Here is a 72,089-nt window from a genome sequence, read left to right on the forward strand (position 1 = left end):
GGTGGATCATGCATATATATTTAAGTATGTTTAAATATTTCCTGGCAGTATAAGAGAGGGCTGTAACAACTATCAATGCTGCAAATTGCACTGAACATTTTATGAACTCAAAATTTATGTTGCTGTTTAGTTTTGTTTTGCTTTTCTGCCATGTGTTTTCTTAGAAAGGCCTCAAGTTGACAATATATCAAGTAAGTTCCAAGTTAACAACTTTACTGCCTTATTTTATTTTTCTAAAAATTATGCTGGAGAATTTAGTACCTGTGAAACTCTAATAGCTTTAGGGCTAAATTCAATACAAGGATCTATAGCAGCACAGCTAGTACACAGTATGGCAGATGGATAAAGAAGCTGCAACTCCATTTGCTCAGAAGGAGTTTCATAAGTCAAACCTGAGTGCAAAAACTGTGAGTTTCTTGTAAATGTACAGACATACCAGGCACAGCCCCATATGGGCTGCAGGGCTCATCCAAGCACTCTTCCAGCTGTTCCCACTTGAGGAAGGCTGCCTAGTCCCTTCCGCACACACAAAATTCAGAGAAGCAGCTTTCTGGATGTAGGGACATCAGCTGTGACATAAGAGTGTAACTAATACTTCTCTTCAAATAACAGTATAATAACTTGACTTCAGCTTAACTCCAGACCACAGAGGTTCCTCATCTATCACCTCCTTGCTGGGCAGCAGCATCACTCCTTTTCTGGCCATGTTTGTCTCAATCATGCAGCAAAAATGAATGATAGATGTGTAATAGGATAATCCCATCATATTATTTGCACGTCTGAGGTCATCCAGCCTTCATAGATCTGGCACAGTGAACCATTAATTCATACTCTATTGATTTTATTTTTTTTGTAGGTGACATTCCTTGCTTGTTGTCTATGTGAAGGTCGAGCACATAGGAGACTGAAGACAAAGGTTTGTCATGTAGATTGATCCTGAGTGTCTATTCACACGTGCTTGAAGGAGGTGTATTTTTACACTTCTTGCTGAGCACATAATTGGATGTAAATTCCCTGATTAACCATGTCAGAAAATGGCTTACACAAAGGGTTTTCTCTACCTCTGTCATATATTTCAAGAAAGCCAGGTCTCTGCTTGCTCTTTTACCTGATTTAGTACCCCCTCACCCAGGAGAAGAGACCAGGGTAGGTACCTTTCTTGTGTAGTTTTTATTACATTCTAAACTAGCCTCTTAGCGTCTTCCCTGGGTTTGGTTTTTGATTGAGATAAGCCATTAGAGGAGGCAGATCTGAAGACAAATTCCTACAAGTGAAAACTGACTCCAGAGCCTAGGGACTCCTTAAGGAAAATCTTGATCTTCATATTACACAGAATTACCATCTTCCTCACTCTGCTGTCCTGCAAGCACTTTTCTCAGAGAGGCTGCTTTGGCAGGAATTGCAGTTGTTGTACGTTGTCTCATGTGTTTTTTCCAAGAAAGAGATGACATGACTCTATTGCATTACTTTTCCACTTTGTTACCAACTTACAAGCTTTTCCTACAAATCAGTAAATCTTTATTAGGTAAATTGAGATGCCTGTTCTGCAACAGAGGATCTGCCTGTGCTTGTATTCTGTGAGAAGTTATATTCTAGCATCCAAATAATTCATCATCTTTTTTAGTAAGATGAGAAGCTCAGGGGATAAGTGTGCCTCTTCATTATATTTACAGTGGCTCTAGCAGGCTCTTTTGCATCACTGCTGCTCTGTGCTCTTCTCCACAGGGAAGGAATTTCAATTGTAAAGAGGTGACCTTATGTATTGCCATTAATTAACACTTCCACATAGAAGTTAGCACCTCTATGATTGGCACACAGAGAGCCCACTACTCAAGATGCAATGCAGGCGAGCAAGCTACCAACAACTCTCTCCAAATGTGGGCAGTTCCTTCTGCCAGGCCAAGCAGAAGCACGTGCACACACTAGTCTCTGAGACAAAGGAATATTCCTGAGGACGTTAATGGAAACGTAAGTTATATTACCAGAACATGTGACCTTTAACACACGTCACATTTACTGGTCCTCTCAGAGTACCAAGGGCCTCCCAACTGCAGGAAGCATGTGGATGGAAAACTCTTCTAGAATGTCTAAATGCGGGGAAGTTCGGGTTTTTTTTTTACATCTCCAGGACTCAGAAGATTTCATTTTATCTCAAATATTTTTTTATTTGCTCTGTCAATCTATATGGTTATCTCTTAGCACTAGAAAATTTAGAAATCTATGGGATTGCTTTACAATATTGCTTGAGTTAAACGCTGTTCTGGCACATAAGTCAGACTATAGAGGGACCAGCTAGTTTAGAAATTATCTCAAGGCTATAGCAAGAACATAACTACTTATTTTTCAGTATAGCTGTTCCTTGAACCTTCAGCTTGATCCCATAGTGTGGATTTATAACCTCCTTGATGCGAAACCAACATTTTCAATATTGTCTGGAGGAGGGCCATGGATCTGCCTGCTATTGGATTGATCAAATTAGCTTTCTGACAAATAGTAGGCAGTTAGACTGCCAATAGTCTAAAGTAATACTCAGGGAAAAAAATAAACTATCGGTAGTAAAAAATGTTATCCTTTATTTCATAGTAGTAAATGACAAGACACTTGCATTGAATATCAACATTTCTGGCAGTAAGGCCTTGTACATAAAGATAAAAAATTCTCTGGCATGTAAAGAGCGCTATCTAAGAAAAAGTTTAAAAACTTTTGCTGCTTTAAACACTTTTCCCCCATATTCAGTGTCGCTGTTGCATGGCAGAGGACTGGGTGAGCTGCTGAAGAAGGTGTAACCAGCTGGCATCTGGCATTAGATTTCTTCACCACTGGAACTCCCTCACACGTTTTCTTCTGGGCAATTAATTTTCCTCTAACCTTCTCTCATTCAGGGCTCCTCAGAGGCTTTGCTTGTAGAGGCTTGGCTTTGCTGCTTCTGGGGGCTTGGCAACACAGGTCAAATCCAGAGATTCAAGTACCTGAACCTAAGTGCCATGAAGGAAATGTTGCTGGTGCAGCCTTTACTCCATGGAGTCTTACTGGACTTGGGTGGCCTCTATGTCCTACGAGGACAGGTTGAGATAGCTGGGATTGTTCAACCTGGAGAAGAGAAGGCTCTGAGGAGGCCTTATTGCAGCCTTCCGGTACTTAACAGGGGCTTATAAGAAAGATAAGGATGAACATTTTAGCAGGCCCTGTTGCAGTAGGACAAGGCGTAATGGTTTTAAACTAGAAGAGGGTAGATTTAGACTAGACAAAAGGTAGAAATTTTTTAAGGTGAGGGTGGTGAAAGACTGGCACAGGTTGTCCAGAAAGGTGGTGGATGTCCCATCCCTGGAAAATTCAAGGTCAGAGCTCTGAGCAACCTGATCTAGTTGAAAATGTCTCTAGTCTTTGCAGGGGTTGCTTTTAAAGGTTCCTTCAAACCCGAACTATGCCATGTCCCCTGGGGGATTGCAGGGGGCACCTCAAGGTGACGCTTTCCTGAGGCAGAGGCAGGAGCCCTGTGCTTCAGGGCGGCCTTCACCCCAGGAGGGAGACGTGCTCCTGAAATGGAGGCTGCCTCTATCCTCCTGCGGTGCCGCCCAGAACTTGGTGTGCTCCAGTCTCGGGGACTGCACGTCGGTCCAACTGCTCAATCAGTGCTTGTGGCATTTGAAACTCTGCCTGCAAAAACTCTTTTTACTTAATGTATGTGCGCGCCGCACTGAGGGCTTTCCGAGCTTAAGGAACCCCCTCTGCTCACGGCCCGAGCTCCAGCCGGAACCAGGAAGTCCGCGGTAGCCAATCAGGCGCGGAGGGGGCGTGGCCAGGAGCCGCGCGGAGATTTAAAGGCGGTGAGAGCAGACAGTGGGTCGGGCGGTGGTAGCTACAGCCTGGTTAGAGTGTGGTGTGATGGGGAAGTGCAGTGGTGAGTAGGGCCCAAGAGGTGATTGTCCCCCTGTACTCGGCACTGGTGAGACCCCCACCTTGAGTACTGTATCCAATTTTGGGCCCCTTACCACCATTGAGGTGCTGGAGCGGGTCCAGAGAAGGGCAACGAAGCTGGTGAGGGGTCTGGAGCACAAGTCTTATGAGGAGAGGCTGAGGGAGCTGGGGTTGTTCAGCCTGGAGAAAAGGAGGCTGAGGGGAGACCTTATTGCTCTCCACAACCACCTGAAAGGAGGTTGTAGAGAGGTGGGGGTCGGTCTCTTCTCCCAAGTCACAGGCGACAGGACTAGAGGAAACGGCCTCAAGTTGCGCCAGAGGAAGTTCAGGTTGGATATTAGGAAACATTTTTTCACTGAAAGGGTTATCATGCATTGGAATGGGCTGCCCAGGGAAGTGGTTGAGGCACTGTCCCTGAAGGCGTTCAAAAGACCGGTTGACATGGTGCTGGGGGACATGGTTTAGTGATGTTTTGGGTTTTTTTTGTGTCAGAGTTAGGTTGATGGTTGGATTAGATGATCTTGAAGGTCCCTTCCAACCTAGATGATTCTATGATTCTATATTTAGACCAGGGAATAGTGCCACTTTTCTTATGGAAACAATCTTGCTGAATGAGAGTAAATGGTACCTATAAAGTTAGCCTTCTTAATCTGCAAAACGTGTCCCAAATGGGTGGAAAAATGTTTCCAGCAAGCTCCTTTTCAATTCCTTCAGAGGAAAAACAAGTTTGTGGTTAACATATATGTAAGATCCTGAACCCTGTGAGTTTGGTATTTACCAGCTTTATGCCAATGAGACAACCACAAATGTACATGTAGTAACTTCTCTTACGGAAATGTCATCTCCTTCACTCTCCAAGAGGCAGAAATGTTTCCATTTATGAAAAACAGCCTGTCAAGTGGTGTGGTGGAACTTACCACCGCAAATGAAGATCTTTGATGAAATCACATGGATAGGTTTGTTCAAAGTGTACAGTATATAATTTGCCTGCTCCACAAATGGAAACGAAAGATACCAAAGTCAGATGGCTCTTGCGGGCTGGTGTATGTCGTATTGTTTGTTTAAACAGATCCATGATTCTTGGGATCTACTGCACAGCTTGATTCATGTTGGAAGTAGAAAATGGAAGATAAATAATTAAGCAGTTGAACAGTAAAGCCCAAAATTTTTGCTTTTTTTCCCCCTGCTTGAGGGATCTAGTTAGGAGTAAACATTTCCACTAGGACCTAGTGACTGTAACTGAAGTGTAAACAGTTTGCACTGGTAGCACTAAATCCCATCTAGAACTAAGCTATTTAACAGTTCAGGCTGAAGCCACTAGCCTGTTGGGAGAACTCATCTAAAAAGATATTTCTCATACACACTTATTTTGAAGCAATTATTTAAATGACTGTTACTGTCCTGTTTTCCATAGAGCCTGTCATAAGTAAACCAGTGTAATTTTACATCAGGAAAACCCATGGAAGTTTTTTTTCCCTCAACTAACAGCCAGGCGGCTGGGAAGCTCCCTGGGGGATTCAGGATCTCATAGTGCGAGGAAATCTGCAAAATATCTCACAATTCCCTGTGTTCAGTGCTGTGAGTACTTGCTGCATGGTTTAATCCCACAGATCCATTTTTTGCAACTCAGTATTTATACACTTTCAGCTATCAAGGTGTAGCCGATCTTGAGATGCATTCCACTCAAGATGGGTAAAGGCCTTAAACTTATTTTGCCAGAAGAAATCATGTAGAGAGAGGAATGCATAAAAGGTATTTGAGACTAAATTTAGGGCAGGGCAGATTCTAGTGAAACTTGACTAAACTAGTAGTATAAATTAGTAACACAGGTGTTTTGGGGATTTAATATTTTATAAAAATATTAAAAATAATTCAGAAAAAGCTCAGAAGATTTTATGTAATGATCAAGGTGTTGTGACTGTGAGCCATTAAGACACAGTCTTGCTGAAGTACCAACAGTGGGTTAAGTTCTGTAAGTAAACATGGGAAATGCACCACTGGATTTTAACTGCAGTGGAAGTTTACATAGCTGATACCAACATAATCATGCATGTACTTAATTTTGTTTGAAGTACCCTTGCTACCTATTTCTTTAAGGTACGTTATTTCTCCCGTGTCAGTAAGTAGGCAGAATGGCCCGAAACTAAAGCTTCCCTGCCTATTTCATTCCAAATTTGATGAGTAAATTTTAGGAAGGATTAGGAAGCAATGACTCCTTCCTAGTCCTTTGGGAACTGTCCTGTGTTAGAAGTTCAGTCTATGGAGCTTTCCTACTTTTGCTTTTATTTTATAATGGTGATGGACATAAAATGTGGGTCACTTGGATAAATGTGCTTTATTCCAATTAGAGAAAACTAAAAGGCATTTTTTTTAATGCTAACTTGAAATGTTTCTTAAACCTCCATGCAGCTTTGTTAGCAAAGTATTCTCTCACCAAATGGACATCAAAAAAAGTGAAAGCAACTCAGTTGCAGCCTCTGCCCAATAATGAACTGAATAAGTTGGCAAAAACTTATCTCAGGCTATTTGTTTTTTTAAACCCTCGTCAGTCAAAAGGTTTTGTATTAAAATTATGTTTTAAAATAATCTGTAAGCATTGAATCCATAAAGGCAGGTGAGTTCAAATAATATCTGTTTATGATGCAGAAATCATGTCTGGCTAACCTGATTGATAGCCTTCTACGATGGCATGACTGGATGGATAGATGAGGGGAGGGCAGTGGGTGTTGTCTACCTTGACTTCAGCAAGGCTTTCGACACCGTCTCCAACAGCATCCTCATAGGTAAGCTTAGGAAGTATGGATAAGGTGAATGGCCAGTTAGATGGATTGAAAACTAGCTGAAAGAGAGCTCAGAAGGTCGTAATTGGTGGCACAGAATCTAGTTGGAGGTCCGTAACAAGTGGTGTTCTCCAGGCAGAGCCCTAGAACAGGCTGCCCAGAGAGGTGGTGGAGTCTCTTCTCTGGAGACATTCAAACCCATCTGGACATGTTCCTACTCTGGGTGGCCCCACTTTGGCAGGGGCGTTGGAGTAGATGATCTCCAGAGGTCCCTTCCAACCCCATATCATTCTGTGATTCTGTGACTTGTGTCTATGTATAAGGCATGAACTGTATGTATGAGGAACAGAAAATGTGTTACCAAACCCAGTCTTTCTCCCTCTGTTTCAAGCAGATGCAGGACTGCCCACTGGACCTGAGCTGCTGTCCTACTCCTCAGGGAGAACCAAGGAAGATGCTGCTGAAGCCTCTCAGCCGGCACAGCCCGTGAAGGCAGGGCTCTCTGCTTAGCTGTGCAGTCTGACTCTGGGCCATAGCTGAGGAGCTGTGTGTGCTCGGCTTTCTCCTTTGTTAACGTGAGTTTTCTCCATGGAGATGCTGAATGGCAAATCTTGAAACAGGAATAACTGCTTACCTTCTAAATGGCAGTCTGCTGCAAGACACGTCCGCTGAAAATATGGTGAGAGCAGTTCCTAGGGGACACATAACAGAACCACAATAAATCAGAAGCACAGAAGACTGAACAAGAAAAGAAACACCCTCAGTGTACACTAAAACAGTTATTTTATTATGATAAACTGGAGCTGTAGCAGAGCTGTGAACTTAGGCAAATAAGGCAACCCACAAAGCCTGAGATTTTGCTGCTGCTTTTCAGTACACTGAGCTTCCATCAAGAGAATAAAGGCTTAGATGGAGGTGTCAGCAAAGCCAGAGCCATGACAACAGCAGCCCATACTGTGCTACACCAAGCCAAGGGGGGTGCGAGCTTCCTGACGGGCTGGGATGGCTGGGTGTGCTGTCCTGAGTAAATACTCCCCCGTAACACCGAGCTTTAACATTTCTGATGGATGTCTTGGCAAGCTGGCTGCTACCAACATTATCAAATGTATTTCAGTACAGACACAAAAAACAAAAATAGCTCTCCCATTTCTTGTTAGGTGTCCATGGCCAGGATATTCCTGTCCAGATTAATAGTCATTACTAATTTAGAAAAGTATGTCTCATATATCTTTTAAATATATATTTACATAAATTCTACCTCTGAGGTGATGGCTAAGCAGCAGGACATTTTAGAGCACCACCTGGGGCAGCTGCCTAACAACCTCCCACCACATTAACCAAAACACATGGGTGGTCTCCAGGCACCGACTGCAGACGTGCAGGCAAAGCAGCTGACACTGCTCCTCCAGCTCTACTTACAGGGACTTGGAAAAGTATAATGCTATATTAGTAAGTCAAGCCTCTAGTTAAGCTAACTTCAAGTAGCTTTTAATCTTTGCTAATGAAAATCTGCAGTTAAGATCCTAAGTCTTTTTCCTATTTTCCAAATACTTCTGCAGCTTTGGGAGCAATCCAATACCCATGGACTTAAGAGCAAAAATCTGACTGGAGAATGCCACTTTTGCTGACAGTCCTGTACCAGTCCCAGAGGCTGCCCAACATTGGAGGAGTCCAAAACTCTACAGGGGTGTCCCTGACCAGCCCAATGTGCCACCGTGTCCACATGAGCCACCTGCACGGGCCACTCAGAGCGCAGGATCAGCAGACACTGCACATCAAGCTCTGGCATGGGACCGGGTGTCCAATTTTGCTCCTTCACTGGGCTGGAAGCACTGCTGTCACAGCTCAAGCGCTCCTGCAGGTAGCTCTTTCCCTTCTAAAGCAATTTTGAGGGTTTTGCACAACTGGAGCCTCAGGTTCTAGTTTGTATAGTAGCAGAATTTGCATACTCGTGGGCTGAAAAAAAAGACTAATTAGATTTGTCGTGTTTTCACTCTTCTGCTTAGCGAGAGTAGAGATGAGCCTCCAAGCAAAATAATCTGCAGCCTCAAGGGACCTCTGGATTTGGCACTTGAGCTTCACTCCATAAGGATATCTTTTGCCAGCGTGTCTCAGCTAGAAATAGCAAACCCGGACATGACAGCTGAGGAAAATGAGAGTACGTTAGGAAGCACTAATGACTGCAATTCACTTCCAGACCTCCCCGTACCTGGGAGAACTGAGTAACAAGTTTTGACTGGAGTAATGTTAATGCATCTGTGGCTTTCCCTCTTCTGCAGCCCCGAGGCTGCCCAGCCGGGGAGCAGAGTGTGGCGGCTCTGCTGGCTCTCTGCTGCTCCCGTCGTTCCCCTTAAGTTGGGAAGATGTCTGTGCAATTTGTTAAGTAAGTTTAAAACTGCTCAGCTCCGCAGAGAAGAGCGGAGCGGCCTCAGGAGCTTCACCACGTGCTTGGAGACTGTCAGTGTGGGGAGATGTGGTTAGGCAGAGGGCAGTGACAGCAGAGTGGTCCACGGGAGGGCATTGAGCCTCTTCAGGGCGTACATCAACAAGCCTCCGAGTTAAACCCACTTTCATTAAAGTGTCACTGTGTCCTTATGTCATACCTAGAGAGACAGTGACAGGGAGGAAACCTGGTTTAAAACTCTTCAGCAAAACGCCACCTCCGCTGGTGGGACGGGACCTCTGTTTTTGCAGCAGAAAGCTCATCCAGCCTCTGTGCTCAAGTCCTGAGGTAACGTTTCAACAGGCCAAAATAAGCCTATTTAATGAGGTCCAGGGGGCATTGTGCCTCTTGCCAGCTCCTCATTAGTGAACCGACTGCACTACAAATAGGCAAAAATCCATCAACCTAGTACAGTCAGATATTGCTGCTGGGTCTGTTGCTGATTTACAAAGATCAGCTGTTCTGGGTTAAGCAATTGCATATGGGAACTTGTCAGGAACTTCCTTGAAGTAAGCCCTAAAGTAAGTTACATCTTTATAGGAAAATGTTTAAAAATAAAACCATATGAAGAAGCATGAAGGAATAAGGGCTGGAAGTGGAAAAACGGCTCTGTTTATTTTGCTGTAACTCACTGTCTGCATCTGGTAAACACAGAAGTAGGAATAAACAACTACTAGAAGTGTAGTTTCAGGGGCTGAAGAAAATAGAGATTATTCCAAGTTTAGCATCAAAGATTTTTGTTGATTTTAACATTATTTCTCCCTTTTTGTTTTTTTTCCTTCCTTTTTTCTCCTCTGTCTGGAGAGCAGAACTCAAGTTTTCTTGCCTTCATTTCTGTTTCTCCACTTGTGAGAAACATACATATGAGGCAGGCAGTAGAAACAGCATAAGCTGGAGTTGTCATCGCTCTCCCATGGCCACGAGTTTTCACTTGTACTAGGTCAGAGTGGGTCCTTTGTGGGGTGGTTACTGCGACAAGGACAAGACTTTGGGGATAAAAAAAAAAAAAAAGGGTTGGTTTCAGTATAAATATAATCATATCTTTGAACATAAGAAAAATATTGCATAGAAATGTGACTTTAAGACAGCTATACGGTCAGTAAACTCCAGTAGGAGAGAAGCTGTGATACAGGGCCCATGGTAGAGTCCATCACACGTGAACTGTGTATGAAGGACATCAATTCATACATTTTGCTCTTGCCCTGGTGCTAAGGGAGCAGGGGGTGATTCTTGCTGTGTCTTTAGTTAGGAAATGCAGTTACAGTTTACAAGGGAGTTGCTTCTCAGGAATGATGGACTTGTGGGCCATAGAAAATTGTTTATTTCATAGTGGCAGACAAGGTGGGGAAGAAATGAATTCTGCTGGGCAGACCCGGACTTTCCTTTCCCGTTGTCTGATGTCCCGTCTTTCATGCCTCTAGGAAAATAGCTCATGTATATCAGCTTACAACATCAAAAATTAATTGCTAGCCACTTAGAGCCTCTAGCCTATTCTGGTATGTTTTGCCTCAAGATCTGGTTTGGAGTTTTTTTCACAATCAACAAGGGTGAAGGAAAACATTTTGAGACGTTAGCAGAAACATGCTGATAATTTAGCAGGAAGCTGAACACTGTATTTTCGTAGAAGTGTATGAATGGAGACCTTTTTATAAGCAGGAGGAAATGAAGCTTATGTTTTGTGAGTTTTAAAAATAAGTTGCTGCTCCCACATATTGCATGCAAATGAAAGGACAAAAAAGCTAAAATTATGCACATATGCACAAACCGGCACACGCAATTTAAATTACAAATATCTGAAATTGATACACTAATTGATAGATGGATGGTATCCATCTCCTATTAAGGTTTGTATAGCTTAATGATCCCATTTTTTCTTTTCTCTCTTCAAATGATAATGAAGGTGCAGCCTTCACAGATCTGCATATCTGCCTGGTGTAGAAGGCGGCGATGGCGGGATGTGAGAGCTGGTGGACGTGAGTGATTCAGCTGCCTGTCTGGGATGCTCCTGGGTTCCACAGGCCTTCTCAGCAACCCCGAGAGACTCCTGCAGAACACAGACTGGAAACACCGTGATGGTGAACAGCATGGCGTAGAGGTTACAGAGCCTTCCCTGAAAAAGGTGAATGTTCCTTGATTTTGTATTACTGAAGATGAAAATTTTAATCCTCCATTCATTAGGTAATTAATATATATTGAAAAATAATTAATTAATATAGCTGCAATATTCTGCATGATATTTTGGCCTTATTAAACATATTGTGGGCTTAGCTGTTAAGACAGGAATACTAACTCCAGGCTCTTCCTAAAACAGACAGTTATGCTATTTAATATCATTGATAATATTACCAAAATTTTATCAAAAAGTCTACTTCAAATTATTTCTTAATTTATTCCACTTGAGAACTTGTTCTGTGGAAAAGTTCAAACCTGTTCTTGTGTTCCCCCATTCCTGTTACACGCTCTGTCTTTGCCAAGCCCTGGTCTCAGGCTCTCTACTAAAATCCCTGCTTTCTCAAATGGGGCATCCTGCCCAGGGCACCTTTCTTACATTTCTGCTGATTTTTTTATCAGTAAAATTCTGTAGTCTATAAAATTACTTTCTGCAATTATGCTTTTTTCTATTTTAATCGACTCAATTCTTTCTCTGTGATACTCCTGGCCTCCTTCGTATGTAGTATGTCCTCCCAGTATTGTATCACCAGCACAATTGAGCAGCAAGGGCTTTTTAAAGCATCTTCCCTAAGAGGACACTAAATGAGATGGAGCCCATTACAACTCCTAAAGGCACACTCTGTTTTACAGTTTTTTTCAGTCCAGTACTTCACGTTTTGGCAAAACTTCTTCTAACTAATTCCTTTCTTATGATACAGCCACTAGTTTCCTCCAAATTAATTATTTCCCATGTATTCATTGAAGTTCAGGCACATTAACGCTATTGCAATTCTTCACATCTTCAAAAAATAAAACACAGCAACAAAAAATTTTCAACGTTCATTCAAGGCTCTAATCAATGAGTTTGATACAACTGATCACTATTAATCACATGTCGTATTTTAATCTCATTTTTCTTTATACTATTTTTTCATTATTTTAAACTCATCCTGGTCTCAATGGTGATGACGTATCAGACAGTGATTAGAACTGCTATTTTTCCCTTTTTTGTAACTGGAAGTTTTCCCTTTGCTTTTTGCCAGTCACGAAGCACCTCAGGTTTGACCCTGTGCCAGTTCTTTCAGTATTCTGGATGGAGATTCCTTGTGTAAACACATAAATTTCAGCCTTGGATGAACCTTGGATGTGGTAATTTTTGTTTCAATACTCGCAGTTCATTAGTCAACCATATTCTACTTATCTATCCCTATATTCTACTTTATCATATTTATTAAAAATGCAGGCACATGTTACATTTCATTTTTTGGCTTAAAATTCTTTAAACTGTATACCATCCTTACTATATAGCAGTTCTGCTTCATTTTTTTCCTGCTTATTTTTTCTATTTATTTTGTTAATGATCTCTTTACAATATGTGTTTGAAATCGAATTTGCAAATTTGACCTTAACTGTTTTGTCCCTATATTCTACTTTATCATATTTATTAAAAATGCAGGCACATGTTACATTTCATTTTTTGGCTTAAAATTCTTTAAACTGTATACCATCCTTACTATATAGCAGTTCTGCTTCATTTTTTTCCTGCTTATTTTTTCTATTTATTTTGTTAATGATCTCTTTACAATATGTGTTTGAAATCGAATTTGCAAATTTGACCTTAACTTGTATTTTGGCAAGACACTTTACTTCATTAATTAGGTCTTTGTCCATTGAAATGGAATACTTTTTTTTCCAGCCTGTCTCTGTTTACCTGGGGTTTAATTTAAAGCAGACTCATGAGTGCAACAGAGCTATAATTCTGCATATATTTGTTGAAAATCTGTACTTATACAGAAGCAGATGAATATATTCATTTTGAAAATGAAAATCAATAGATATTAGCAGGAGCAGGTGGCTCTAGAAAAGGCACATAGGAGCTAAGAGCTTTTTATATGCAATTACTGGATACCATTTCTTTGACATTAAGCATAAACAGAATAAAAATTAGACCAACCTTAATTTTTAATCTTGTTGATGGACAAGGGCATTTAAAACATTTGCTCATCAGAATAAAACAAAACACATCTTAAACAGGAGTGTTTTCAGAGTACAAATTTAAAGCTCTTGTAAACAGGGATTATCTGTCCTCTCAGTCCACTGAGTTAAATTTCCAATTAATATTTTTGTAAGTGTTTTTAAAGCCTTTTGCAAAAGATGAAAAGAATTGCTGACATCACATTTCTAGTAGAAATGGAGAGGTACAAGCTATATCATATAAGCTGATGTTATGCCAATTTTTTTTGGTGAACTTACTGATAAAGTTTTCTAAAAAATTTAGTCGTCTTCCAAAAAAAAAAAAAGCGTGTCTAGAGTTATGCACATAAACACTAAAGGAGATAATTTTTTTCCCCAGATGACTAACACAGGGCATAAAAATTAATTATTATTTTAAAAAATTAATCATAATGAATATTTTATGCCTGACAGAATGGGCTAGCATTTAGGTGCCAAATGACTTATGCCAGAATCCTGTCAGCTGCAAAGGTATTGCTAATTTTTATACCTGCAAAGCCAAACAGAGTTGCAAGGCTTGAGGTTTGTGAATTTGCTGAGACAGGAGACAGTTGAAAACAAAGACACCAAAATTAGTCTCTTTTTTTACTGAAAATACTGTTTGTGCTCTCCAATATTTGCTTACAGTTCCTGGATGTTGGCTAAGGACACAAGTCTTATCCTTGCATGACCTCTCAAGGACTCTGCTGGGCCTTACCGGTGTCATCTAGCCAGTGGACAAAGATGTGCATTCAGAAGCTGCACCTTCCTTTTGGTACCAGGAGTTATTCTAATAACTCCTTAGAAAAGTAACTCTTCAGCAAAATGTGAGACTTGTGAAGATTTATTCTCTTCTCACTGTGCCTGAGGTGACTGCCTGCATCTTCCTAAAACACACAGCAGTCAAAGAAATTATTTTACCTGATATTATGTTTATGTATTTTCTTGAAGTGGTCACAAACACACCTAACAATCTCCTTAACAAGTTTATTGTTTATGTCTCTGATGATCTGCTGTGGTAGATATTGAAATACAAATGAAAAATCTTTAGAAACAAGATTTCCAAGAAGAGGCCAGTAGAAAAGTCAACAACTGAGATTTAGCTCAAGGCATCCAAACAAAGTACATCATAACAAAATAAGGTACAGAGGGAGTGATATATGAAATCTGTGAAATTCTTATTAAGACAGAGAAAGAGGGATGTGATTTGCTTTTGTTTCTGTGTCTTTAGAAAGATTTTTCCCTTCTGATTCCATAGCTCATGTCCCAACAAGTAAGAAATGTTATTTCTTATGCTATTCTTGATGCAAGGGGACACTCCTCTTGTCTGAGGCCTCTGGATATTACTTTAGTCTTAAGTGCTGGGCTTCAGTCCCGATGCTGACATTCACTTTCTGTGAGCCTGAGTAAGCAGTTTAAATGTATCTGAATCTAAGTTCAGCAGACTATAAACTGATGAATATTATCTTTATTGGCATCACAGAGACCTTTTCACACTTTCAGTTTTATTCAAACTATGATACAGAAATATTGTCATATTATACTAGAAAGATAAGGAGTCTACTGAGCTTTTACTTAATATCACATTAGTAACTTTTCTGGTCCACACAGTAAGGAGCAGCTAAGACCACCTATTTCATTGTCAGCTTTTTCTCTTATATGTGAGTCTTCTATGGTTTTACTTAAGGATTCATGTTCAATTTTTGTTACTTGAAGTCTGGTCTGCCAAGTTCTTTTACTTCTTACTTATCTGTTTGCCTCCAGTCTGCTGGCCTGTACTTCAACGTGTATTTTTTCTGCACCATTGAGTGCACTGGACTCAGGAACCAGTGCATCAGCTTTTACACAAATATCTTTATTCCCTCCTAGCCCTTTTCTGTTTTGGCATTATCACATAGTGTTCCTGCTCTGAAAGTTATGAAAGGTTAATCATGTATGACAATACAAGTAGCAAGCAGAAATATTAACTAGCCTATTGTCTGCTCATGCATACGCTAATTATATACAACATGGGGACTTTTTAGGTAACAGTTATGCTTCACTAATGTCTGTTCAGCATTGCAGAGGGAGTGGAGACAAAATCCTTGACAGAGCAGTGGATTTCTTATGGCAGTTCTAGGGACTTAAAGAAAGATTGACTTAATCATGATTTTAATGACTCAGAATACCAAGGTGATGGAGAATCCATCTTTCAAAAAAACTGGTCTAGGAGTAGGTTGCAAATATGCCAGGGTAAAATTTTAATTGTAAAGCAAGAAAGTAAGTATCTTGAGGTTTTATGATGCCATTCATTTAGGCAAAAGTGAAGGCAAAAACTGCAGCCTGGGTTTTTTATATATATATATTTTTTTTTTTTTTTTTTTTTTCTGTACAGGTTACATAGGTCTGATACGTGCAGCCGTTTCTGATCCACCATGGAGTAAACAGAGCCTTAAGAAGAAAGCTTGGATTGTGGAGATGATTGAGCCAGGAGATCAACAGAAGAAGCTGTAGACTTAAAGAAAAAGCAGATGAAACAGTAAAAAGAGCAGAGGTATGTAACATACGAAGTGGATGCAGTGATTAAAATATGGGCAGCAGATCGGTCTGAAGGACATTTCTGTCACTAAGGCAACTTTATGGTTAAAAAATGCAATCAATCAGGCTTGATGCAAAAAGTAAATACTCAACCTTCATGTGCAAAGAGAACAAAGAGGAAGTAGGGTGAGTCTTTTGGCATGAAATTCTCTGGGCAAGCCTACCTTTGGTATGGTTTGGTGATAATTTTATAAAATTTGTAGGAAAAGTCCTTTTAGCCGTTTTGAGAACCTGGAAGTATAAAATAATAGTAGCAGCATTAGTAATAAATAATCCACTAATTAATTAGAAAATTCTGGAGTTTTTCGATTTGCAAATAGCACAGTGATATTATCACTGTTTCATGATCTTTCAATTTTGTTATAATTTTTGAACTAAAAGAATTCCTTTCTACACAGGGACATTACAAAAAGCAGTGGACTGTCTATACTACTTACTTTTCTTTTGCTCTTTTGATTTATTCCCTGCACTAGTAAAGTTGCCAATCGGATATGTGTAATAGCACCTTCTAGGCAAATATTCCATAATGAGACTAAAGGAGCCTGCTTTGGGTTCAGATTGTTACCAAAGAGTTCAAAAAATAACCTTTCTGCCAAGGATCTGTAATTTTTATTTTTCACAGCTCTTATCTCCTCTTCCACCTCGTTTTATATTTCTTTAAGAGAAACACTTTTCTTTCTTGGAAGACTTTCCTGGTTCTGTTTCCTCTAGTTAATGATTATCATGCTGTTCTTCAGTAGATTATGTATCTACTAAAACACTGTAGAGAGACTTGGTCTTACTATGTTGAGCTATTTAAACAAGCAGACTGAATTTGTTTGCAGTGTAATGTCACTGAAATTGCTACAAATTTTTTTTTCTCAAAATCCTATGAGATTTTTTTATCTCGCCACTCTGTTCAGGCCTGAAACATTTTAGACAAGTGCAGAGCTATTTGAATTAGTTATTTTTTCATGTTTTGGAAATTTTATAATCATAGGGTACTCTGAGCTGTCACTGAAGTAGTCTGACAAGAAGATTAGAATCACTAAATGATTTGGCAATGACATTATGGAGATCAAAACAAAAAAGCAATAATAATAACCAAATTAGACTATGCCATGTATCTTATTGTCTGTACATTACACTTAGAAGCTTCTTTAGGCATTCCAGATTATTATAAAGCTGAAAAAGCCAAGATTTCCTATAGCCCTCCTCAGAGATGCCTGCTGCATTAGATCCTACATCTGCATGGATGAATTTACTATGATGACCCCTTTAGAAAGCTGCTACTTCCCTATTATGTCTTTATTTTGGTATTTATTTCTTTTTTAAGCAAGTCGTTTAGGCACCGAAGTAAGGGAAGATGAATGCTTAGGTATTTATATATATTGGCAGTCTTTGTTTTTAAAGCAGTTGGCAAGACGCTTATTTTCCTTTAAAATACTTTGTTGGTCTAAACAGTTGGCACATGCGTTCAATTTTAACAGCTTCTCTCAAAAAGCAGCAAAGCATATTTTTAAAGTAAAGTATATTTTTATTAGACTTTGGGTTAACTGTATTCCCTTCTCATGTTTACACAAACATAGCAATGGTATAGTCAGTGATAGCCTGTAAACACTGTCGGCATCGTAAGAATAGGATTGCAAGGAGTAATGCTGGAGAAGATGTGATTTGGCAAGCTGAGACTATGGTGGAGTAGCCACCCATGGAACTATGGCAGGAACTATATAATGCCTGAAAATGCTGCTGCTTCTTCCTTTCAGTCAACATGCTGTCATATAGAAAGACCAGGATTTGTCTTCAAAAGAAAATATTGTGACTCTGTTTTCCTTATAGAGAATATGTTTCTCATTTATTTCAAAATATACGAGACATGTCACACTGTCTCACTCGGCTCACCATCTGCTAACCCGCCATGGAGTTACTATGACTCACAACCTACAGGGAATGTGACGATATTTTAGCGCTTCAGCAAAAATGTGTATTTGTCAATGGTACTGTACCTGTGCATGGGAAGGTACTGCTCGTTCTTTGACAACTGTTTCTTCTGTGCCCAACAATCCTTAGGAGAAGAGGGGCCAAGGCTTTTGATCTCTGCACTCCACGAGCTCATTACAGGTTGGGCTATGTCAAATCCGTAATAGGGAGTGGGGAACCAAAACCAAACCTTGCCAACCAGGGAATTTTCTGTCCATCTGAAAACTAGTCCCAGCTCTTTTATCTTATGGTCAGTTTAGCACTGTTTTATAGAAACATGAAAAGTTTGCTTTTTTATTATTATAAAGCTGAAATAGCCAAGATTTCCTGTAGACCTTTTTTTTCCTGATTTTACCACTGTTCAATTAGGTGACAGTGGAATTTTTTGTCTCCCTTGGGCATTTTTCTGGAGGAGTATCTTTCCTTCTCCTTCTTGGTTTGTCTAGTCTATTTAGACTTTAAAGTTAGGAGAGACTTACTGCCTCCTATTGCATGGCTTTGCCCAAAGGAGTTTGTGATATCACCTGGAGCCCTTTGACCTTAAGACTTTGACCTTAAGCTATGGTATTTCTCTGTAGCAGGACAAATTCACTGACCTTGAATGTGAACTTCTGTGAGAGAGGGAGTCCCCAGAAGACCTGTATACCTGCTTTAATATTATGTGTCAAATATTTCTGTTTAAATTCTTCTGACACATTTAACCATCTGAGGATTATTCACAGGAAATAAAAAGGAAGCACATTTCTCCATACCCGAGTTAAATGGTTCTCACTGTGAGAGTTCAATTTTAGGGAAAAAATTAGAACTGAATTTTAATTTATCTTTTTTTTTGTAAGCTTATGATAGGCCACTTCTGTCCAATTGCTAAAAAAATTAAGGTTTTATAATTAAAAATAAATAAATCTTTAAAAGCAACTATTAGACAGTTTAAGTAGTAAACAGCACAATGAGATCTGTGCAATGCATCAAAGCTTCCTCTGTGTCACTCGTGTACCCCTTTGTTTTTCAGGTTTTTCTATAGTTTGTAAAAGACTCTAGAACAATCAGAGTGACTGATTTAAAGCACTTCAAAGCAATGCTGTGGTGGACTACAACGCTGGGACACTATAATGGACTATAATGGTAGGAAGGGGTGAAAGTTTGCTGCAGTAAAATGGGAAATGATTGGCAAAATAATATCAAGTGAACAATGCAGAGTGTAAAACTGCATCAACCAATTCATCATTCACTTTATGTTTTGAAACACCAGTATTGCTGCACGCATACCCACTGCCTAACTCTCTTTTACCATATTTTGCAGGTTTGCATGTTATTAGTGTGTGTTAGAGCCTTCCAAATGCAGGGTGGAGAGGTTTAATTAAGCAAGAACTGCTTAATGAAAAAATCCAAACCTACCCTTTCATTTTTGCCCTTAAGGAGGGTAAGAATTAGTGGGTTGGGAAAGCTTTTGCTGGAACTTTTTTGAAATTCTCTGTAAAAAACAGTCTTTGGTGAAATTAGTCTCGGAGACAACGGGCTGGGACAGTTGCTGTCTCCATTCAGGGTAACACTTCAAAGCAGCTCCTTCTCCCAAAGCCCTTGGTTTCTTTACCAGTAATGACACAGCCAGCCATAGCAATTAGAAGAGCCATTGTATAAATGTAGGCTTTTTTCAAGTAACAAAAATAATTGTAGCTTTAATAACTAAGTGAAGAAGGAGGGAGGCAGACACTAGGCGTTTCACTGGGCTTCAGCAGCCTTGGCTGCTGGCTCCAGCACTGCAGTCATCACACACCCTGCCTTTGGGTGGGCTGAGATGACTTTCACAAGGGAATAGTATAAGAATGGTGACTTTTGATCTTTTGTGAGAGTATTTTCATAAAAGTGTTCTACACCAATGCAGCTTGGTAAAATGTAGTATGAGTAACACTATTGCTAACACACCAATACTCCTTTACCCATGTAATGGAGGGCCAGGGATCTGGATTTGCTATCTAATTGAACTTCATTATCTCTCCTTCATTAGCTCTCAGGGAAATAAATCACCCTGACAGAGTCAGAAACCACAGCTGTCTACTCTGTTTTGTCTCTCGTGCTTTGCCTGAGATTAGATGTGTGCCCTGATTCAGTTTATTCACTCTGCATCAGTCAGAAGCAGCTCTGGATCTTGAAGTTCCATAGTGTGATATATGAGATGGGCAAAGCGAGTTTTTTTTCCTGACAGGAGCCCCATAGACAGCTACATTTTCAAAGACTGGTAGGGTTATTACACAAGATCATTAGAAATACTCTCTTATTTTGTGACCTATGAGTCATTCTGTATGAAAAGAAAAGCCCAGTTGAGACACAAAGCCAATTAAATAAGACCCATTAAGAAACACATGACATGCAAAAATACACCTCATGATTTTTATAATACCATTAGTAAGCCAGTGCTACTGCAATGCTAGAGGATGCTCAGTTTTTCCTGATAAGTTATTCAGGAAGCCTCACACATAACTCATTGCTTTCACTACGTGCTGTGAAGTCAATGAGCTATAGATGGCTTTGCCAGGGTGGGCCACTTGGGAAAGTGGAGGAAAGTTTACCTAATTTCGGCCAGTTTCGGGTGGAATTGTGGGGTTCCACCATTAGCAGACAGCCTGCTCTGCAGCCCTTCTCTTACCAAACAGACTAGTTCAGGTTGTTTCATTAAATTTAACACTTTTCTGTTACAAGCATCTGATAACATTACTGAAGTCAACTTAAAAACAGCTTACTCCAAAACAATAGTTATTTATTGTCAAAGTTCTGTAATGCCCAGAACAAAGGCTTGAAACAAATCAACACAGAAATACTTAGGTCCCTGCAAAAACCTGCACGTTTCTTCTGCTTGGGGTCTGGTTCTGTGCACTGGGAGATAGCTAGAGCCTGCTCTGCTGCCAAGCCACCTGGGAAGCGTGCAGTCCATAGCATCTTTAATCTCGTGATCTTAAATGACGCTTGGGAAGAGCGTTTCCAGACTAACTGGATGCAGGGAAAGGACATTTTTGAGTTAAACAAGCTTAAAGAGTTAATGGCCAACTATAACTTTTTAAAGTCTGACTGTAGAATATCACAAGATGAACCAACTATTGACATGCCCATGCTAGCTAATTAAATAAATTAATAAACACACTTATAATCTCCCAATATCTGCTTAGTGATTGTTTTTATCCTCTCCTGAGAAAATTGCTCAGTGGGCACGTCTGGCTACAGCAAGACCTAAGGAGGATGTGAAGAGTGACAACTGAGCTGGCCTTATCAAATAGTGGGGAACTACTACTAATTAAAAATTTATTTTTTAAGATATTAGAAAACATTTGAAAAAGGCTAAAACTGCAGTAATTTAAAGACGATAGCTTTTTTGATTATAGCTTTTCTTAATGAACAAAAGGAAAGAAGCATTTTTAAAGATATGGAGGAACAACCAGGGAAGATGGAACACCTTATCTAGAGAATGAAAAAGTAGAAGTCAGGGTGAAAAGGAAAACAAAAGGAAAGTAATAGGGATTTGATAGTCATTTATGTTCAGCTTGTCTGTGATAATTCCAACAGAAAATCCCAGGAGCAATTCTTCAGCAGATTAATACAAATCCTTATTTCAAATGGCTTCATTTTTCAGACCTGCTATGTCACCCGTTTTATTAAACTATCCTTTTTCTGGTTATACAGCAAATATTGCTTCTTCTAAAACCCTAAAGCATTTTCTGGAGTAGTGGAAGCTGCTTCCAGATATTGTAATCCTCCCTTTGAAAACATACAGTTCATGATGCAATTTCAGTGAAATTCAGTGAAATGCTTGGTGGGAGAAGGAGTGCGTCTGTAACGCATGATGGGAGTCATCGCAGGCCTGGCTCGGACCAGGGACTGTGTCAAAGAGCAGGACAACAGCATGTTTGTGGCTGCCATGACCCTATCAGTGCCTAATAAGTGTGGCATCATTTGGTATCGCACTGAAAGAAGTTTGGGAGAGCAGTTTTCAAGTCTAATATTCAGTAAAAACTTACTGGCTGGTTCAGTTTTCAGACAGAAATTTATTGAAGCTGTGTTACACAACTCAGTCTGTGATTAGTCCCTTAAATGAGGAACCTGATTTACAAAAGAGCATAAGTGTGCAGAAATTATGATTTGTGTATAAATGCCTGATTTGAAATCCTTGGTAGCTGATGGGAGTCTTCATTTTCACTGTTAGTACTTTTAAAATAACTGTTGTTGTTTGCTCTGGGGTTTCAAAACTTCCCACACAATAAAAGAGACACTGAAAGGGCTAAACTAGGATAGAATCTAACCATTAATCTGACAGCTAATATGGCAGCTTTCTTCTAAACCAGGAAGTGTTTATTGCCAAATGTTTATAATGTCTAGAGCAAAGGTTTAGAATAAATCAAACCCTATATATTTAGGTCCTTGCAAACAGCTGCAAATTTCTGTCTGAAGCCTGGTTCACTAGAGTAGGAAATCCAGCTCCCCTCTAGCAGCTGATATTCAAACTTATGCATATTTAATCAACACATGTAAATGGAAACCAATGGCTCCACTAAATGATATCATTGGTTCTGAAAACATACATTATAATATCATAGAATTGTTTAGGCTTGAAGGTATTTTAAAGATCATCTAGTCCCAACTTCCCTGCCATGGGCAGGATTCATTCTAGATTAAAAACCAGAATTAATCACTTGCTCCCATATTTACCTTCTGACAGTATCTCTTTCCTTTTTGAGTGATACCTGGAAGCACACTGAATGAACAGGACACTCAGACATCTCACCAGTCCCGTTCACCATGATGGTAAAATGTTAACATTTAGGTCCAAAATGTTAATATAAGGCCCCCAAATGGCAATATTAACATTATAATATATCACTATTATATTAACATTTTGATATAAACCAAAACTATATTGGACATGGTGGTTTCGATCTAACTGCTTGCAGTTTAGCATCTGGATACAGACTTCTGACCCTTACATGCAGTCGTCTTTATTTTCAGGGCAGAGAATAGACTCCATGTGACCTCCTTCCAGGAGCAGTTAATGCTAAAGCCATAAAACTAAGTGAGCTTTGCAGCAGAACACACATAAAGGTACATCACAATGTGTTTTGCTTCTGCAGAAGAAACAAATCATTTGCAGTCAAAGAAAGCCATACAATATATTTTCCAAACTAGGTTAAATATGCTTTATACATTCACAAAACATACTGTCAAAATAATTTAAATGCTGTGTATGTGATGATTTTAACACAGAAATGAGACAAGATGAGTAAGTATTTTTGAGAAAAACTGTGAAACCTTCTAAGTTGAAACAGAGTGACAACTCTGTGCCAGTTTGAAATGTGATGTGTTTCTACACAGATATTTCTTTGATACATATCAAAAGCCATTTTTGACACCTTATTGAAAAGAAATGATTCCATGCTGTAAGAAGCAATTCTGTATTAAGTGGAAAATGGTTTAAAGTGCACCCTTGAATTTTCTATTGGAGCAATGATTTCAGCAGATGTTGAAATCTTCTTATATGTTCCTGTGACTCCATAACCCAAAGGCAGCTCAGGAGCCATGCCACAGTTCAACCAATATAAGTCCTTCTACTGACTTCAACAGATTTAGGATTACAACCAAAATTTATTGTAATATGAACTATGTTCATACCATATTGGTTTTAGATCCATCCATGATTTTAGATTCATCCATGATTTATTTTTTCCCAGTACCAGTCCTAGAGCTCAAACTGTAGAGCAGATTTCTTTTCTTATAGCTCACTTCTCCTGGTCAGGTATTTCCATCTCTTTTTGGCTTGCTGGCAGTACTTTCTGAGATGCATTCACAGACTGTTACAAAGTCCACCAACCTCCTGAGGAAAATGTCGAACTCAGCCAGGAGTGGTTTCATGCAGGTGATATAAATGGGGCGCTCTACACTTAATGTTGGATGTACCCCGTCTTGGAAAAAAAGTTTGGACTTCTATGGTCATTAGCTTTTATATGTGGAAAATCACGGAACTGAATACACTTCTGTCTTCTGTGAAATTTCCAACTTCAAAATTACTGTGCAGCAGACTATGTATAATGAATTGTTTCCTGTAAAACTATAACATCAGGCCACAATCTTATTCATATAAGTTACGTCCTGTGGCTTACTGTGATACTGCTCACTATTCTCTCTTTTGTGAGAGACCATAATGGAAATCCTCCTTCTTCCATTATGTGGAAGAGGGAAAGTCTTTCTTTAAGGCAGGACTTGGAATAGGCCAGCACAGGGCAGCAAATGCCATTTCCATTTTTCTAGGCATTTTCTGATATAAGAATCTCCTCCTCTATTTACAAGAAAAGCAACAGAAGCCTTCTATATTTTAGACTTAGCCCAAAAAGTCTAAAACCGTGAATATAATGCAAATGTAGATATTCCTGCTCAAGTCTGTAGAACGCCTAGAAGAATAGCTTTCAAAGCTAATGTTTTAGGGACATGCCCACAGTTACGGTGAATCAGCAGGTTTTTTTATTAAAATAGAAAAAGATCTATTTGATCTTTTATAAAGAACACTGGGAAAATTCTGTCATCTTTCCATTTTTTTAAATTCCTTTTTTTTTTTTTTTTCCAAGTGCAAATTCAGAGCTGAGTTGAAGTTAAAGATAACAGAAGAGTAATGTTTGTGGATATATTTTCTTGACCATCTAAATTATTTTTTTTTTATTAGGAATGAATGAAAAGGAATGAGAGGGAGACCCCAGCACAAATTCAAGTTCAGAAAAATACATATAACCACAAAATGGGTGACAGTGGTGACATACAGGGACCAAGATTTCCTCTCATGTACTGCCCAGAGAAGTATTGTCTCCTTATTTTCAATTACAGTTCAACCTTCAGCTGTTGTTGTTTTTTTCTGCCTTCTGTAGCCTTGCTCAAGACATGACTTCTATACAAAATACTGTGAGGGTACTCTGGTGAACTTTCCTTTGATATTTCTTCCACTATAAGAAAGAATTACTGGATTTATTCTTCTATAATGGTGAAACCTGCTTGAAAATGCCCTGGCACATATAGGAATAATTTATTTTGCTCCAGTTAACATGTGGAGCTATTCATATTATACTGCATATTCATTTTGCTGTCATTGTGGGTGGATTTCCATTTTCCACTGTATGCTTGAGTAACGAGTTGCTAGAAGACAGGTACTTCAGCAACATAGGAAGAAGTGATCTACCATTACTGATATTTCATTGCACACTTCAATCCCTATTGATCAATCACTTGTAAAAATAAAATGCTCTGGTTAAGTTGGCAAGGTCTAGAAATGCCATATATATTGTGGACTGCAGTCCTGGGGAAGTTGCTCAATTACAGTCCTGTTGTGCAGGAGACGTGGGTCTTACACACCCCAGACGTGTAACTCCTGGCCTGGAATGTGAGTATCTGCAAATGATAAATCTGACATGGGAAATAGAGAACAGAAAGATCAGAGGTGTGAGGATCCCATATCACAAAATGAAAGTAAAGATGGTATTTCTTAGTGAGTGGTTCCTATTACAAGGGAGAAATAAACCAACCCTCAAAGCCCATAACTATTGCCAATATTGTAGTGAATCCTTTGACTGCATGGTGCTTACTGATTAATTGCATTACTGCTAATAGAGATGGAAGAGAACCAAAATAGCTGTTGTCTGTGCAAAGATTTAATTTTTGATATTCCTTAATAGTGCAAAGTCACGTATATGCATTTAGTTGATTTGACTTTAATGTTCCTATTTCCTTTGCTGGGCTTGGCCTTTATTGTCTGGGCACAAAATGCTTAGTGAACATGCAATGCCTGTCCCTTGTTTTGCCTGTGCCACTTGGGCAGTGCCAATATACAAACAAACAAACATTCACCCAGAGTGAAATTTTTGTAGTAACAGATTGAAATATGACAACAAAAGCACTGAAACAATACTTTTTTTCTGAAGGTTCAGAGAGTTTTCTACTTCAGATTTTATTTTAGCTGTGACGTTTCAGAGGTCCAGAAAATTACAGGACAAAGGTTTCTAGTTTTCATGTGGGTTTTGTTGTGTTTTTGCTTTTGGAATAGGTATTCTGAACAACATGAAGCATTATTCGCTAAAGCCGTATGTGGCCAGTAGAGTCCTACAGGATATTTGGATTCCTTCCATACTTACATCACTTCTCGGTAAGCCTTCTATATAAACATCTCGCTGTTTGGAAAAGCATTTATTTTGGTCTGTATTCTTTGTCTCTATGCTACTTGTGTGACTAAAAACCTTTCCTGAACAAAGCAAATTACAAAGTGTCATTGGAATGGCTAAATTCCATGGAAAAGGCCCCCAAATAACAGACTTACAACCACAAAATGTTGGCAAAAAATTGCATAAAAGTAGTACCTTTTCTATTCCAGAATAACCCTGCTGTGCTAAAGAAAGAAGGTGAAAAGCAGAGAAATGTAACAGATTTACTCTGCAATCAGTCTTCTGTCTTAACATTAAACCCTGCTCCATAAATCTATTACTTTGTTAAAAAAGATTGTTCTCTTTGGCTTGAGATTCAGAGTAAGATAAAGTTGAAGAGTTATATTGTTGAATTAAACCTACTAATTGGGGGTAAACAGTCTGGGGTAGGCAAGCTCACTTATCTGCGTTAGCTCATGTTCAATCCCCATAAAGAATGGTGCAGACCAGGACAAGAGCATTTGCAAGCTCTCACGGCTCCTTCTGAAACCTCACTGAGAGGGTTTGAGCCCTCTTACAAAACCTTACTAGTTTGATAACAGTGAGTGTTGAGGGAGATGTATGAAAACAAAAAAAATCTCCCAAAATTCTCCTAAAGAGAAAATATTAGGTGAGCTTGCATGTATTAAGCTGCATTTAACAAACACATTAGAACAGTAATTACATAAGCAAATGGCATTTTTACTTTGTGAGGGAAATATTAGTTTCAAATTCAGCCTCATAGAAGGTGCTGGCCTCGCTCTCCTTTTTAGTTGTACAGGTTTGAAAAGCACAAGTTACACATTGAAAAAGATATGACACATTGAACAGTTGCTTGATTTCACTTTATCTTACCAAAGTCTAAGCCGAAATTGTACTTTATGTTAGATACCTATGACTAGTTTGAGACATATCAGATTTTTTTGGTAATGATGGTGATTATCTGTGCAAAACCTTTGCATTTTCCCATAGCAGAAGGCATTGGAAGCCTTGCACTAGAAATGGAGACCCAGACGACATGCAGACACAGTAGCCCCATGCATTTACCTCACCCAGCAAAAGATGTTCATGGGTATCCAGAAATTATAAGTGGGACATACAACACAGGGCTGTGGTTTCCTTGGCAATACTGAGACTTAATTAACTTACGTGATGGATGGTTTTGATTATGAGTGAAGAGAGAAAGAAACGGCTCTAAAGAGTAGCCTTGAGTTTGATTCTGAGATATCCACACCAATAGTAAAACAAATGCTTTCTATATCTAATTTGAAATAGGTTTCACTGATTTTGGCACAAATATACAACTAAAAAATGCTTTTTTGCCAATACTTCACTAGCTTACTTTCATGGAAATTTCTAAAGCTTTTACTCTTATGAGATAATTTTCTTACATTAAAACTTTAAATAGATAAAACTACTGGCTGCTCTTCTTCAACCTATACATTTTCACCTAAAATGAAATTAAATTGCAGCAAGAAGGCTATAAATTTTTATTTCATAGCCCAATAAAAACATTACTAGTTTAACAGTAGATATTTATTTTGAACAATGAATAGTAAGTACTACGTGCATTTTTGTTAAAAATATCCTCCAAGTGGGCTGACTAAAAATTATCCGACTATAATGCTAAGTGCTTTATATTTGTCAAAGGCGTGAGTTGCTTGTGATTCAAACCCTGCATAGGGCAGGTGGTGGCCCTGGCATGGCACCAGCTGATCTGGTTTGGTGTCAGAAAAACGGGGTTTTGTTTTTGCTTAAGGAGAACTGAGCCATGGACAACTCATAATTTAGGTATTGAGACCAATGTCCATTTATGCTTTTTGGAGGTCTACCAGTTGTGTAGTTTTGCATCAAGATATGAGCCAAAGAATACATTGAGTTTAGCCAACTTGCTTTACTTCTGCACACCTGTGGGTAAATGTTTAAAAGACATCTTTCATGTGCATATTCTTCCTTCTCTATTCTTTTATGTATCCCTTCCTCCTCCCGAAAGGGTATCCTTTTCTCATTGGAACTATTTCTTCATCAACAAATACTTTCTCACTAGTTTTATGCTGTTTCTGCTGGTATTTTATCATTAAACAGATCATTAAAATACATATCTCCTCTGCCCTTTTGTCTTCAATTAAACTGAGTCATGTCAGTTATAAATCAAAATATGTGGCAAATCAAAGACCAACATCAAAAGAAAAATCTACTGCTCAGTTTTTCCTTTAAAAAAGAAAAGAATAGTTTTGCTTCTGCTATGAGAAGCAAAACATCGTTGGCAACTACTTATTTTCCTATTAAAAAACATCTATATAAAACATCTAAAATTAACGCCATCTTTGTTTAATGGAACAACAATATTTAAGTAGACACATACTTTTCTGTTGAAAGGCTATGCCACATTCAGGTGTCTACTACAGCTAATATTTAACAGAAAACAAAGGGAAAACGTGCTTTATCAGGAACTTTTTAGCAGAGCCTTAGCTAATGGAGAAACTCTTTTTCATAAGTACAGACCTGAAGCTGCATCACTTCTAATCTTGACCCCCAGCTTCAATCCCTCCCAAAATATTTTCACTGGAAGTTCAGTTAATAAGCCATTGTATTCAAGAACCAGGTGTGTTGTGAAATGGAGCCATGGAAAAACTTCTGTCTCTTTAAGAACTTTTTCTACTAGCACATTGGTAAAGATGCAGGAGAAGAGAGTGTCACACTTTCAGGAAGGCAACCTTTTTCAGCTGTGCAAGAACATCTACCCTCACTCTTCAATAACCAAAGTCATTCTGATCATGTCCTTCCCATGATGAGAAGCTGCAAGAGCATCAATACAGGGACTAAGACATGTAAAACACATAAGAAACAGGATCAGTCAATGTGATTGTTTCCACTGATTTGTATTATTTTCACTAATCATCACTTCTTTCTCTGTATCTGAAAATCACTAAATACATTGATCAATTTTGTATTTTTTTAAGAACAAGATACTTGAACATCTGAGCTGTGGAAGGCGAAAAAGTCCCATGAGAAGTGAGTACACCTTAATATCTTCTATTTTCTGTCCAGGTCCCTCATATTAGTAACTAGTGTTGGTATGTCAGCTAGTATCTGTCTGTCTGAAGTTGTGTACCTGCTAGCAAAGTGAATAAATTACAAAGTAGAAGTTTTCAGTAGGACTTTGTTTTCCCAAAGCAATTTGACAAAAAATAATTCTCCTTTCCATGATTAGTTCATGGTTATTTCTATGCTCATTTACTATGGGGTGAAGTAACACAGCCTCATGCTGTTGCAGAATAACCATACTCGGACGGTCAGTTAGGTTCTAAAATTGCTGTGACTGTTATATCTATCCAGTATTTGTATTGCTTACTTTGTAAGAACAAGTCACTAAAATATCTTTAACCACTCCTCAGACATGACCTTAGAGATTAACCTCTGATCAGTTTACTGACCTCTGTAATTTAACTTTGTGTTCCTTGATATTGAACTTCTCTAAATCCCAGCAGAAAGGGCTGCTTCAAGATTTGAGGCTGTTGAAATATCTGCAGCTTGATTTTACCTCTATATTTTTTTCTGATGTGTGCATTTTCCAACAAACAATTGGAGTGTATTGTAGATGGGTATAGGTCTGCATGGATATGATGAAAAATACAGCAATTGAGTGACATCCCCCTGGCTTCCCTGCACTATGGCAGACCCAAAGGACACAGTCACGGATGCAAAGCTGAGCAGATGCACACACACTCACAGCCTGATATTGCTACAACTTCTGCTGAAGAAATGGAATCTGTAAGTGTTGTGTATACCTCTTAAACCACATCCAAGATTATAAACTCCAGTACCTTGGAGATGACAATAGCGTATGTGTATACGCTATTGGAGTATGGCTAAATGTAAGATTCTCTCTTCTGTCCTTAAAATCTATGAATTTCTCTGATGCTTAAACGATGGTAGCTATCCAGTGGGATGATGAGAGAACGACTCAAAGAGAACTGAAGAGCTGAATGCTGCAGCTGAAGAGCAACTGTCCTGAAGGTGAGTAAAGCTGTGCTGACTCTGGTTGCATTTTTCAAGCAGCCTGAATCTGACCTTGTCACACCTCCTGCAGGCCACGAGCTGCCTTTCTCCACCTGACTGGTGGGCCATGGTGGAGAGACAACCCCATTAAAAGTAACAGAATTTTTAAAATAGATTTTATTTGTAATCAACTCATCTCTGTGACCAGATCAGCACTGGCATGGCACAAAGAAGGGCTCAGTAATAAAACACCAAGTGGAACAAGGGGCAGACAATGCCAGTGGTAGCACGAGGATCTAGATCAGCCTAAAACAGTAATGAAGCTTTATCCTGCCAATGTCTGCGCCTGTCTCAGAAAAAACTGTGTGCTCAAAGACACCTGAGGCATGTGGGTTTTGACAAGGTAAAGCTAGTTTGATCAAGCGCAGGGGGAAACAGATGAGTAACAGAAAAGTTGTGCCTCACTGAGAATAGCATATGCCAAAACAAAAAAATACATCTCAAAGTCCAAGGGAATATATAGAATAACTTAGCAAGAACCAAGGTGGACCCTGATTTATTATAGAGATAATGTTTTTTTGGCAATCTACAGTAAAGTTATGAAGAAGTTTCCTAGGCTGGGATTTAATTTTATACCAATTTTTCAATTTGTTTAATTTTGAGCTTGGTGTAGGAACATCAGAAGGAGGATACTACTTGAAGGAGCCAAATTTTCTGTATGAATTGCATCTAATAAAAATTTTATGATTTTTATGAGTCTTTATATGCTTGCATCTTTCCCCCATCAAACTTTATTTTAATTATTTGTCACTCTCAATAAGCTGTTCCTGGCATATTTGCAAGCAATCTATGCAATACATTATGCTGTGCAAATTTCTTCCAAGGAAGTTGATGAGAAAAACTAACTTACCTAGAAATAATTTTTTACTTTCTATTCCAATCTGATTGTGAAATATATTACCATAAAGGTATATTTTGACAGCTCTTCTGAAGCTGAGTAGAGAATAATTAAAAAGAATAACAATTAACCTGTCTTAGGGAAAGCACTGTAATGTAAGTAAGTGCTGCTTCAGGGAAATTTCTGTTGTAAAATCAAAAGGATACACAGGAAGCAAAATAATATTTAAGGCAAGCTGCGAGTCAGATTATGTTCAGACAAGTTCAGTACAGTTGACTTAATGTTCCTTGGCCTTCCTAGTCAGAGTCATGGTTTTGAAGAATATATTAGGAGAATTTAAGGAGAGATAAATAGGGAGGATATAAAACTGAATAAAAACAACTTTGCAATTTAGGATTAGAAAAATTAAAGAGATTGGAAAAAAAAATATATACTCATAGGAAATGAAAACAAGCCTGATGCAATTAGGCTTTGTTATATTATTTATGGAAGTCTGATTTTTAGAATTTTACTGAAGAAATTGCTAAATTCTCTGAGGCACATCCCTAAAAGCATTAAAAATTGCTATACTGCGCAAGACCAAAGGTCCTAGTATGCCATCTGTAGCAACAACCAGAAGCAGATGCCTGGGACAGACCAATGTAAAGTCAGAAACTACCTCAGTCAGAGAAAGTTCCCCCTCCTCCCCTTAATGGTTCCTAATATTTGGCTTGATTTTTCTACTCCCTAAGCTGATGTTCTCATGGATTGTGTATTACTCTGCAAGATGCATTCTGGAGTAATTTAGAGCCCATAGTGCTATATGCAAAATTATAATTTTTCTTTCCTTCATCTATATCATTTCACGTTTAGTTTGTTGATTTTTATCTGCCATTTAAATAACCAGTCACTGATCTAAAGGGTTGGGGTTTTTTGCACTTCTTTAGCAAAGCTACAGTCTTTACTCCTATTCTATGTTTTCAGCTCTTTAATCCTTCCCTTTTGATGAGGGAGATTTGGAGAGGTTTTTGGAAAGCCAAATAGATAATATCAAATGTCTCTTCTTTAATTCTATGTTTTCAGCTCTTTCTCCCTTTTGGTGAGGGAGATTTGGAGAGCTTTTTGGAAAGCCAAGTAGATAATATCAAATGGCTCTTCTTTGTCACATACTTTTTCTCTCCTTTAAAGAACAACAACAAATGAAGACTCTCATCTATATTCTAGTATTCTATGTTTTCAGCTCTTTAATCCTTCCCTTTTGATGAGGGAGATTTGGAGAGGTTTTTGGAAAGCCAAATAGATAATATCAAATGTCTCTTCTTTGTCGCATACTTTTTCTCTCCTTTAAAGAACAGCAACAAATGAAGACTCTCATCTATATTCTAGTTCATCTATTTCCATTTTTCTTATACTTTCTAATGATTTTTAAGGTATGGACAACAGATTTACTATCGTGTAATTCTATGGCTTTCCCATGACATACATTTATCATATTTTCTGTCTTTCAGCCCTGAAGTACAAAGGTGGTTTTGAGCTAGAGGTCATAAAACAATTCAGTTATTGCACCCCAGAATAACTTTAGAATGGTTGGAGATGGTCCTGGCAAATCTGCCTCTTGCATAGACCAGTCCATTGTCTGGACTGTAACTGTTTTTGCTGATGCTTACATTGATATGTTTTTAACTATCCTGAGGTATAAGGTATAAGTACTGTCTACTTAAGTTTTCAGTGCCCTGACTCCACAGACAGGCAGTGGACACAGAGAACACCATAGTTTCCTCCTGCTGGGCTGTAGTTTCTTCCTTTAGTGGGCAGGATGGGGACCAAACTGCAAGAAGACCCTCTTATGCTCTTGAGGGGAAGTCTGGCCTCTGCTAAGCTGACTGGAAGTGTTGCTGCTAATTTTAATGGACATAAATTGCCAAATTCCAGAATTTACTTTTCCAACTCAATAGCCAACGAATAGAAGCATCAGGAAAATTACTTTTACAGACAGAGGAGCAGCAAAGCGTTCTTTCCATTTCTGTTTCTGCTCGTTGTGAAAAAGAATTGCCTGCACCCACAAGCACAAATATTGAGGAAAGTCTAGTACTGAAAATCCGGTCTTTTCTGTTCAAGAACGTGGACTCTTCTCTCAAGAAATTCTGGAATTAGTGTCAAGAATGACCTCCATCTCTCATTGATCTGCCTCACGTGAGCAGTAACAGAAAGAGTATAGTGGAGATCCGATCCAGCAGAATCTGTCTCTGTGTCTCCCCTCTGTACATCTTAAACACAAAGTGGTTTTCCAAGGACTCAGACAAAAAATATTCAGAATGTGACAGCCTACAGCTGCACTGGCTGCATGAAATATTACAAAGGGTTCTTGCAAGTATAAAAAGTGCTATTGTTCAGCAGCAGAGACCGTAAGCTACTTAGCTGTAATGTCACACAATTAGGTTTTAGGAGAAAAGAACAACTGCAATGTTTGTTCAGCAAAGAAAGATTAAAAAATGTCAGGAGAGTAAAACAGGAATTAGAATTTCTGCTGCAGGTTGAGTCAGATTTTGTAGGGACAGCCAGATAGCTACCGTGACTGAGACAAGGACTGATGGCATGCACTGCCTGGGAAGCTGGTGGAAGCCGGAGTTACAAGAATTTATCTGGAGCCAAAGCACTTTTGAAGAATTACTGTAGATCAATTTCTGTTGATGTTGAAGGGTGCATCTGTCCTAAATCCTTCACCTGTTACGACTTTCCTTTGCTCAAGCAGACTGTAAAGACATAAAGTTAAAAAGACAAATATTACTAGAGAGAGAAGTACTGCTGGGATCTGTATCACCATGAGATACTTTAACTTCCCAAAGTCAGGCTGGAGAAAAGATATTGCCAACATGGTTCAGTCACTGCAGGCTGTGACAGGTGAAAGACTTCACCATTTCCAAAGTGAAGGGTGCTGTTCATTCAGCCATGAATTTTGGTGAAGGAATTAATTTAAAACTGATGTAAAGTGATATAAATTGATAGCTCACATTAATTTTGTGTAAACATCAACAAATATTAAGCTTCATTCTGAAACAGGAAAACTTCTAGCATGTAAGAGAAACAGTTAATAAAGTCAGGTGGAAGGGAGAGGTTAGGTTATTTTTAAAATTAGGGCAAAAGCTGCCTGAAATCTGTATCCCAGTAAGATGTGAAAATTAGTAGTTGAGAGATTATTGAACAAATAACCTCATTCAGTAAGACAACAAAGAGCAAGCAGAAGACCTACTTGGAATGGAAAAAGATTTATTTGCAACAGCTAAATCTTGGAGATTTAGGCAGAGAAAGGGAGAAGTTAGGAAGTGAAAGCTGCCAGACTTTGCAAAGGAAATTGAGAACACAATAAAAACATTGGACAGCCAAATGAAAGAGAACACCAGGAGATGGGAGATTTTAGGCAATGCAGAGGGCCTCTACAGCATACGAGTGTTACGTTTTTAGCAGGACTATGAACGTACCTGAAGATGGACTAGCTCATACAATGGTGTATTAGCTAGGAAGTGTGAGCAGAGCTGGCAACCAAATAGAACAGGCCCTCGATCTGCTCATGCTGAAGGACTTACTATTCCACCCCCACAGTGCTGAAAAAGCTGGCATGTAATGTTGCAAGACTATAAAAACGAGTTTAATAATTCTTTGAGATGTGGGTGTAAGGGGGAGATGATACCTCATAGCTGTGAATATAAAATATGGCAATGACACTGAAGAATGGAAGTAGACGGGGAAATGGGTGGAAGAGAATGTTATGTGATGACTGCCCTGGCCAGGGGGGTAGTGAAACAAATGGGGAAGGAAACAGAAACTGAAGGCCTAGAAGGAGGAGGTCTTGAAAAGCGACACCTAGAATGCCAGAGCAATCTACTCCTGTATTTTAGACGTGTGTGATGACTGTGTGTTACCTAGATTTTAAATAAGGCTTTGATATGTAGCAGCGCTGGAGCTAGGAGTTAAGGAAGGGAAGGTGAGCTGAGTATAGGTGCTGCTTGGTGAGCCAGGAGGAAGGAAGCAGCTGGTCCACTTTGGTTTGGGGTGGAGCTGGCTGAAGTCGTTAGCTGTCTTGTCTGCAGCACCAGGAGCTGGATCCAGGGATCGTTCAGTCCCTCGCCCTTGGGTGGGCTTTTCAGCTGTGCCTCAGGGCAGAAAACTATTCTAGTCTGGAGTGTGAGCTCCCCTTTTCCACACATTAAAGAATTGCACCCGTTCCCACACTGCACATCACCATCCACCTTTAAATGTGTATTCACACGGACCAGATGGCCATAGGCACTTAGGTGCTGACAGGCAGCCAGCAGCCACTATAATTTCTCAAATGGAACAAGGGAAGTTTAGTTTCTAATCTCATACAACATTCGCCCACTAAGATAGAGTGCTAATGTTTATAGCCAGTTATGGTGTAAGGCTTTTTTTTTTGTCTAGAACGACATTTATCTATTACATTTGTCTATTTAATATGGACATTGTGTTGCCAAGCAAATACGTACAAGTGACAGTAGCAACTTTAGCAATTATTTTCACTTTAATCTGTGGATTTCGATCTATTTGACATTTTCCATTCTGTGGTCAGCAGGACCCAATAACTTTTATCAGCACTTCAACTGCTACAATGTGTCACCAAGGCTGGAGAAAAATGGGGATATAAAAGTAATCTCTGCAACAGGTAGGGGCGTTTACATATAGATAGCATGTTTAGTTTGATAAATAATTCTTCATGGAGTTGGATATTTTTCTAAATATCTGCTATCAAGAAAACACCCAGAAGGTGCCAAGTTCCATATCTGTTTTCTGGATACAACAAAATGGACTGAATTTATAAATGCCATTTTTATGCCACTCATTTACTGACATTAAGTTCTGAAAATTGTGAAGAAGCACAGCAAATGAGAGGCTATTTCATTTTAATATAGAAGTGACAGTTCTGTGACCTTTCTATGTCATTTCTCATATGATCTTACGAAGCAGCATAAGCGAAAATGACATTTGGAACGAGAGTCCAGCCTGGTGAATGTAGTGACAGTTTGTTGTTTTCTGTTTTTCCCAGACATCTGTCTTGAAAAGAAGGGAAATTTGAAAGTCAAAAAATTGTGAATAGACCATAAAATTGAGTAAAACTTTATGACAGATTTTACTGTATGAGATCACCCTGCCAAAAAAGTTAAAGGGGGTTTGGTTTCTTTGTTTTGATTTGCATTACTGTTAGGACCTTAATTTTAAATAGGAAAAGGTATAGTTTGGTCTTCTAAAAGAAAACATATAAGTATGTAGACACGTTGCTAGCATGATAATACAAGCCAGACTCCTAAATTTACCATTGCATTTTTGCGTATTTTTGCCCCGATATAGATTACTGTCATTCCAGGTGAGGAAAGAGTGTTTCAAGGTTGTTTTCAAAGCATAGTGTTGAGACATGTTAGTCATATATGCAAACAATATGGGTAAGAGATACCAAGTACACTATATTTGTTTGATTTTTCCCCCTTTTTTTAACCTTTTTCTTCTTCTGTCAGAGCCTGCCCCCTTTTTTGGATGCCATTTATATCAGTAGCCAACGTTAGTCTGAAACATGTTATAACCGAAAGCTGTATTTTTCTTCCAGATCTCCGTTTTTCTGCATTATATATATACATCTATCTAAAAACACATAGCTATAGATACATATGTGTGTATGTTACATACACATAGATACATATGCATAGGTAAGTGAGCATTTATATATATGCATATGAGAAAGCTAGAAAACAAAATTAACCTCCTGGATTTCTCTCCTGGAGATTATACCGATCTGAATGCATTCTGATTTATAACAAGATATTCTGCCAAAACCAGCAGTACAGTAATTAATTATCTTCAGCCAGTTCTAGTTTTTGGCACCATACCACTTTATGCTATTGATGATCTGGTTTATTCAATTTTAAAGATGAAATATCTGCAATTTTGGTTTGCAATAGGATCCACAGAGAGTATCCCTTTCCATAGCAGGAACATTTTTCCAAAACTGAAGCAGACTTGCCCTTTTTTCCTAATAAAAAACCACCTGTCTGTCTTTGCTAAAGAGACCTAGGGGAGCAAGAAGAATCTTTCTCAATTGATTGCTTTTTCATTTTACTTTTTAATAAGATCTTTATTATTAACTATTAATTTATTATTAACTATTAACCACATCCAAAGAAGCTTATTTGTGTCTTTATTTAAGTACCTTCCCTTGGCCTCCATGGTTGTTACAATACAACTCTGAATGGCATTTTTTGGATGTAAGATTTAGGTGAACCTCAGAAGAACTTTTTGAACTAGTCCCTGAAGTAAAGTACTAGGGAGGGAAAGAGGAGGAATGGAGGAAGGAGGGACCAGGAAGGCTTAGCAGACCAGAGCAGTATTTCCCCAGCCCGCAAGTCCCCTCCTTGCCTTTGCAGTGATTCCCATACTCTTGGTGCCACAAAGGTAGTATATAACACAGTAGAAAAACTGCCAAATACTTTTCTTTTTTAATGAAGCTATATAAGTTATTTTCTCAATTTCCAATAAAGGATTAATTGAGGTATCTATTTTAACTGATCATAGCCTGCTATACAGGCTACAGCTGCAAAAAGGTTTTAGCAGCCTTCCTGAGCTAAATCTTATTTTCACGGCTCATTAACTTTGGTGAAGTCTGCTCCAGGCTGAAATTTTACAAGATTCTAGCTCTAAAATGTTTTCTTTAAAAACTGGTAAGTAAAATGGTTGGCAAGTTCCTCTTATATAAATAATTTATTAGTGTTAGACCCTACTTATTTACAGGGCTTGAAAGTGTCTGACTAAAAAAAAAAAAAGGTGGCAAACAATTGTCACTGCTAATTACCTTGTTCTGGATATATTTATTGTAGCTTTGCATGAAGTGGTACTCTTCAATGCATATGAAATAGGCTAATATTATTTTGTAAAACCTTCAATAATAATATCTTTTTCAAAGGTTAAAGTTACACGTTTGGACAGCTTTCAAAGCCAACTTTCAAGCAGAGAATTATCTTAGCAGCCAGAAAGCTGTCCTTTCCTTCACCCTCTCCCAGCACCGTGCAAGAGAAGAAGTAAGAGGAACATCTGGCAAGCTTACCTCATTCCTTCGCTGGCTCCTTGAAGGCCATCATCACAGGAGGGTGCTCATAGCCTTCACAGAAACCTTCACAGCTCACCAACAGAGCCTCTGCCTGTCCCCAAGAGTGGCAGAGCCCTGCCCTGTCCTTCTCCTCTCTAGGCCTGGGCAGCGCGGCCGGAGCAGAGCCCAGGGAGATGCCTCCCAGACCCGGCACCAGCTGAGGGAGATCCCCATCGCAGCCAGCGGCAAAACAAGGCTGGGAATTCCAGTCCCAGGGTCAGAAACCAGTCCCCAGTCCAGGCTGCAGGACTTTTCCCAGCTCCACGCTCAAAGGTAGAACAAAATCCCTTTCTAGTCATGCAATAATACCGGGTAGATCATTTAATGCAAAGGGTGTGTTCTCCCATTACCTTTTCCACAACCTGCAAATGTGCAATTGCAACACGTTGCTGCTCCAACAACCCTGGCTGTGCCCACAGACCACAGTATTTAGGGGGCAGGGGAAGGACAACTGTGTATTTAACGCTGCTTAGATTATTGTAATAATGGCTGGGAGGAGGTCAGGGCTACTGAAAAAAATACTCAAGAATACAATTAACAAGTTTTGTTTCTGCCACTACACTTTTTCTTTCCATTTTTCAGATAGTGGCAGAGCTTGGCCTTATGTTTCCTACCAAAAATAATAGTAGTTGGATTTTTTTATACTCCTTTTCATACAATGATATGATTTTTGTCTTTTTGGAGAGGGTGAGGAACTAACTGCCCAACTTAAAGCAATGAGGACCTTTATTTTCACGCAATAAGGATAATATTTCTACTATCAGATCAGTTTGAAAAAAAGATTCAAGAGAAATGTTGCCAGAGAATCCAAGTCAATACGTTGTCTCATCAAAGTCAAATTACTTTGTAAAAGTAATATCCATTTTGCAGAAATTGAATTAATTTGTTAATGAAAAGATGGGAGAAAGGATGTTCCCAGAAGTAAAAATCTAAAAAAAAAAATTACATTTTTTTTCTTCTAGGTTTTTTCACTTTGGAACTGCTTTTTATGCTATGCCGTATATCATATGACTGAAACAGCTTGAAAGAAAGTAAAATGGTTTCAATATGTATGAGGAATTTCTTTCCATATGTCATCAGAAAAAAAAAACACAACCACTTTTGAGAACTGTTCTCTCATGAGACAGATTTGCATCTTCTGAGACGGAGTAACATGACACCAGTTAAGCTGTGAACAGCAGCAATTCTAAGTAGCCAGTGAGGATGACTGGTCCAAAGGACCTTCTTTTTTTAAAAGCCAGCTGTAATGCCTTTTCTCATTTTGCTGGTGACTGGCAGTCGACATTTCTCTTGGATTTAAATAAATATGATCTGTATAATGATTTCTTAGCATCTTAGCTTCCTTTCTTTCTCTCTTGTCGAGAAATTCCATGCTTTGTTGTGTTCCTGACTGTGATGTTTGGGACCTGGCTTGCTTTCTCTCCATTTTTAAAGCTGACCTTGCTGGTAAAGCTGTTTTCAAAGGTCCCTCAGCTCCATTTAGAATCCAGCCCTTTAAATGTGGTCTTTAATAGTTATAAAGTGTTCTCATAAATTCCAAGCTATGTATTTTCTATATTGTTTCTTTATGGTTCATTTAGTGTGACATTACATAAAAATTTTAAAAAGGCTTTTCCTTCTCAATCACTTTTGAGTGAAGTGTCTGGAAAAATCACTCTTACAACTTTCTACTCAAGCCATTAATTAGGCACACCACTTGTTAACTGCCACTGTACCGTTTGATTCACTGGCAGCACCACGCTTCTGTAGTGATAGATGTGCTGGAAAGACTGAGATAGATAGGCTGAAATGTATTTACATGTCAAAGTAAAATGATATATCACACTCACTTTCAAAATGATCTTTACGGGATAATACTTTATAGAAATGATAATGTCGTCCTGGATACTGCAGCTTTATAAGTAAATACAAATAATGCTCCATGTGTTTTATCAGCCTTTGTCAGCGTAACCTTTAACATAAAATCCAGGCAAATTCAGTGCAGTATTTTAAGATGAAAGCGGTATTGTCATAGATAGCATAAATAACAAGTCGAGAAAGTACATAGGCAGGTATGAATAAAGATATAAAGGTTTCCTGAACATTAGAGTCTGCCATGAGGGAAAATCAAAAAGCCACATGGAAGTGGAAGGAGACACTAAAAATCAGACTTCTTGAGAAGAATTGAATAGATGTGATTTTATTCTGACTCTTCTCCTATGGATTTTTCTTTTTAATATTGACCAACAATTTTCTATGTGAATTTTGTATAACAAACTATGGTATAGAAAGCTGTTTGTCTAATGGGAATTAGCAACCAAGAAAAAGAAAAAAGAAAACACAGATGGAAGCATGTAGAGTTACCACAGAGCTGGTCGCCATCCTCTTTCTCGTCCTGGAGAAATCTCAGGCCTCAGGATGCTTGTCGTGTCTTCCAAATGTCCTGTAGCACCATCACAGCTAGTACAGTGTGGACACAGGGCTTCTGGTCACCATAGGGCAACCAGACTTCTTCCACCTGGACAAAGTAATCAGAAAAGTGGCTATGGTGAACTGAAGGGCCACGTGTACCACAACAGTATTGAGTACTCACCACTGTCCAAGCACAGCACTACAGACAGAGGAGAGGGTGCAAAGCTGACCCAAGAAGATGACTGAATGAGCTCATGCTCAGCTTTGGACTGTCGGCATCTGCATTAACCCCCTTGGAAGATCTTTTTGTGCCGTGGCAGTGACTGAGGTTGCCTGCTGCAGCTGTGACTCTGGATACAGCTTTGAAGCCGCTGAGATATTAAAGGCAATGAGGTGCTCAGATGCCACTGTAATGAAAGGGCTAGAAAAGTACCTCAAAGAGGAAAAGCAGCCCGAGAACAACAGAGAAACCATAACTGATTACTGTCCTCAGTTTTGTTGGTCACCAGGACCTATAACACAGCAGCAAAGAGTAAGGCTTATGCAACATCTGTTATTTGGCCATAATGAAAGGGCTTTGAAAGCAACGCTACAGCTAGAGTCCAAAGCCATCCTGGTGCTGGGATTTTACATGGAGGAACAAGGCTGAGTGAGTAGTTGGCTCCGCCCGGGCAATCCCGGCAGATGGCCTCCTACTCTTCCTCTGCTTCCTCTGCTCCCGCAGAGCTGCTCTGGCAAATCTGCCTTCTCCCAAAGCAATGAGAAATACAAATGGCATTAGCAGGGCTGTAACTAGATATCTCAGAGAATTATCAGGGACATTGATGAATCACATAGGCATTTAGACCATTGCATTAGTGAAAAAGCAATTTCATTCTGTAGCAGGTTTTCAAAATACCTGGAGGCAGACACTTCCTCGAGTCAAGGCCCAGTCTTGCTAACTTTCCTTCTGCAAATGCATTCTCTTCTTGGTTCTTATGTCGGGTGCTCTTGTATGCGGTATAATAACACCACACCTGGGGTAAAGAAAGCTTCATTTGACAGTAATAGCACCACGTCTCAGTGATGGGACAATTGCGTAGGGTTTTCTTCTGGTTGTTACAAGTAGAATTAATCAAAGGCCAAAGGGATTGTCTTGAAAGAAATAACAAATGTTTTTGAAAGCTGGATGGACCTAGTGGGAAAAAAAAAGGAGAAAATGTTGTCAATGTCACATCAACTTTCTACAAAGATTTAATTTCGTATTTTTTAAGAAAACTCAAATGGCTGGGTTTTGGCAGCCAGCATTAAATGTAACTTTGTTGTGTTGATGTCCATCATCTGAGGACAGAAAAGTATTATACAATGCTCGTATTTAATGTATTCTCCTTATGTCAGTCAGTAAGTGAAAGCATATCCTATGTAATTAAATCCAGATTGCATCTCTTCGTTTACTTACTGTGCAAATAATGGAAATTAACATGAAAGTATTAAAATCAGATAAAATTGCATTTCATATTATAAAAGTGTGTGGAAACATATAATTTAAAATATATCTTATGAAATGTAATCTCTTTTACATATTGCATATAGCTCTGATATTGGTCAAGGTATTCCCGGGAGTGTATGATGAGAGGAGAAAATATGTTTCCCTTCCTCTAGGGATCAGACAGATCAGCAAGAGCTGATTTCTCATGCTGCTTCTTTGAATAAAACTGGTTCTTGTTTGGTTTGTTTTCCTCTTTTTGTTGTTTAAGGAGGGTTAGTTTCAAAAAGGAATATCAGAATTAAGTCAACTTCTCTCTAGTTAGATATTTTGCAGAGCAATGGGTGAGCAATCCATGGCTCCTTCTTCTCCCGCTGGAAATTAAACACTCTACACTGGTATATAGTTTCCTAAGACAAACTTCGCTTTATTTTTTCATTTTCAGACAAACAAAGGTCTGGGGTAGCCAACACTGTCTGACTGACAACGGCACGGAGAGCAGCTGGACTCTTGGATTGAAAGACCTTCCTGGCAAGAGGAGGGGGCTTTGATGTGCTGCAAACCAGACCAACTGCAGTCACTGCCCGCAGGTGAGGAGGGCCTGGGGACCTTGGGTCGACAGGTCAGTGTGTTGCAGAAGGCAGCTGCACTTTAACTTTGCTTCCAGTTTGAAAATTCAGCCTGTTTAGAGACAGAAAAGGCTGTAAACTATTTTCCTGAACACTGCATCCTTCAGGACAGTGTGTTTAAGCAGGACAGACCCAACCCTTCTTACTGCTTTGGTTCTCCTGTCGTTCCCGCTGATGTAAATCCTCTGAGGCCAATGGAGATTGTCTGGGCACAAATGGTGTAAGAATCAGGTTCATGTGCAGGATCTTCTCTTTTCCAGAACCTACAGTACCAATTACACCTACTTGTGACTAGGGATTTGTTTTCCAAATCATAGCTTTTAATTGTAACAGAACCACTCAAATACAGCCACGCTGTGCTAAATACATACACGTTTGTAATTAAAGCTCTTTAAAACCATTCTCTCTTGTTCCTTATGTAAATATGTCTAATACCAAATCCTGTGAAAACTCCACAACGGTAGAGTTGAGGTAGACACTCAATACTATTAAAATCAAGAAGGGCTTCCAAATTTACAAAACATTATGGGATTAGAGCCTTGTCTTTTAATAGCCAACGTCAATGCTTCAAATAAATTTATTCAAACTTGTACATCAACAATATGGAAGGTGGCAGGTGTCCTGTCTGGAGATGAAAAGGAAAACTTAGTGATGCAGGAGTCTGAAAACAGAAATAAAAAAATGAACTCCTAAAATGATGACATGAACACTGCTTATATCCATGGAACAAAATTGTTACAATTGTTCAGATGTTTTTGCTTTTTCCTGAAAGAGGCCATTGAAAATGTTCAAAGAACAAAATTATCTGAGAAAAAGGAGACCTTAACTCTTTTCACTAAGTGTTATGTTTTCCCTTGCAGAAGCATAATTGTCTGCCAAATGTGGGACAGTTCCTTTGTTTGAATCCTGACTGGCAGAAAAAAATAATCTGCTCTCTGCTGAAATTATCTAATTTTGTGGCTGCCTTAACAATACATCTGCTTTTATCAAATGATGCCCTTTCTTCCTTGCAAGTGGAATACTTACTGTGCTCCATAAACAGTCACTTTGCATTATATAGATTATTTCACAAGCAAAGTGAAGAAGTGGGCTTTTGACAATGATGGAAGCAGTGAAGCATGAGACATCAGAGAAGATCAAAGAAGCTCATTAGTATAGATGGTAAGAAATACAGCCATTAACAATAACACAGTATCTTTCTTGTTACTGTTTCATACTGTATGAAGTCCCAGAATTGTCGCATCAGAAAAAGGCTCATTTATTTTTCAATAATCAAATATTTAAAAGAAATCCTTATGCTTTATATCACATGTAGTAGAGGGACCTCCTCATTTATTGTATTACTTTGATGTATTTTTTTATTACTTGAAAGGCCAATTCAAATTGCAGAGATTTTATGAATATTTTATAGACTCGATGTGTTCTGAGTGATCAGAAATATCACTCTCTGATATGCTCTGGGTTTATGTCTCAGCTGTGCTCAAACTAAGCCCAGCACAGAAATAGACTGAGGAAGCAAAAACCCAGTTGAATCATCTTCCATATTCTGGTATTTCTAGACCTATTGTCTGTCGTAAGTCAGAGCATTCCTAGAACAGCTACAGGTGCCTCCTCTATGTATATACCTCAGCACATCAACAGAGCAAAGTAATTTCTTTTTCATGTCTCTTCTCCAACCAGATATATCTTTATTCAGGGAGAATCTAATTCAGGAAATTTCATGTTATAGCCTTGAACTTTGTTCAACCTAAAACTAGTATTGATCTTATTTTCTTGCATTAAAATATAAATGTCTTTAAAACTGCTAATATGTGGTTTAGTAATTTTAGTTTCAATATTACTCTTTCCCTGCTCCATTTGAGTTTGAAGAATAACAATAATACAACTGATTTAATTAAATTTTTACCACTTCTTTGTTTGCCTATGATTACAAGATTGGTGTTGTATACCTACTGAATTATTTTTATTCAGTAGCATACCAACATTTAATAAATTTTCTTCACTATGTGCTTTTTCCCTGTATATCCTGCTAAAGAAAAAGGGAGCACTGTATTTAGGATAATGTGAGGAAATATTCTGAGCAAAATAGTGGATACATCAGTAAAGGACAGATGAAAAGCACTTTTAAAAAGTGATCCATATATGCTCATTATATATCCTCAGCATCCACAGCAAACAAATACGCACATTTAAAAAACTGGTCAGAGAATCACTAAAACCCACATTATATCTATAAATTGCATATTTGTAATATAACAGATATAGTCTGTTGCTTTCTATTTTCTACTAGGGATAAAAAACTCATCAAGCCATTTCTACTTGCTCATACAAGGTCTGTGTCATCTGCATTGCTCAGGAGACTTGGTGTCAATCACTTCAGGTATGAGGTCTCAACTACATCATAACAGTGTTGAGAAACTAGTCTGCCATCCTGTTACACGGCCAACAAACGTTCCACCTGCTCAGGTGCCTCTAATCAGTAAATCATTTCAGGACATTTTGCACTTACCTGAACCACAAACTTACCGATGTTATTGGGTTTGCACAGCAATGAAGTCCCATCATCTGAACATTAGTGAATGCCAGAAGTGAAGAAATTGGTCTCTGTTTCAAGTGCTTTCTTCATGATGAACAGACTGGAGGTTTCTCTCCTCTGAAGTTATGGGAAACATCCATATCAAAGAGACGTGGGAGGATTTATGCGGTTCCTCTCCCTCAGGTTCTGCTGTTGCCGTCTGTACAAAGAGCTGCCAATATGGTTAACCATTAAAAACAGTAAAATATCAACACTGGTAAATGTATGCAATAATATGGGTGCACTGTGACAGAAAGGGAGGATAGGAGGGGAGGGAAACAGAAGACAGATTTTAATCTGGACCTGTGTCTTTTCCCAAGGTAGAGACATACACTATGTCATTCAGCAGCATGAAGATGATGTGCTTTAACAATAATCTTTAAAATAATGGTAAGAAATATAAATTAAATATTGTCTGTGTTCCAGAATTTGGAAAGGAAATTCTGCACCATTTGTTAGGATGGCTTAGCATAGTCCAGAGAAGAGTACATGAAGCCACAATATTGGACTGTTAAATAGATTTGGTATTCCATTTATTTCATTTAGTATTCCATTAAATTTCATTTAATGAATATTAATACTTGGAAAAAGTCTATACTGTGTTAAAAAACAAAATTTCACATTCCTTTCTAGCTTTTTTGGTTACCCAAGTCTGATGCAGAAATGAGCCTCTGAAGCACATAAAGGCTTGGGCATTTAACTCCTGTTTACATTTTTGCTCAAAAAATTATTAAAACTGTGCTCAAGTAATCGTTTTTAATGAAAGAAAGTATCTCTGTGAGTGAAATGCTCATCATAAGCCTGATGTTGGGAAAGAAGTGCATCTCAAGACTATCATGCCTAATTACTGCATATTTTCAAGACATCATAATTAAGGCAAGCAGCTTTTAGTGCTGGTTAACTCTCACTGATTTGCAAGTGTATGAAACTTTTTTACATTTTTCTGATAATGCTTTCTGATACTTGTTTCACTTTGAGCCTCAGTACATGGGACAGGACCCTATTTTTGATATGGTTTATTGTCTTCCATCCTTTCAACTCCATTAGCTAACATAAAAAAACCCAGCTGTGAAACAGCAAACATAATGGTATTTTCTCTTCTCCACCTATTGACTCAAATATTGAAGGGATAGAGGAGGGAAAGGAAACCTGCTACACAATGAAGATTCTCCCAAATCAACCTAAGGGCAGAGACATTTTTCTGATTCTGTGATGCAGACCAGTCATGGGCAAGATCAGGCCTAGGCAGATGGATTAGACAGAGGCAGAACGAGCCCAGCAATAAAAACCTCAAAGAAATCTTCCAGTCTGCATGTTCCAGGCTCTTCAGTATGCTCAGGGCATCATTACTCTGTAAGTTTTGTAAGAAGCAAAGCCATTTGCTTGCCTTTTTACTGAACCCTGCATTATGCTTCCTTTCATACAAAGCAGGTCAAATCTAATCTAATGACTGCAGCCATCTTTCAACCTGCAGGCCATTTTCTGCTCGCAAGCTCTGATGAATTTATGAAGTACCCAGGAAAAAAAAAAGAGGCAGCCCAGAGCAGCATGCAAGAGCTGCTGTAGCTGCCAGCCTTCTCCCAGGTGTCCCCTTTTTTGGGCAGCAGCACCTCTACAGTTATGGCAGGGGGTGAGAAAATACTTGAAATAAAGTTTTCTCTTTAGATAATGGCAAAGTCATCGCTGAAACTTTACATAAAAGTGTTCCATTTCCCTGATTTTAAGACAGTAAAAATTTACTTACAGCACATCTGAATTTAAATAAAAGACTCAACGTGTGTCAACTTTTAAATGATTTCTTGTTCTTCAATATACTGGCAACCTGATCCCAGAGATTCCACTTCCCTTTATCTCTCTTAAGAAAAGCTTACAGACCCGGAAGTCATTTTCCCACTCGAGCACCTAAAAAAATAAAAAAGATTTAAGAATCACAATTCTACAAAGGACGTGAGAAAGGTCAGAAGAAGAGCTCTGGTTTCTCTAACTTCGACCACACAGCTCTCCAAATAGCATATTGAATATCATTGCACCCAAACAGAGAAACATCATACCATCATCTTTTTTGTCTATGGTGGATGGCATTATATGGCAATAACAGAGCAATACAATGGCAAGCTTGTCTTTTTCTGGGTTTCATGTAAACTGAATCCCCCAAATGAAGCCAAATTTATAAAGAAAAACTAAGAGAGTTAAACTTAAATGCCACTTTATAAGCATGCCAGTTAATTAGAGTCCTTCAAGGAGTTCTCTTTTATCTGAAAGCACATGCAAGTTCAGAATCCAAATTCAGATAACCATGTATTTTTCTCAAGGTGGTTTGTGTGCTTTGGTGAGTCTCAGGCTCCTAATTATCCAGATCAGGAATCGGACCAGAGAGACAATGGGGAGCCTGCATGGGCCTCACTTTATTTCCCCTGGAAACCAAAGTGTGGGGAGCAGAAGGAAAGACCTTAATAGTTTGCACCAGGATGTCACCTGTGTAGATGAGGCTTTTTAAGCCACTAATTCCATTAGGCAAATACATATCCTTTTAGCTAGCATAGTGCAAAAATCTTGCTGTAAAGCATAATATTCTGAAGCTATGTTTAAATTTGGCAGCTACTCAGAATAAAAAATTATAGAAATATTATCTAACATAATTATACCCCTTCAGATTTTCTTTAAAAAAAAAACGTAAGGACCAAGCCATGCTTATATTATAACTACATTGTAAAACCCAGAGATGTCTCTATTGAGTACATTGAAAGTACAACATGAAGGTATGGTGAGGTTTAGGAGTGCCATCTAAACCTATGTTTCATCCTGAAGGATTACAAGAGAAAGAAAACTGAATCCAACCCTTAAAGTGAGGCAGTTAGACATGTTTTATAGTTTTAATACTCAAGACTGGCAACGACAGTAAAAATTGAAAACAAACTAGGCACTGCAGCCCTTATTCTCCATGCTTACAGTCATGGATGATATTTGTGCCTATTGTGTGTTTAACAACACCCAATTTTCTGAAGGTTGTAAATACTGATAACTAAAATGCCAATGTTAAATCATGACAGCACTGTTAAGCAAAGTATATTCTTCAGGCCCACACCTCAGAAAACAAGCATTCCATACAGATGGCTGCAGCCCATTCATGGTGCTATTAGTGAGGAATTTCTCACTGAGGTGGAAATGGACAGGTTGTGGATTTTGCAGTTTTCCTGAAGACATGTTAAAGGACATACTGACAGCTCTCCACAGACTTTGGGGATTCAGATCGTTATTGCCTCCACCAAGCGAATTGAATGCAATGGACTCAAAAATTCTCTCTCTACGTGGCAGGTTCAGTAATGAACAGAAAAATAAATGTTTTGTTTGGTTTTCTTAAAGTAATAACCAGCAAACTCCCAAACATCTACACAAGTATTCAAAGGCTGAACACTTCTGTCTAGGTACAAAACATTCAAAGTCTTGGACTTGTACAGAGTAATTGCTTAGGCCTATGTGGTACTCATTTATTTCTTTCCTCATGAACCGTAACACCTGTCAGACGTGCATTATCATAGTGCTAGAAGAAGAAAGCTTTATTGTTGCTTTCTCTTTAGGCAATAAACGAAGTGGTGCCATTCACATGTTGCAGATAAGGATGTTAGCTATATAGAACTGAAGTCTCTTGCTGAAGGTCACAGAGGAATTACTTAGTCTGAGCTGGTGATCACTTATCTTACTCCCATAAAAGAATTTGCATTTTGAGGTAGGAACTATATATCATTAAGTATGGCATGAAGCAAAGAATAAAAACTCAGCAACAGTGTCATCATTCAATGGAAAGACATCTCAGGGGGTGAGTCATTAGAAACTGGAGGTCTGCAACAACAGGGCGTTTTAGCAATAGTAAGGCCAGAGGCAAAGTGTTAGGCTTACAGAAAGTGTATGATAAATGGAAGATAACTGAAAACTTAGCTAGTTTCAAAAAGAAGCGGATATGGTATGAATCACATCACAGGTTTCAGATTCTTATGGCTGCCTTGGTATCAGGCTTAGGAAAAACAGTTCTGATTTATGGCTTCATGTTGAAACCATGTGAAACTCCCCCCTTCTGTAGCTTGATGTGAAAACCAGCCTTACGTATTTCAAATTTTTCGAGGCTTTTAAATTCCCAGACTCAAATAAAAACTCAAGACAGCTAAAACTGCAACACTTTAGACCAAAACAAAATTTTACAAGAGATCCTGTGCATCAAAAGATAACATAGCAAACTTCAACTGAATATACAAAATTAAGTATTTGGTCTTAAAGGTTCCTACTTCTGTAGAAACAATAATTTGTACTGTTAAAGTAAGTACGCCTTCTTACCCACACTGAGCTGTATGAAGAACTGACCTAGCACCTTAACTTATTGCTGTTTTATTGGGGTTTTTTTGTCATTGGCAATTTTTACTAGCAATTATTTTATACAACTTTTCAGACACTGTTATATTTGTTATTCAAGAGATTGAATTACTCTGAATCAAGTGTATTTCTGTGGAAGACTTGTTATAAATGATACTAATAGAGATTTCTTATTTAAGATAACAATTTATAATCTAATAGTTGATCATTCTTAGCCTACTCACATTGACATATATTAACTTTGTATACACTTGTTTGAAATATATTGTTTTCTATATCATTAATTTCAAGTATTTTGAAATTTTAGGTGGTTTGGTCATTCAGACGTGAGTGTTTACTTTGAACTTCATTACTCTAACTAATGGGCAAGTTTGCAATTTGATGGTCGGATGCACAGAAATAACTGACATTTTTATCCTCCCATAAAATTTTAATATGAATGGTAATAAACAGCTCAACTAGAAAACCTATTGTTATTTTTAAATTGATTTATGTCCTTTTTATTACTATGTTTTTAGTGCCCTCTATAATTTTTACAGTTTATGGTACTTTTTTGCTACTAGAGGTTAATTCCTCTGATAAGAAAAAATAGCACATGCAATAGAATGTATATAAAAAGATTAATTTTATTGCAGAAATGCTTCATCTCCTAATCTTTAGGGAAAAAATCTAGATATAAACTGCAATGGAACACATCTTATTTCCTAGGCTTGCAGATATTCTCAGAATGAGAATGGGAACTCCGTTGACAATGAGTACTTGGTGACGCATGGGAATACCTACACTTTTCCAAGCACCTCCAAACTCCAAGTCTGCATAGCCACTACCAGCTTCTCTGCCAAGGCAACAGCAAGGCTGAGCAGAGCCTCTCAACCCACCCAACACTGACCCTGAGCTCATGGGAGAGTGGAAATGGCAATTGCATACAATTGCTTTACAGCCCTTCCTTCTGCCCCATCTCACATAACGGACTGTTTATACGAAACAACCAGAAAAGACAGTATATTTTTCTTCAAAAGATTCTTCTGAGGAAAAAACACATAAGAAAAATTTACTCTGACTGGAGGTATGTGAGCTATGAGAGTGTCTACACCAGGCAGCCAAATTGGCAGGCTACAAGTACCTAGGCTGGATCTCCATATTTGCTCATGGTATGTTCTTTGCATGCTCCTCTGACTATTCCTTTCAGCTGCTGCCTCTGGAGCCTCATCCAGTGCTACTTAGATTGAAATATCTACATAACTAAGGAGGAAAAAAGGCTACTGAAAAAAGGAAATTACAGGAGGAACACTGCAAGAGAAAAATCATACCTTAAATGCCATTTAATTAAATATTGTGTTATTTTCATGATAAGAACCTTCTCATGCCTACGAAAATCATCTTATCAGGATCCGGAAGGAGATCAGTAGACAACAACAACATTGCAAAGCAACACATGAGAACTCTACTAAAGTCAGAACTAAACACTCCTCCACAGAGCTCCCATCAGCATAAACCTGATGACAAGAGCTGGAATCCTTTCAGATGATATTCAGAAAAATAAGCAAAGCTCTTCAGAGGGTTTAATGCCAAATTGCATTGTTTGGTGCAGGTAATTACACACTAGTTTACATCTATCAAACACCTAACTATGAATTTTGATTTATTCTCAGAATTCTGATTTCAGTCAAGACGTTCTGGCCTTTCAGTATATGCTTTTGTCTTCCAGCTCTTTCAGTGTGTACACGCATGCAACACTTCTATAAGCTGGCTTTGTAACTCTAAATAGCACCAAGAAATTTTTGTGGTTTTGATTTGTTTATTCATTTCTTCTTTTTTTTTTTTTTTCCTGACTGTTGTCTTCAGGAAGAAAATAAGTTTTGTTAAACCAGTTAATTTAAAAATGGTCTGGGAAGCTGCTGAAATGACAGTAATAGTGTATGGTTACTTTTGTTTATAATAACAAACTCTTTTGATTTCTTGGTAATGAACAAATGGTCACAGAGTATTTTAACTCAATGTCACAGCTCAGAGAAAACTATAGAGCTTGCTGAGTACAAGTTCACTGAAAAACCTCAGTCTGTTATCTTTGTGAGCTCAAGCTACTCGTGGTTTTTCACTGAGTATTTGATAGGTCAAGTACAGTTCAAAGGCAGAATGATTTTTATTCTCACACTATCCTCTAGCATGTTATTTTTGAGCAGATTTGAAGCTAAAAGCATGTAAGCGGAGATATAAAGAAGAGCAGTCACAACTGGATTTTACTGATCACAGCAAATAAAAACAGGTTCCCTCAATATACCAGAAAATAACATCTAAAAGTATTCAGAAAAGCTTTCAAATTATTCCTTGTAGCATTTTTAGATACAGTCAGAGAGCTCGGCCTTGGTGAGCCGTATTCAGCCTAAGGTTGAATAGGTGTTAGGAAGACACAAGGTGGATTTATACCAATTGTGTCTTTTATGAATTCAAGGCATTAGAAAAGGGTAATTTAGCTTCCTTACAACAACTGTTATGTAAAAGGATGTTCAGAGCTGACTAAATCACATCTGTGGGATCTAAGAAGCTGAACAAGCCGGAGACCAGCAGTGACACTTGGCTGCTTCCTGCATATCACATTGGGATTTCCAAGAGACTCTTATAAGTCATTGGTTTCCAAAGGCTGAGCAAAGACGACAGCAAAGAGAGAGAGGTGGAGGCAGTTTTTCTACCCATCAATTTCAACAAAGTCTAATCCTATTACAATAAAAATGTAATTGCTTTAACTAAGAACCTGATATAGCATTATTTATGACCCTGGCAAATATGGATTGGAAAGTAACACATTTAAGATATTTGTCTGCTGCTTTTTATTAACATAAAAGTAAATAAACTAAGCTCAAAAAGTCATAGAAGAAAACTTCTGTGTAAGTGACTTGCATGGGTTCATCAGAAGAAAGCTCTACAATAATAAAAGTGAGGTAATGTCAAAGACATCTACTGTTTTCTTCAAAGAAATTACTTGTTTCATTGCCATCTCACTTTTTCAAAATAGCTTAAAAAAATAATTCTCTCTAACAAGGGTATAACGGAAGGAATCGTTCATGAGAATGCCACAGAAAGCATCACTGTCTTTTACAGCATGGGCAGTTTACCAAGCACCCTGGTATGCATACTGAATCAAACAACTGTTTCTGGTGGTTTTATTGGGCAAATGATGAAATAGCCTTATAAATCCTGTCTTAAAATGCTCTATTTGTGCAGATCCAATGCAATGAAAATCTTATATTCTTTCATATTGAAAAAATTATTATATAGCTTTTGTTATAATGGACACTACGATCACTGTACAATAAAGGAATTTAGAGTATTCTCTTTCTGCCAGTGATACATTGCCTATGGGAGGACCAGGAGGAGGTAATCTGTGTTCAAATTTACTGTAAAAATAATTGAAATCAGAAAATAATTCTTTAGCGTCTGTAACAATATGGAGTAGGAAAAATAAGACATGGTTTGGCAAATCTTCATCGTTTTAGTAGCGCAAGAGTCACAAGTAAATCAGTGTGCCATTTAAAAATGTACCCCCACAAAAAAGGGATAACAAGAGAGCAAAGGTGACTAAGGAAAATCAAAAAGAATGGATTGAGAGCAGCCCTGAGGAGAAGGACTTGTGGGTGTTGGTGGATGAGAAGCTCAACAGAAGCTGGCAATGTGTGCTCACATCACAGAAAGCATCGGCATCTTGGGCTGCATCAAACAAAGTGTGGCCAGCAAGTCGAGAGAGGTGATTCTTCCTCTCTACTCCACTCTGGTGAGACCCCACCTGGAGTACTCTGTCCAACTTTGGAAGGACATGGACCTGTTGGAATGGGTCCAGAGGAGGGCCAGAAAAATGATCAGAGGGCTGGAGCACCTCTCCTATGAAGACAGGCTGAGAAAGTTGGGGTTGTTCAGCCCGAAGAAAAGACTATAGCGAGAATTTATAGCAGCCTTTCAGTCACTTTCAGGCCTACAGGAAAGGTGGAGAGGGACTCTTTATCAGGGGCTGGAGTGATAGGACGAGAGGTAACAGTTTTAAACTGAAACAGGGGAAGCTTTGGATTAGATATTAGAAAGAAATTATTTTCTGTGAAGGTGTTGAGACATTGGCCCAGGTTTCCCAGAGAAGCTGTGGATGCCTCTTTCCTGGAAGTGTTCAAGGCCAGGCTGGATGGGGCTTTGAGCAACCTGCTCTAGTGAGAGGTGTCCCTGCCCATGGCAGGGGAATTGGGACTAGATGATCTTTAAGGTCCCTTCCAACCCAAATCATTCTATAATTCTATGATACTGAGCATAACAGCGATGTAAGAAGCAGCTTACAGGAACAAATAAGTAACCCATGTAGGATAAATGTAGTATGTCAATATTAACATTTTGTCTCACCTCATTTTGCCAGCTTTCAATGTATTCGTATTTACTCAAACTCATATTTCAACTTCATATCTGAATTTCACTTTATTTTTCCATTCACTCATTTCTTGTACTCCCTTTTTGTTCAGACTCTCTGAAATGGAAAACAAACCCAAAATAAATAGTTGAATGAATATTGAATTATTTCTAACCAAACAACCTCTTATTCAAAGTCGGGTTTATAACAAAATTATTTCCTCTCTCTAACTTACTGTAAATTAGGAGAAAATTGACTGTGTGAGCTACACTTACAGGCCTCTGCTTAAGAAAAATCTATTCAATTTATATACTTGGTAAAACAGCACGATAGTAGCTTAGTCTCTGACATGTGTCCTGGTTTTATTAATATTTTACAGAAGAATGGTATTATCACTAGTGAATAGGGTTTTCCAGTGTTAATTTGAAAAGGTACACGCCAGCCACTTACTCAAACTGAGAAAGTTACCAGTGCTCAGCAAGGCCCATGCAATCATAACATTTGCAATTTCTGTTGAGATTAATCTAGGATCAGAAGAGTCCCTCCTCCTGCCAAAAACAGCTTCCTGCAAGAGAACCTCAAATTTCTTCATCCAAACCAGTTTAAAATAACTCCAAGCACCTACCTGTTCCCCAGTGACCTTTTATGTAATTTAACAGGATGCAACATGTAAAGTTTATTTTTCCCTAAGAATCAGCATAAATTTCCCTCTGCTTGCTTTCATCCTGTTGCTTTTCCTTAGAGTACTTCAGATCATCTTAAACGTTGCCATGGTTACTACAAGCAACATACTTACTGATAACAGCACTCCCCATGAAGCGTCCCATTGGTATTCACTCCTTTTCAGCATCTTCAATGCAATCTCAGTGGACAATGTCTGTGTTTGAAGTATCACAGTAATAAGTCAGATGCCAATATGGTAAAAATGCTGCAAGAACCAGAAAGAATTACCAAAAATAATAATAAAAAAAAAATCACTTGAGGAAGAACATTACATTTGTGCCTGGAAAAAAAAATAAAAAATTTAATAGACCAGACATGTATCCTTCCAAGTTTTTATGGAGACAATAAACCAAGAACTTGGTAATATGTTCTGATCATCTGTTTTAGGCAGACTCAAAGTACTTGTCTGGTAAAATTATTGCTTTATATAACAGTTTGTTCTTTTAGTTTTGATTAACGACTAGGCTAGTTTCTAAGTAGCAACAGTTCCTACAGCTACATTGGAGAAAGTACATTTTTTTGGAACTGCTGTTACCTGCTGGTGAGAAAATGACTGTCCTGCCAGTGCATTTTACAGAATGCAATTAAATCGCGTCCTAAAATAGAAAATGCATAGTGCAGCTTTTTAAATTGGTAAGAATTTTCTAGCATCCTGTTCTTGTTTTTCTAATTCAATTGCATTACATGCCATGCGAATCTCTAGACAAGATAAATTGCTTTTGTTTGACATTAATTTACTATATAAACACGTACTCTCTCTAACTATCTTTGAAAGCGTGCATACTTCCTCACAGCTCCTTTTGGTAGCTCAGAGAGTTTTTACAGCTTGATTTTTTTTTCAGGCTCAGTGCAGAAGTACATTGTGTGCACGTCTTCTAGCGTTTGATCTTTTTCATATACAGAGTCTGGTCACACAACAAAGACACATGAAAATATAGCTTCATTTCACTTGCATATATAAACAAAAATGGTAGTCTTCAGATAAGGAAATTGAATAGACTTTGACTATTGCAGAAGTTTGAATACTGTTGTGCTTTTTTCTGTCTAAACCAAAAGCAGAAAACTGGCAGAGCTAATTTTGATGCAGAAGATAAGCTGCTTTGAAATGTGATGGACAAACACAACACGCAACCCACTGCTTCCACTTCTTCAGCAGTCTCATGTAGCTTAGCAAGAGGCAGAACAACTGCAACCATGTACAAGCTGCTAATCCAACCTGTACTTCAAAGACATTGGATTAGGACAGAGGAACATTAGGCAAAACACTGTATTTTCCATACCTTTTTTAAGATATGTCTTCAAATCTTTAGCTTTTCTTTGGAAAACAGGAAGGACTAGGAAAACAGAACAGCTAATTTCCAGATCACTGTGCTTTGAATGTAAAAACTGGGAATCAAGCCTTTAAGAAACTGTTTGAAATCTATGGCAGGAAAGAAGGTGCCTTTATTTCCAATTGCCAAAAGTTAAAACTGCATGTGCAAAAATCTCTTAAAAAAAACTCATGGGATGAAAAATGCTCAAGTGGTAGCCAGATTTTGAGAGAGCATCTGCCAGAGATTCGTGTTCAATTGTACAAACTGGACATATGGATTTAGTTACATTATATGAAAAGAGTTTGGCACACAGAAGTTATACTTCTGTAAAAAGCCAAGGAATGCAGAGGAGCCAGGAGAAAAAAGTCTTTCAAACCAAGGTAGAAAGTGAAAGGAAAGAAGATCAGAGAGTTGTGGGATCTTGTGTCCTGTAATAAAGAGAAAGTAAATTTCTCAGAGCATTCATGAATAAAGCTAGAGCTTAGTGCTGTATTCCAAAAATAAATCAGAACAATCTGTGTACAGGAAAGGTTAACAGCCAGTCTGCTACTATAAACTTATTTGGTTTTGTTTCTCTAAATCCTATTATTGTGGGTTTTAGTTGTGGGTTTTGTTGTTTCTTGGTTTTGTCTCTTTTTTTTTTTTTTTTTTTTTTTTTTTTTATAAAAAAATTTTTTTCTCATTCGCCCAACGTCTCCCGTGCAACAAAAAGAAATAGAACAAATATTTAAAGCGGTTTTCTTTGTGAGAAAGGGGCAAAACTCCTGCCAGCACTTCAGAAATAAGCGGCCGTGACCTCGGGAACTGTGATGAGTAAATCCTGCGCTCAGCAAGGTAACAACGGGCCTGGAGGCACTTGTGTAGCTCTCCTTGTTTTTTTTTTTTTTTTTTTTTTTTTTTTTTTTTTTTCTGAGAAGAAACTTTTTACTGCATCAGGCCAGAGACAACTCTATTAGCACAAAGGACATTCCAGGAATGAGTAAAGCCCTCTACAGCAAACATCAGAGGCTTTTCCAGTGAATGTAGGGTGGAGAGGACACAGCCTTCCCATCAGAGAGCCAGCCAACACTTCCCCTCCCAGTTCCATATCAGCCATGTGGTAGGTGGGGAGTCAAGTTTTTGCTTTTAACCTCTTGTTTGCTGAGCCTTCAGTTGGTCTTTCATGCTTTGTGCCAATGTTTTCCTTTCTTTCCCAGCTTCTGGCTGCTGTTGCACATCTGTGTTTGTCTCCTTATGCTCACTCGTTCCCAAGCTTTCTAGCTCTGGAAGGTGAGAGGTCTCCTCCATTACTTTTCTCTTGTGCAGATCTTACTAAGAGAGTGATTAGTTGCTGTATTAGTTGATTATTGTTGGGAATGGTGCAGACCAGAAAACACCTTGGAGATTTAAACTTGCTTAGGAGTTTCTACACTCATTATCATTCTAATTCCTTGCAAAAGACCCTGAATTGCTTGTTTTCAATCCACATAATCTTCAGATGCTACTAGATGAGATAATTTATATAACCAATGACTTTCTGTCATGCGCTTGGTCTAAGCAGTATGATAAAATCTTTGCAGATGCTTTTCTTATTTCAATAAACACTCAACCAAATTCTCCTTGCAGTTAGATCTTCATTGCATTTCCTTATCACTGGCGTTGAAAAACGTAAAGGGCAATCTAAATTTAATGTTATTTGGTCACAAGCTTATTGTGCAAACAAAAGCCACTTCAATCATACCCAAAATCCTGTGTATCAGAGCCTGAACATTCCTAAGTAGATCTTTTCATACTGCCTGCTGAGTTACTCCTATGATATTCCAGTCACATCACCTGTGTCAAAGGCACAGGAACTGGAGTTTCTCAACAATTTCATACTTGCCTTTTATCCTGGAACCATTTTTCAAAAACAAGTTAAAAATGGTAAAAATACCAGGATCCTAAAAATGGCATTGTAAGACAAGTCTGAGAAAAGCTGGAACTCTTGTATTTAATATAAAATCTTAAAGTTTGTCTGTATATTATTTCTTCTTGCAGCTGTGGGTACAGGACTTCTAAAAAAAGACTGAGACATGGAGAAAGGCAATCAAGCAAACAGGACTGGCAGTGCCCAGTGTAAGTCTGAGGAGCTGTGACGCACCACAAGAAAACTACAGAGCAAGTTTGGGTGATGACTTTGACCAGCTCTATCTTTGACCTTTACTCAGTCTTTGTAATTATTGTGATTTTCTTTCATTTTATTGTGGTTTTTCAAAATGTATCTGCACTTTACAAATGCTCTGTTTGCTTCAGAAAGAATCCAAACAAACAAGCAAAAAACCAAGCCAAAGGCACAACCCCAAAGCTTGAAACTACACATTAGAAGTAGGAATGGCCAAATCTTGTATGCTCAGATGTCTCTCTTATTCCCAGCCATGTGTTCAGAAGGAAGAAAGCAGACAAAGCTGGCCATGCTTCTGTGGTGCTTCATCCAACCCTGCCAACCCAACCAAGGCCTGTCAGTGTTTACACATATACCCAGGCACTCACGCACCAGCCTCTACAGCTGGATGGCTCTGCCAATAAGCCTGTCTTGGGAGGAGATAATGAAAGTGCTGTGAAAACTGTGGCTGGACATCCAGGGTGCCTTCCCTCAGGAAAGGGTCTAGCTCATGCTGAACTGAAAGACAAACTCTTATTAAACAGAGCATCTAAGGCCATAAAATTTCAACTTTCAAACAAGCATCATAATATTTCTGTATTATCTACAAAAAAGATTTATAGCACTTTCTTCAGAAGTAAAACACAGATGGGGACTGAAAAGCCATTTTTTGTCCCTGTAGTGGAACACTGCTTTATGATCTGAAACTAGCATCTGCCAAAGAGGTTATCATTCACATGTACAAATGAACTATACTGCAAGATTGAAAAATTAATTAAACCATTGTTTATTCAATTACATGCCATGTCCCTGCTCTATCTAGATAAACAAGCTGAATAACCTTCTGAAACCTCTCAGCCTGAAGAGACTGAATCCTATTATCAGCTGTTAAATTAAACATTTAGAAGGCTACGTTCTGTGAAAGGATATTTCCAAGGACCTGTGTTACTTCTAAAACAGCACATTTAAAACATTTTGGCATTTTAACCAAACTTACCTTGAAATTTTAAAGAGACTAAATATGCCTGCAAATGAATCAACTTCCCTGCTTTTCCAGCCATTTTTAATGTGGTAAAATATTTTGCTTACATAAATCAAAAGGAATCATCCAATAAATAGCAGACAGCGTGCCCTACAATGTAAGGTTTTCTTACTTGAAATCACAGGCAAAGCAAAACAGCGTGAAATTCCTTTCTACCTCACCTAAAGCACTCTGACTAGATGTAATTCAGAGCAGACTACAGGAACTTTACCCTTCTGGGCTGCCACTACAATCACCTTAATTGTGCAGAGATTATTTCTGTGTTAGTACTTCCATGATACTGATGGGGGCATAATTAATTTTACTTGTACGTCAAATGTTGTCCTGGTTTGAGGGAGACTCAGGCCCAGGACCAACAGCATTGACAATTAGAAAAAGTCACAACGACAGACAGAGCAAATGTACTTGAGCACAGAAACCACCTGGCAAGTGTCACTTTACAGTCCAGCATGTGCAGAAATGCTTTCAGAAGTGATGAAGTTTACAGCACCACTGGAATCATATACTTTTACTACATGAGAAACTGGCAGCAATAGCAGCTGCAAGACAAAACTTCTTCCATTGGCGAATTACACCCTTTTGGAGGGAGGAATAAAAAAGCCCATGTATTCAGAGATTAAAACCAGAATCTGATATGCACGTGTCATAGGGACATCCACTGGCTTAGCAGCTTCAATCATCAGCACTGAAGCAAGTGCTTCATATTTATATTTGGCTCTTGGACAGAGATTTTATTTAGAAGATTAGCCAAAAAGAAATAGTGAGAAAAAATATTTCCCACATAAATTTCCATCTTCATTTAAGTGACACAGAGTATAAAGTCTATGGAACAGTTCTTGCCTTAAACAACAACAAAAAAACCAACGCAAGGGAAAAATATTATCCCTGCTGAGTTACAAAGCAAAGGTGGAAGAACTTCAAAGTAGACAGGCTACTTACTCTTTCTGCGTAAGCAAAGAAAGTCAGTATGGGAAGTTTTACACTCATCCCATTGCACTCCTGTGTATTATCTTTATCTGTAAACAAACTCTCGATTGATTTTACACACTGCTCAAAAAAAGAACAGCAATTTTCCCCCTGACTGGATAAGGGCCTCAGAATCAGAAATCTGAATCCTATGTAAGCCTGATCCCAGATTTCGTTTATTTTATTCATATTATTTATGTAGATTTGCCATAAGGAGTAACACAGCTTGGCTCTGTCCCAGAAACAGGCTGGAGACTGACTTGAGAGGGTTCAAGATGGTTGTTTATGCAAAACAAATTTTTTGCCAGTGTAATGCACCCTTGATTTACCATTGGATGCAATAAGCTTTGTTCAGCAATAAGGGTGATAAGGCATCATCCAGCTACTAAGGTAGTCTGAAAATGTATGTGTTACAAAAAAGAGTTTACTTTTGCAACAGCAATGACAGTACAAAGGCAAGTCAGGACACCCAGACCAGAGCGAGTCATAACATTTTTCTCCTGTGCCTTGTAACAAGAGGACAGATCCTGCTCATAGCAGAGCTCAACTTGTTCAGAGAGGACTGTTTAGAGCATCAGCCTCAGGCTGAGCCTATGCCAGTGGAGCTCCACAGCTGGGTGAGCAAGGAGGTCCCCGGAGCCATCGTTGTTCCCTGGTGTGTTGGCAGCAGTGGCCAAACTCTTGCCTTGCACCATTAGGCCCAGGGCCGAAGCTGTACTCAGCACAGTACATTTGCCATCAGTAGAGTTATCCTCGATTGTTAAGAGTGTGTAGATCTCTGGCAGAGCCATCGTCATCTTTGACTTGCTTCACACCCATGTACAATGCTGGTGTGCTTTGGGATACATGATTCAAAGGCTTTCTGCTGAACATGGGAGAGATGATGGATTTGACACTGGAGTGTCAGGAGGGAAAGGGTCATGGGCTAAGCTCAGATGGATGGCGATATTTATTCTGATGCTTGAAACAGCTCTGTTTAGCTTACAGTTCAGGTTTCACAGCATCAAAATCCTCTGAAAACAGAGCAGGCAGAAATCTGGCTTGGGTGATTAAGTCTTAAAATTTCAATGTTAATAAAGTTTCGAGACAAAAATAAGTACAACCTAAATGAAAAACTCCTGGCTGTAACTGAAACCAAGAATTCAAACGTGTCACTGCTCTGCAAACTGAGCGGCCAGAGCTGAGCCCTGGTGGAACCCCTGAGGCAGCAGTGATGATCTGCACTCGCACTTATTGAAGACACTGTAAATCTAGTCTGTCTGCAGGAATATTGTACGGAGCTCAATAGATCAGATTAGCTCTTACTGTCTTCAAAGCAGATTTACTAGGGGACTAATGGGGTTTTTAGCCCTTCATCTCACTCAGTGACACTTCCCCATGCAGTGTATACAGGGTTTCTGGATAAATGACATGTCAGTCAGAGATGTAACTGTTATGCAGAGGATGTGGACTTCTACAAAAGGCTTGTTTTTCCTATGTCTCTGCAGGTGTGCTACAGAGATCAACCAACAGCACATGTAAAAGGTACCCTTAGATTATGGGTTGCTGTCCATTAATCTAGATTTCAGTCTTTTGGGGAGCTATGCAGCATCTCTCCTGAGAAGCCGAATCTCTTCAGACATGCCCTTTAATTTTCTCATTCAGTACACAGGGAAATCAAATGCAAAATAGGCACGGATTTCTACCTACACAGGCTTGCAGCCTCAGGTATGTAATAACTGAAATTTCTTAAGTTCACATTAAGACAGACACAGACATGTATGCTAGAGAAAGTCAAAGAGCCACTAACTCTAAAGCAAGATCTGTTTGGGAAAGGGGAAAATCCTATAAGAAGAATTTTGCAGGCGATCTGCCCCAAAAGACAGACAGGCAGTGTTTCCCTGCTCTCCGCTCTACTACACGATCACCCTGGCAACATCATCACTCTAGAGAGACGCACTAGAAATGCTCAAGAGAATGGATTTTTTTCAGTGGTTTAGGTAGTTTAGAATCTTAACTATGAATTCACTTCAGCTCTGCAAGCTGAGATGAAAGGTGCAAAAAGCTTTAAACCAGATATAAAAGTCCCATAGGAAATTTCTCTGTCGGCAGCAAAGTACTTGCCGGCAGAGGTGGTTCATAAAGGCTGCAGGACCGTAGCTCCCATGACCCTGGCACCAGGCTGTCCTCTGATGGCTCTGGAGACTTTTGGGACAGCTTTACCCTGAACAATTTGACGCCTGCCACTCTTCTTATTTTTCCGTGTCCATTACTTTTTGATGCCTGCTTTCTACGCAGGCACATGGAGTGATGGTGTCTTCTTTTCCAAAGGGGTAACCTTTGGGACTCTTTCTGGGTCTTTAATAACCTTTACCATTACCAGAACAGCTTAAAGAAGGCTTTTCGGTACAGGCTACTGACCTATTTTTGATATTTATTTCTACAGAATGACCTTTTCTTTGGCTTGAAGTTTTACAATGCTTAGTCCAACTGCTAAGTATTGCACTAGAGCTGGAAATAAGAATGGAGGGTGATAATATAAATGAAGACCTGGCACCTCTAATTTTAACAAGGTTGAAAGAGCTTATTTTTCAATCCTGTCCCTTAAAAAAAAAAAAAAAGAGAGAAAATCTCTCCTCTTTTTTTCTAATTCTGATTACCTTAAAGACAGGACAGAAGGAAAACAGCTGGCAATGGATATAGCTATCTACCTGCTCCTCAATCTGCTGCTGTGGCCATTCATTTAAATGTCACACTTGGTCCTGTCTCTGCAATAGATACAAGATCACTTTTGTTGAATTTATCAGTAGATCTCACAGTATTTATGAACGTGTTTTTTTTTCATAACCACTGTTTATAGAAAGAGCAGAACTCTCCAAACATGCATGCTCAGTTTTTTGAAGTCAGAAATATATCTTTTCATGACTAGTTTTACCTGACCATATTTGAGGTTAGTCCAGTCCTCCTCTTTATAATACGACTATATTCTAGAAAGTCTTATAGGAACTCCAACTCTTTTACATTTTCCCCGTGTGATTTAACTTTCATATAGACTGTTATTTTCTCAGGTTTGCTTTTTTTATTTTCAGAAAGATTCAGAAATAAACCCTGTCCAAAGCCCCTACACGAAAATTATTGAAAAAGGCAACTAAAATTGACCCGAATTACATTTACTTCTGTGGTTCATATAGTGCAAAGAAGCCATACTTGGGTATTAATTTTCCTCTAATAGCAACTGCAGCACGAGAGACTACACCTGTCTGCAAAAAATAATGATTAAACATCAAAATATGTAACAAAACAGTGTATTTAAGCAATTTGTCCATTGCTTACAGAACAAAATGAGAGAAGTGATGAAAAAATTCATCGCTGTCTTATCTCTGTTTCTTTTAACTCTTCTTGAGGTATATCTTTGCCCTGTGGAATGGGCTATTGTAAGGCGCGTACTTCACATAAGGCCTTAAAATTGGAAGCTTGTTATGAGCAGGCAATTCGGTGATGAATGCTAATGCCAGTCAGTGCTTTCAGCATCAGTCACTTTTCAGCACCTGATTACCCAGCGAGCAGCTTTCTGTATCACAGCCCTTACTGTCTCTCCTGCAGTGACAGCGCCTCAAAATGGCTCCAGTGATTCAGACATGTCTTTTGAGAGACCCTCTCCAGGTCTGATTGCAGCACAGGGACATAAAGCTACAAAATAATCCCCCTACTTAATTTAAGCTGCCAAAACTCTGACTCAAATCAAAGGGGAGGTTGTCTTAGAAAGTTATACATGCACTGGCTGCCTATGAACTATGGCTACATTACCCTCTATTTCCTGTTCAATTCAACTGCACCAGTCTGGTCTAAAACAGGGCAAAAGGAGGCAATGATCCACCAGAGCATTTTAGCACTTCCTCAGTTTGCAGTCCCCATGCTGTTCCACTGAAGTTAATGTTTCTCTTCTCTGTATTTGACTTATAGGTATGCAGTTTCTTGGTTTGTCCTTATCTTGAATTTAAAGAGCTTTGCCACCTCCTTCAATGTTCCTGTAAATTGACAGAGAATGTTAACATATAGTCATAGAATCCAGCCTGCTCTAGATGGTATTTCTGAATACAAAGACAAAGCAAAGAATATACAGGGACCTTGATTTTGATAGAATGGCTGCGTCCTCTCTAAAGGAAATAACTGACATTTTTTTCTCCTCCCAGTAACCATTCTAACTAGTTTTTACATTGCTTTTCTTTTTCAGTCTAATAAATCACAATTAGCTATGTAGCCTGATGTAACGTCTCTGTAATGCTCTGAGACAAGTGCTGGTGTGTTAGTTACAAAGATGAGAGTGTGTAGGCAAGCACTCATTAACGTTAACTAATGAATCCTCTAACAAAGTCACACACAATTGAGATGAGTATAAGTTACTGAAGCCTTGAGGCATATTGCACTGATACAGTGGGCTTTCAGGGAAGGCTTTTTTTGTTTGTTTGCTTTTGTTTTGATTGAGTGAAACTATTCGCTGCCTTCCTTGCTTTGTAAGAGGCAAAGTTCCTGAGTATGTTTCTAAACTGAGCTATGGCTTATGGGAGACCTTACTTTTATGTGGAACAGCCAGATTTGCCTGGGAGTGATCTGAAATGCAGTCTCACTGTGCTGTAGCAGTAATAAAACAATGTGATCCTGCAGAGATATACAGGTGTACTTTGCTGAATATATGAGTGACTTCATAGCACCACTGAAAGCCCCTAAAAGCTAAATAAAGTAGGTCTTTGTACTTTGAAAAACAATCAGTCCCTTGAAGACCTCAGGGAAAGCACAGGTGAGCTTTGGTTTCTGCAGAGGCTGGGAAACACAGTAGGTTTCAGGGAGTGAAAATGCTGTGGAAAGCTGGCATGAGCCACTCTCTTGTTTGTGAAGACCATTTCCCCTTCATTTCATAGTTTCCCTGTAGCTATAGAGAGCTCTTGTCATTGTTTATTTAGGGAATTTTTTTTTTTTTCCTTAGATGCAGTGATCCTCTCTACCTCACCACTTAAGAAATGGCCTCTTCAAGGGGAGGACTGTGGCTATTTAATTTTTGCATTCTTCATTACATGCTGTATTCCTTTCAGAAATCAGTGGGTCAGTGATGAAGAGAGGAGACAGCATCTTTTCTCAAAAGTGCTGAGCAAACTCAGGGGAAGAAGCTTCAAGAGAGGGGAGGAAAAGCTGGAATCTGGAATCCGCACATTTTACTGCAGCTCAGAAAGTTGTGGAGAGTCAAAACCTAATCCTAGAATCAACAAGCAGCTTGCAAAGACTGTCACAGCCATATGCTGCTAGTTTACAAGTCCACCTTATTTCCATTTCCTCCTACTTTGTCATTTTGAATTTCCCTTATTTAAAGAGTTTGAGATTTCAGTCTAAGCAGATCTTCAGATCTCTGCTTGAATCTGTCTCCCAGGGCTATACAGACCTGGCCAAGTCTGCAAGATTACAAAGCATTTCCAGGGAATGCTGTCCTGGCAACAAAAGAAGAGGAAAGCTGAGAGTGGGTCATAACATCAATAATTTCAAAAGGAGCAAAAATGAGAGGTTGTATAGAGTAGGGTTTGGTCACAGGAGAGCTGGATACAATTTCCAACTTCACCATGTGGAAATTCACTTAATCCATCTCACAGTCTATGCTCCACCTATACACTAGGGATGTATGCTCTACTTGGACTTTTTTGTTACTAACATGAATAATGTTGTTAATTTACTGATTGATATTCTTTAGAAGAACTGAGAAAAGGGGGTTAACTGTTTGAAATCTTTTCAGATATCCAATCTCCCTTCCCCTCCGGCTTCAGTTGGAAGCCATGGAGTTAGCAGATGTCATCTCCAAGGCGTGGTGAAATCTCCCTGCATAACTTCTCCTCAACACAACTGCAGGAAAGAGCAGCTTTCCCGCCAAGCACACCGGGACATATAAGGAGATCACGCATCTTTCTCTGTCTGTCTTATTACATCATAGCTACACACCAAAAATAACATATTTTTCCTGCCAAAATACTCTTGCTCTTCTTTCAGGAATAGGATAGCTATACCCGTTTTGATTGTTGAGGAGTAAGAACACTGGTGAGCTCTGAGGGAACAAGGAGAAGCATTACAGAGTGCATATTAAGCACAAAATGAGCTACCTTCAGAAAGCTGTCTGACCTAGCACTTGCCAATGTGTGTATACAATAATTAGGAAAAAACATTGCCAGTATCAGTATCCAGGTTACATCAAGTAACCTACTAAGTTAAATACATAGTACTTCATGTTATAGTATATATTTTATATACCACGTATATATTTATAATTTGCTTGATTTTAGCCATCATCCTCTTGTTTTATAAGCCAACAGAACTGGAGCATAATGTGGAAGTTGCAAAAGGGCCAAAAAAACCTGAATACTAACTCTCTAGCGGTTTCAGTTTGGGGAGTAAAAAAAAGGCTCCTGGGGAGGACACACCTTCCTAGGCTAGCAGAGAGCTCCACTTACTGGCAGATACAGCCCCTGAGTTATCACTTCCCACTTAATTACCAAGCCAAAAGTAAGCAGCGAGGAATAGATTACCCAGTCGATCAACCCAGAATAAAAGAATTACGTTGCTTAAAAGTAGCCGGTGAGAGCTCACATCCTTTCAAATACACTTCCTGGTTTGAAATGAAACTTCTATCATGAACAAGTACATGGACAAAATGTAAAGTGGCACATAGGCAAAGTGGTGAAGCAGAGTGAAGAAGGGTCTTTCCCTTGCCACCAAGTAGTTCTTGGCTCAGCTCCAATAAGAAAGTAGGGGTGAGGATTTGACAATACGAGTACTTTCTGTGAACCCCAGATTATTATAGTCTGGTATATTGACATTTTGTGGTCAGAAAATTAATCCAGATTATCCATAATCTGCCTGTGTTTTGGCATATTGTAGTGCACAACATATGCAAGTTACAGACTTTTTCCAAGGCAACATAATGCTGCATAAAAATATGCTGCTCTTTGTAAATTGTTTAGTAAATTACCTTTATGAGTATTCTCTCATATCTTTATCTTTCATTATAACATTATTCTTTTCACCTTTATAGCAAAGTTGAATATGGCCAGCAATTTTACCCACCACTTCTTCAAAAGCACCTCATCAGTGTTCGCTCATGTGGATGAAATTACATTTCATGGTGTAAAACAGGATATTTTGCATGTAATGAATGATCAAAACCTATTTTGCTTTATGCCAGAAGTAAGTATAAAAGTATACCACCCTTCACATTCATTTCATTAAAAAATTAAAATTGATTTTCAAATACCTGGGAGAATCCTGTGGAATAACACATTGATAGAGGACTATAACACTTCGCTAGGAAGGAGATAAGAATGATAAATGTTCAGAACAAGGACCAGAGGATGAACCAAAAATATTTTAAAGGACATTAATCATAAACTATTTACATACCATCAACTCAGATTACACAAAGTGCCTACATAACTGGTAGCAAAGGTAATTCAATGAATTTTATGAAGATCACTATGAAAACTTTCTGATTTTTCAATTAGCTGTCCAAATTGATTTGGCTTTTTTTGTGGCAAGGTTTTCAACAATCAATGAAGGACAGATTGTGACATACTACTAGTACTTCATACAGAGTATTGACAGTCTGCTGTGTCACAGGGACTGCTGATAAACTGGCATTATCTCCCTCTTTTAAGTCAATGCATATGCCTCAATAAGCAGATTGTCCTGAATGAGCCATCGGGACAGCAGTGCTCTCAGGCCCAGGAAGCATTTAATGTGGAAAATTTATTGTAGACAGTATTCAACAGGCATGAACTTAATCATGACTTAGGTGCTCTCTTAAATTTGGGCTTTGATTGTTTTTATCCCAGAAGCAATGTGAAGAGTCCAGAAAGCTCTGTTCTTTCCCTTGCTGTGTTGAGCACTGTTCCTTTCCATTCAACCTCCTCACGCTTTGGCTAATTGTGTGCAGTTTTCCACCGCCTTGATGGTCTGTCTTGTCTTTTATAGGCATTTAAATTTTGACTTTTCACCTTCTTAGGAGCAATGCCACTATATTTGAGATCAGAATCAGGCCCACACAGGCATTTGCTTAAAATGCACACAGATGGGAGGGTAATAGTATCCCTTTTGTCCAGCCTGTTTAATTAGCTCCTTGGCAATACTACTACAAATGGAACCCTATCTTTCTGGTGCATCGATTAGCATCTGATATAAAACACTCACTTTCTAAAAAAAAAGAAACTTCAAGGAAATATTCATATAGTAATTAATTTAAGACTCTGAATTAATGTATATGGAAACTCCTGCTAAATTACTTGTTCTAAGCACGAACTGGTTTAAGGGAGAGAAAGTACAATAATTATACAGCTTTCACCATCCAACAGAAGAATGCTGTCAAGATACTAAGCAACAACATGAAACAGATAAGCTTCCTTTATTTGTAGACAGAGAATTGAGAGACGAGTTCTTTTTCCCTACCTAATATTACTCAAATGGCCTCTAGAGGGATCCAGGTTATTGCTTTTCTGCTGAAATCTGTAAAGCTTTTTTTTTTTTTTTTTCTTACTATTACTTTTTAACAAGTGAATCATTCACCTAGGAATAATGATGCAAAATTTTTACATTAATGGGTGGTTTAACTACAGGGTTCATGACCAGGAGCAAGCTTTTTGAAAATCCAGGATTCACAAAATCTGGAGGTCAAGGTTCACATTCAGTAGAAGTCCAGTCTCAAACAAATCATCTCTCAGCTCATCTCAGATTGAATAAAACAATACAAACCCGAAGCAGTGCCTAGACATTCAGCTGTATATCTGAAACTCACTGAACTGGTGAGTCTGCACAATTAGGGTAGGAATGTGGTAAGAATTAGGCTCATGTTTCTGGGGAATGAGTCAGTATTTCCAGTTTCAGCTCCTAGAATACTCACAAAAAATGTATATTGCTTCTAAGTTATTGTCTCTGGCTTGGGCTTTGTTTGCCCGAGTTATTTCACCTAGTTTGAATTTTTACAGCTATGTTTTTAATAAAGTAGACATATACTTAGGAGTTCCAAGTTAAACAAAGAGCAAGACTTTCACTTTACAGTGTCTATATTGCATACATTTTATATTCTGGTTGGACCAAAAAATGGATATGACAAGTCGCTTTAAGCCAGCTTCAAAATTCAATCTAATAAGCTTTTTACTGAATGTGCACTTCACATGCAATCAAATGTAAGTAAAGTAGATGTAATGACTGTAGACATGTGGAAATGCCTGTGTGTATAGGTGTGATAGTAAGTCCTAGACATGCTCCCACTCTGTTTGCAGCTACATTTTCGAGTCCACATTCTGCAAAAAAAAGAGCATTTTCCAGGACCCTCAGGTGCCCATGAAAACATTATACAAGGACACTCAGCTAATGTCCTATTCTTTTATTTGGCAGAAATGTGGTTCGCCTTATGCAAACCAAGATAGAGAGTGAAAGGGATAACAAAAAGGTTATGCCAAGACCTCCTTGGTCCACATCCTGCAATGGGAAAAGCAGGTCACAACCCTGCCATTAGAGGCGATTTACTGAAACTGGGCCCTGTAAGCAGACTCCATTACAGCCTGCAAATTACAACACAATACAAAGCCAGTCCAAAACGAATTTGGTCCGTTGAATTTAAATTTTCATTCAATTGTATTCCTTCTGCTAGAGTACTAATAGATGTCTTGATAGCACACCAAGATGGAACAACAGTTCTGTGGCACAGGCATTTGGCTAGTGTACAGGAGGTGTCCTTCATGCAACACTGAACACAGCACCAGATCCACAAAGATATTTACTGTTTCTGATGTGCCTTCTTTTGGCCTATAAAGGTCAAATAAATCATCTTCTCCCTGACAAAGATTTTGTGAAGATAATTCATTATCTGGAAGAGCTTAGCTAAGTGACTAGACCACCAACTCTGGTAGAAAAACTAAACAAATTAAACCAGACTTTAGATAAGAAAGGAAGTAATGATTCTCCTCCAGTGAAACCAATGAGAGCTTCTGTCTCTAACTCAAAGGAATGTTGTGCAGTTAAAATCTCCTGCTGATGATTTTTGGTTTTAAATTTTAGTTTGCAATGAAAAGAAAAAACATTTCATTAAAAATGCCAGTATAAACCAGGCAAAGTTGCCTTATGCTTTGTTGTGTGTTTTGTATAATATTTGAAAAGCTGCAGAATTAAACATTTAAGCTCCTTCCTGAGGGTAAAATAACAAAACAAACAACCATAAATTGGAGACTAAACAAACATTTCTCATTCTATCCAAGTGTGATGCTAGCTGAATTACTTGATTATACCTTCTATCATTTAATAATCTGCTTAATGAGGTTATCCAGTGAGACTCTTCTCACAAGTCAGGGCTACTTGTCCAAAAAAAGAGAAAAGGAAGGGAAGGGAATCCTCAGACATTAAAAGGAGAATTTTTGCATTGAAAATAACAGCATACCATTCCCAGAACAACACTGAGTATTTTGCACATGCTTTACCACTGGTACAGTAGTTTACCTTACAGTAGGACTCGGAAACTTCAGTCATGGTGGGTCTCTGCTGTGTTCAGTTGAAAGCTCTTGAAGGTTACTCTAGCCGGTCATATTTTATCAGCTTCAGTGGACTGCATCTCAGGCCCCACACATGGCCAAAGATGCTGGATTTCTGTCATTATAGGCTACCACAAATCAACCTGGCTGGAGGAAAAAAGAGCATATCAGATTACTCTTATTTAGGAAAAAAAAAAAACAAACCCTAAAGGTAGAGACCATTATCACTGTGTATTCTCCAACCTGGAAAACATAATCATGAAAAGAAAAAAAAACTAATGTGCTGCTACTAAAATAAAATTCAAATAACCATGACAAAGAGTGACTAGAAGAACAAGATCAAGGAGTAAGTGGTGGAACAGCAAAACCGTTCCTCTCCATCCTCCTAGCAGACCCAAGTCAGATTTTAGTGGCACATCTACTAATGACTCTAAGTGCTTTGAAGGGAAAGAGCTTGTTGTAATGTTTGTCTTTATTTTTCAAAATAAACTATTGGCTCATTCATTTTTGATTCACTATTTGATATACACTGTTACACACGTTAAAAAAAATATTTGTCACTCTCCAGTGAATTTCAGCCAAGAGCAGCTGTAATTTTGGAAGAACTGCATGGGAAGTGAATTCAAAGAATTTACCTAACCCTGTTATTTGGGTCAGGTGTAAATGACAATGTGACTGGTTATTTTTCCATTGCATAGAAGAAAAACCACCTTTTTCTCCCCTAAAGCACAGCGTACCTTTGAGAAGGTACACTAAATCTCCATCTTCCACCTGGCTATCTGCTTTCATAAAATTTGTAGTAATGACTTGCACCACTACCTGAGAGACTTCAGTTTAAACTAACAAATCAGATCAAAAGTAGGGGAACACAGACAAACACTCACACACTGATGGACAGACTGAGGGACAAGAAGCAAGACAGGAATCTCAATAGCATCAACACTGCTCAACAATGGCTCATCTCAGAACAAAAACCAGCCAAATTTCTTTGCTTAAATTTCAAGAACCTGATTCAGATAAGCTATTTTCTACAGCTACTAAATGATTGCAAAAGTATTTTTTACGGGCTTGCCAGAAAGACATTTCTATTTCCTTTAATCAAGGTGGACTCTGAAAAACCAATAGACTTGCATCAAGCAGCCAAGATCATGAAGCAGTTTGTTTCTAATGATTAAGTCATAAAAAGTGCATGGGAGCATATTAAACCTTCAAGCCAGTCAAAATGTTTTCTTTCCCAATAGAAAAAAAAATGACCAAAACCCACTTAGAAATACTGTAAAGTAGAATTGTAGATACTGGATTCAAAATAACAAGATTAATTCTTTTCTCCACTAGGAAAACTGGCTAATTTCAACAGTATTTTCTGAGAAGCAGTCGCCCCATATCTGACTGTCATACATTTTGATAATAAAACAAGAATGAATAAATTAACATCGTTCTATTAATCAAAAGTAAAGCAATATATTTACTTATGGTAGAATTTGCTACACAGCTTTTTGACACATTGCCTGGAGTAATTAGAATCATAGAATTAAGTGCAT

The 72,089-nt window shown here is 38.6% G+C and overlaps 3 long non-coding RNA genes across 3 annotated transcripts; 2 read left to right on the forward strand and 1 right to left on the reverse strand.

Annotated features, from left to right (window-relative positions):
* The first annotated feature begins 14,005 nt into the window (after nucleotides 1–14,005).
* On the forward strand, nucleotides 14,006–24,900 carry LOC106893627. Its single transcript, XR_001413119.1, has 4 exons — nucleotides 14,006–14,111; nucleotides 15,659–15,817; nucleotides 18,830–18,942; nucleotides 24,518–24,900. It is a non-coding gene; the product is annotated as an uncharacterized LOC106893627 (long non-coding RNA).
* A 924-nt stretch (nucleotides 24,901–25,824) lies between these two features.
* On the forward strand, nucleotides 25,825–38,311 carry LOC106893626. The gene is made up of 5 exons (XR_001413118.1): nucleotides 25,825–25,984; nucleotides 28,982–29,033; nucleotides 29,620–29,792; nucleotides 29,958–30,038; nucleotides 37,862–38,311. It is a non-coding gene; the product is annotated as an uncharacterized LOC106893626 (long non-coding RNA).
* Nucleotides 38,312–40,421: 2,110 nt separating this feature from the next.
* On the reverse strand, nucleotides 40,422–45,234 carry LOC106893628. The gene is made up of 3 exons (XR_001413121.1): nucleotides 45,056–45,234; nucleotides 41,334–41,609; nucleotides 40,422–40,541 (listed from the first exon to the last, which is right to left on the reverse strand). It is a non-coding gene; the product is annotated as an uncharacterized LOC106893628 (long non-coding RNA).
* Between the last annotated feature and the right edge of the window lie 26,855 nt (nucleotides 45,235–72,089).

The sequence above is a fragment of the Calidris pugnax genome, unplaced genomic scaffold (assembly GCF_001431845.1).
Source record: "Calidris pugnax isolate Ruff unplaced genomic scaffold, ASM143184v1 scaffold197, whole genome shotgun sequence".
NCBI lineage: Eukaryota > Metazoa > Chordata > Aves > Charadriiformes > Scolopacidae > Calidris > Calidris pugnax.